Source organism: Cnephaeus nilssonii (genome assembly GCF_951640355.1).
Source record: "Cnephaeus nilssonii genome assembly, chromosome: 5".
Classification (NCBI taxonomy): Eukaryota; Metazoa; Chordata; class Mammalia; order Chiroptera; family Vespertilionidae; genus Cnephaeus; species Cnephaeus nilssonii.
The window spans coordinates 35,734,675-35,805,895 of NC_137076.1; the positions used below are offsets into that span (position 1 = coordinate 35,734,675).

The 71,221-nt window shown below is 49.8% G+C and overlaps 1 protein-coding gene across 3 annotated transcripts; it reads right to left on the reverse strand.

The window, feature by feature from the left end:
• Window positions 1-11,441: 11,441 nt before the first annotated feature.
• FAM167A (family with sequence similarity 167 member A) lies at window positions 11,442-51,373 on the reverse strand. 3 transcript variants are annotated; one of them, XM_079772863.1, is made up of 4 exons: window positions 51,213-51,373; window positions 44,800-44,894; window positions 32,278-33,062; window positions 11,442-17,397 (listed from the first exon to the last, which is right to left on the reverse strand). In XM_079772863.1, exons 3-4 carry the CDS (start codon window positions 32,668-32,670, stop codon window positions 17,134-17,136), a joined length of 657 nt encoding a protein of 218 aa, XP_079628989.1. In that variant the 5' UTR covers window positions 32,671-33,062; window positions 44,800-44,894; window positions 51,213-51,373; the 3' UTR covers window positions 11,442-17,133. The 3 variants fall into 3 exon arrangements, with proteins under 3 accessions (XP_079628989.1, XP_079628991.1, XP_079628990.1); XM_079772865.1 differs by lacking the exon at window positions 44,800-44,894; XM_079772864.1 differs by lacking the exons at window positions 44,800-44,894; window positions 51,213-51,373 and adding an exon at window positions 33,354-33,858.
• Window positions 51,374-71,221: the final 19,848 nt, after the last annotated feature.

A 71,221-nucleotide genomic window follows, 5' to 3' on the forward strand; every position in this document is an offset into this window, starting at 1 on the left:
ACTGGAGGGGGGCAGGTGCAACGGATGTGATTCAGTTTCCCGGGGGTCAGATGGAATAGGCAGAGTCCCAGGGAGCCGAGATCAGTGGGTCCCCACCTCTGAGCCCTGAACCAGTCTGCTGCTTTGGTTGAGGACTCTGGCTGCACATGCCCCTGTGAGCAGAACAGGTGGGCAGGGACTCAGCCTGGCATTCGCAGGCCCTGGTCCGCGTGGGCTGCAGGGACTCTGAGCAGACGCTTCACCTGTTGTTGTGTCACATCTCATGGTAAGTTGCACTGACACAGAGAGAATTCTCCTGGGCCTCCAGGCAGGGAACACAGGGGCCAGCGTGATGCACAGTTCACGCAGAAAGGGAGAGAGCGAGAGCGAGAGCATGCTCACGATACCCTGTCAGAGGCCACACTCTAGAGGGGGGCAAAAGCAGGCAGGGCACTCTCTTGGTGACATGGGGTAGACTTGGGAACCCAGCTCAGAATTCAAATCCACCTACAGGTCACCTTAAACCCCTAATGATGCTGGACTCCCTCCAGTCACACTTGTCTGTTCATAGTATCCCCAGGCTATTCTGATGATTTCTACTGATGCCATCTGTCCTTGCCATCAGGACCGACGGCATCACTAGAATGTGTGGGAAACATGTCCTGAGGAGGGATGTTAAGACTCTCCACTGGGGTGCTGTGAACACCACACAGGTGTGTAGCGACACTGACGCCCTCCACCCCAGGGACCTCAGGGCGTGCACACTGCCTCAGTGTCAACTGCCATCTCCTGCAGTTGGCACACATATGATTTGTGAGAGTAGCGAATCAGAGGGATTTTTAAGAAAGGAGAGAACTGAGACCCTACTGGGGATGGTAACTAAATTAGCACTTATTCAGCACCTACATTTTTCTTCTATAGGTTTACTTAAAACACAAAACTCTTGGACACTGTATAGTACAGCATACATATAGAGAAGTGCATAAAACAAAAATGCCCAGTTGAACAAATAATCATGATGCAGAGTCCTGTGCAGCCACCAAGCAGCCGAAGAGGCAGAACCAGGCCAGCACCCAGCACAGATGTGCAGCGAGGACCCCCTTGCAGGAGGTTGCACATACCGGTGCTACTTTATTTGTGACCTTATTTTACCCAGGAGGACGCAGAGACTCAGGAGGCATAACCACCTCCCCCAGGGCCACACAGCTTGTGAGCGGCAGAGCCGGAATGAAACCCACTTATGTCTGACTGCAGGGCGGTGTGGGGCTGGGCTCCTTCGAGGGAGGGGGAGGGCAAGACTGGAGGGCCAGTTGCTGGAGGAGGGGGGCAGGGAGGGAGTGGGGTTAGCTCTCCTGAGCAGGGGACGGTGAGAGGAGAGTTAAAGAGCAGTTAGTTTGAGGGGAGGAGGGAGCACACACCCAGAAGGTGTTCATCCTCATCAGGGCTGCTTCCCACCGCTCCCGGACAGTGCCAGGTGGTCGGCCCTCGGAGGGGATTGTGAGAAGGTACCCCTGAATCTTACTATTAGGCAAAGAGCTTGGAAAGCAGGTCTGGTTTCTGGGCAGTGCAGGGTCGCGGAATGAAAGACCCTTCATGCAGGTGGTAGGACTGCCCCGCTCAGTGCCCAGGGCCTGCTGCTCTCGGGGAGTGGGACTGTCTCCAGAGGCAAATGCTCTGCTGGTTGGCCTGAGGGGTCATGCTAGGTTTCAAGTGAGATAAGACCCAAATGGCAGGTCAAGGTGAACCCCGCCAGAAAGTCCTTATTCTGAGGAGGTCACATGGCCAGTATGTAACCTTTGAATGAGGACATTTCTGCTTTTCCGTCAGCAGCTGGGAGTTTCAGAGACCTGTTGACATAGACTTAGAACTTTCAAAGGGTGGGTACGTGACAAGTGTCACACCTGCCCGTGCCCTCCATCTGCTCAGTTCCCACACCTTCCCAAGTCAACTTTAGTCCTAGTTTCGTATGCTTCTTTCTGGAGCTTTAAAAATGCACATCCAAGCAAATCCCTATTACACATACTGGTTTGCACCTTGCTTCCCGTCCTGTCCTGTCCCATGCTCCACCCCCCCCCACCCCCATTTAAAAAAATTTGGTAAAACACACATAAAACTTATCATCATAACCATTTTAAGTGTACAGTTTAGGGTTGTTAGGTACATTCAATTTTTTTGTGTGTAGCTATCACCACCATCTATTTCTTAGCTTTTTTTGATCTTGCAAGACTGAAACCCCAGCCCTAGAGACTAACTCCCCATTTCTCCCTCCTCCCAGCCACCATTCTAATTTATGTCTCTATGAATCTGACTAGTCTAGGAACCTCATAAGTGAAATCACAGTATTTGTCTTTTTGCATCTGGCTTATTTCACTCCTCGAGTTTCATCTGTGTTGTAGCTGATGTCTGAATTTCCTCCCCTTTTTAAGGTTGAGTTATATTCATTTCTATGAATGGGTCACATTTTGTTTATCCTGTATCTTCAATGGGCTACTTCTAACTTTTGGCTATTGGAAAAAGTACTCCTGTGAACATAGGTGTACAAATATCTGAGTCCCTGCTTTCAATTCTTCTAGCTATATACCCAGAAGTGGGATTTCTGGATCACATGATAGTCCTGTTTTTAATTTTTTGAGGAACCGCCATACTATTTTCCATAGCAGCTATACCATTTTACATTCCTACAAGCAATGCACGAATTTCAATTTCTCTACATCCTCTCCAAAACTTGCTATTCTCTGTTTATCTGTGATAGACATCCTAATGGGTGTGAGGGGGTATCTCATCATAGTTTGATTTGCGTTTCCCTAATGATTAGTGCTGTGGAGCAGGGGAGCTTACTCGTTTCAGTCATCCATTTAACAAATGTTTATCGGACACCTACAGTGTGCCAGGCACTGTTTTAACTGCTAGGGATACTGCAGAGAGCAAAAAAGATAAATATCTCGTCTTTCATGGACCTTACACCATGGGGGAAGACACGATCAGGTACAGAGTAATTCTTTTTAAATTGAACAATTTTGGCGTTTGAAAGTTATACAAATCTCTGCCACCAGAGGGCACCCCAGTCTCAGTCTGGCTGACAATACTAGAGAAAGCGTTTTAGGGGTTGGTGAGATGGCAGGCAAAGGTTACCCTATGTGCAAGGGTGCACCTGTAGCGAGCCTCGTGTATCTAACGACATGAAGAATCAGGTTTGTGTTACTCTTTTTGCTCCATAAACACACATAAACAAAATACAATGACAGTATTAATTTTACATGTTATGACATGAAAAAGTTTGGGTGTAGTTCACTAATTTTTCAAATGAATGTGTGAGAGAATGACACATGAGTATGTCCAAACTTGAAAAGGGATTGAGACACTCAAACCCAAGGGGTGTCCATTCTGTCCTTCATGTTCCTACCTCTTGGTGCATGAGCCTGTCGTCTTGGAAAAGGAATAGTAGCCTCTGCGTTCCTTCCCCTGCCCTCCGTGGGCTGGGAACTGATGAAGGGCATGGTGCTCATCACAGAGCTTCCCCCCTCCTGCACCCCACCCTGCCCCAGAGAACTGTGTGTGATTTGAGGTACATGTGATACTATGTGAAAGAGGCTTTTACAGTGTGTAAGGAAAGACAGAAGGAGACCTGGGACTGTGCTTGCTTGACTTACTAGATTTGGCAGCTATGTTGAAACAACCCCAAACTCTAAAATAACGTGACCAGTTCTCAGGTAGCTTGGGGATGTCAAGCTCCAGATTTATGGCCCTGTAGGGAACAGCACTGTGTTCTGGATTCTGAAGGCCGGGCCTGGTTTAAATTATGCTTTCCTATTGTGACCCCCTGTGTCCTTGTACTTATCAGAACTGCCTCTGTTTGACTTTGGGAAATACCACTGTGCTTCTTAGAAAACAGAAAACCTAGACAAGGTGCCTCTACCACACACCATTCCGTGAGTCACCAGGAGTGACCCGATGGGATTTTAGTAGGAAGTCACCGTTGGTAGTAGGGCCACACACAGGATCCGAAACAGGGTTTCATACTGGTTTTTGAGTTCCTGGAAGGCAAGGACTGAGCCTCATTCATTTCTGAATTCCCAGCTCCTAACAGTGCCTCGTCCAAAAAAAGATTTGTTGAGTTGAAATACAAATAAGTAAAGCATAGTTAACCACAACAAATAGGTACAGTCACTCCATCCTTTGAGAAACACATGTAGAATGGTTTGAGCAGGAAAGTAAATGCTACATTACAGTTCTGCTTCCTAGATCTGCTATTGTTCTGTTAGTGATGGTTACTGCTCTTGGTGATTCCAATTCATTTCATAATAACTGAGTTCCTTTTCCCAGGGACAAGAGGATAGGGCGTGAACGAATTTGGAAGACAAAGTTCCTTGGCACTTGGACTTGAATCACGGGTCTGTCGTTTGCTGTGTGATCTTGGAAACATCTCTGATTTCTCTGTGCCTCAGTCTCATGTTCTGTAGTAATGGACAAAAATATCTAAGTCAACAGCGGATGTGAGGATTAAATGAGAAACACAAGTGAAGATGTCTGGTTACGATCATACAATCCAACATGGATACCAAAGGCTCACAGATGGTGATTGTAACGGTGTGTAGGCACAGCTGGCCATTGGTCCAGAGAAAAAGCCAACCAAACCTACAGGTAACAACAGACAGGATACTAAGTTTTTAAGGTAGACAATTAGAGAATTCATTTTAGATTTTTCTTCCTTTTTAATATAAATATTTAAAGCAAAAATTTTCCCTAATCATTGCATTAACTGGAGTATCATAAATTTTGGTATATCAGAGATCTATTTCAATGGGCTTAAAATATTTTCTAATTTTTTCTTATTTCTTCTTTGACTTGTGGGCTATTTAGTAGTATTCAGTAGCTATTTAGTAAATTGTTTAATTTCCTAAACTGATCGGGGGATTTTTCAAACAGAGAAAGGAGCGATTAGCATAGGCTCACTTGGCTCCCCTCTCACTCCTCTGGTTTTTCTCTAGGACGTGGAATACCCATGACTTTCTTTCCATCTGCAATCTCTAATGTTTTCTTTTCTGTGTCTGATTTTTTTTTTCTTTAGATCTAGGTGTGATGTTTTCATGCCAAGGACACTTTGAGGTCAGCCATGCCAGGACGGGCCAAGTTTTATTTGCAGGTGACTTGCCTTATTCATTGACCATTAGAAGGAGCAGCACCAGAGACTCAGGCCACGGACTGCCCAGTTCTAGAATGCCCAATTCCGATCCGCTCGATCCTAACTGTGGAACAGTGTCATTCTTCCCCAAGACTCCGAGGAGTCACTTTCTGCAAACGCCCGAGGTGGCTAAGACTTAAAACAGTTCTGAGGCTACTCATCCTCCCCACAGGTATGAGGGCCCTGGCTGCTCTGGGTACTGAGTTAGGTCCTAGGTCTTTAAAGGGGAAACTTCCAGTCTAATCATGGAGTCACAATAAACACAAGAAGAGAGGACCCCAGCAAAGACAGACACAGATGGACAATGCGGAGATGGAAGAGACAAATTGAATTATGTGAGCCACTGTTTTGGAAAGTTGTCCTTCTGGAAGAGAAAGCCAGATTTCAGCTGCCGGCTGAGGACTGGGAGGGCATTGAAACTGAGCGTAGCCAATGAGTGGAATTCTGGAATAGTCCGGGCATTTTCATATGAAAGAACAGGTGATAGAAAGATGTGTTTCTTGCTTTTCAATTGTAATGGGGGGGAAATGGCTACACCAATTGTAGCTTTTAATAATGAGAAGAAAAGCACCAAATTAAACAATAGACTAAAAAACATATCCCCCTATTTTCAGGTTAACAGCTATTTTATTTTCTTTATAAAGAATTGCATTTCAGAACTGACATAAAACATGAATTTCCATTTAGATGTCATGAATGAAACACAAGCATTGTGTATATCCTCATTTTCTAGTCATCCTGCTTTCCTGGAGTGGGCACAGTGCTTGGCACGTACTAGGTAGTAAAAAGTATGTGTAGAATTTAATTAAATTATGGCAGAATATTCCAACTGCAGATTTTGTTTTTGAGTGGTGAGAATAGCATCTGAATTCTGAATTTTCCAACAAATATGAAAAATGGTGACAATTGGAAACGCCAAGAAAATGCAAATATCAAGAATATCAAGGTGTCAATTATTGTTGTTGATAAAGGATTTGACGAAAATCTACATGTGAAGAGATTTCTGTTTCTCCCGCAGGGGGCACTTTAGGATTTCCTAAACAACAATGGGTTCTAACAAGTCTGACAAAACCATTTGTTTACAGGGGAAACGTCACAGATGTGTTTTCTCAAGCCTCCTTCTCTGCATGGTTCTGGAGAGGAGAACGTGGAGGTCGAAGGGGTGTTGGGAAGAGCTGGGATGAGCAGTAAGGAGGCCATGGACATTCTCAGCTCTGCATCAACTGGACAGTGACCTTGGCTGGCCACGTCAGTTCTCAGACCTGCTTCTTTGTCTTAGAAAAAAAATCTGATTGTTAATGCCCTCTGACTCTGAGAGCATACGACGTGCCACACCTCAGCAGCTTGGGGTCAATATAAGGTCATGGCTCCTTTAATATTTTCTCTGACATAATTCTAAGCCGCATGTTACCATGGCAAGCCTGCCTTTCCTCCTTCTTCCCCGAGACCCACCACTTCCCCTGGCTGACCTTTGCACTCTGCTTTGCCTCTTGAAGTGGAGGCCGTCACCTCCTCTAAGCCGGGCTCCCAGTGTCACAGTCCCACAGGTCCGGGATTGCATCCATCAAACCATCCTTTCCGGGAAGGAGTCAGGCGGGTCCGGTCCGGCATTAGAGGTGCTTCTGAGATGCTTTGACTCTGTAAAGGAGTTGAGATCTCTTTCTTCATGACAGCTTCTTGGCCTGGCCCAAATTTGCCCGCCCGTGCCCAGCCATCGGGAGGGCAGTCTTTGTCAGTGCCAGCAGTCCTGGCTCATCCTTCCCCAGGAGAAGAGTTGCTGACTTGCCTTTATCTACTTCCCTGAAAAGGATCACTCAGGCAGTTTTTCCCAGGGAGACTCACTGTCTCCTCTGCTAGAAATAGAAACGGCTGGAAACTTTTAACAAAACTTGCTCTTAGAAAACCCAGTTCCACCTCCTGGGGTGTCCTGCAACATTTTTATGATGGTTCATTCAGTCTTTTGGGGAGAGAGAGAAAGAAAGAGAGAGAGAGAGAGAGAGAGAGAGAGAGAGAGAGAGAGAGAACAACTTTAAGCTGCGTGGGGATACAGGAGATGACATTTGTCTCCATAGGAAACAAGCCAATAGAGACCTCCCCCCTCCCTGCATCCAGCCCCTAGTCCAGTGATGGCGAACCTCTGACACGCGTGTCAGTGCCATTTCTGATGACACGCGGCCGCTGACGCGGCCCATGCCGAGGATGAAACATTTATGTTATTTAAACTATAAATACCGCGAAATAATGTTTTTTCCTCAAAGGGACACACTACCCGAGTTATGCTCAGTTTTTTGGCGAAGTTTGAAACACCAAGCTCAAAAGGTTGCCCATCACAGCTAGGTTCTTCCAGGGTTTCCATGCGCCCCTCCCTCTGTGGCCCGAGCTCTGGCCATTCCCAGAAGGGTCCCCTGCAGAAGGCGGCCTGCCAAGGGCCAGGCAGGAGAGCAGGCACTGAGACCCACAGGCTTGGCTCCAGCTGGGGGTGGCTCGCACGGGCTGTGGGGTAGCTGGCAGTCCTATGGCTGCCTGGCCTTGGATCTCCTCCTGCCCTCCCGAGTCTCAAACTCAGAAACTGTAACTTCTGGGTCTTGTTTTAAGAACTGACCAGGACATTCTAAAAAATAGCTGGGGACACAGTGCAGGAAAGGAAGGCGATTTTACTGGTATGTTCTCTGATTTGGTGCCAACTCGGCCCCTTTTGCTCTTTCTTGCGCCTTCTTTCTTTCTTGGCCTCCTCCCCCTCTCCTCTCCTCCTTCCCCCCTCTTCTTCCTCCCCCACCTTCTGGTTTCTGCTCTGAGGTTGGGGGTTGCAGAGCCAGGGCAGCTGGCAGGAATGCTACGCCTTTTCTTAAAAGACTAAAGCGCGGTGGGGGACCTCTGGTGGCCACAGAGGAGACGTTTGGCTGAGGAAGTGCCTGCGTCTCAGAAGAAGCAGCCATCTCCTGGTCTGGCCCAGCCTTGGCTCTAGCAGCAGGGCCAAACCCAGCCCGTGGCTCTGCAGGCAAAGGCCAGGTCTCCACGCACTTCATGTTGCTCTCCGTCAGTAGAGAGGTTTGTGTGTATCCCCCCAACACATTTGCATGCCATATGATATATCGCTGTACCAGCACATTATGCACATTTAAAGCAAATTAAAAGCAGAAAGGAAGACATTAAAACTATGAATAGTTCTCTTGTCTTCTCACATGCCACTGCATCAGCCTGGACACTCCCAGGTGCCTATCAGAGTCCGCTGGCCAAGGAGTCCCTAGGGCAACAGGCCTATGGTTTTGTAGGCCGTGCTGGGTGAGGTGGGGCAGAATGGTGGGTGATCATTAATAAACGGTTCATAAACATTCCTGTTCTCCTCGGCTCCCGGGCACGTGGTCAGCTTGCACTTGCTTACCCTTGGAGGTTCGGCGACTTGCTTTGGCCAAAGAAATGCGAGCAGAAGTGACACGAGTCACTTCCAGGTGGATGCTTTTCAGAGCCAGGGCTGGAGGAGGACGGGGGCTGTCTGCTCAGGCTGCCACACGGAGTCCCCCACACTAGTGGCTTCCGTAACACATGCATCTTCTCACAGTTCTGGAGGCTGGAAGTCTGAGACCAGGGTGTCAGCAGGGTTGGTTTCTCCCGAGGCCTCCCTCCTTGGCTTGTAGATGGCTGTCTTCTCCCTGGGTCTTCATTGGGTCTTCCCTCTGTGTGTGTCTATGTCCTAATCCAGTGATGGCGAACCTATGACACGCGTGTCAGCACTGACACACGTAGCCATTTCTGCTGACACGCGGCCGCATGCCCAGGATGAAACATTTGCTGCTCCTGAGGATGAAACATTTTCGACTAGAGTCTTGGAGTTAGTTTTTTCCTCAAAGTGACACACTACCCGAGTTATGCTCAGTTTTTTGGCGAAGTTTGACACACCAAGCTCAAAAGGTTGCCCATCACTGTTTAATCTCTTCTTAGAAGGATGTTGGTCGTATTGGGTTAGGGCCCACCCGCATGACTTCGTTTTACCTTAATTACCTCGTTAAAGGACCGATCTCTAAAGTCACATTCTGAAGCATGGGGGCTAGGGCTTCAAGATATACATTTTGAGGGGACACAGTTCAGTCTGGGACAGCGTGTGAAGGTGTCATTTCCCAGCGGCAGCGGCAGCGGCAGGCAGAGGTGCAGACAGGACGTCGAGGTGTCTGGAGAATCACCGGGGTAGGTGGTGCGGGAAGCTCCGAAAGGCGCCTGCTGAGTTTGCTGAAATCCAGGTGGTTTCAGGTGAGTCCTGTGAGTCATCTCTCCCAGCAGACACTTCCCTGACTCTGCCAATCCTTCTGTAACCCCCTAGTCCCCTGTCGCGGGTCCTTCCCCTCTACAGTGCTGAAAGCCGCTTTCCGGACCAAACCCTGACCCGTGCAGATGGGGCAGGGTTGAGAGGTTTTGTCCTGCGATGCCCCAAACAGGGCACCCCTTCCAGGTGAGGCTCACAGGGCAGTGGGTGGCGTCCCTCGGGTGCCGGCCAGCGGACCTGGAGGTGAGTCTCCGGGAGACTTAACCTTGGGACTTTGGAAAGTTGTCCTTCCTCAGAGCTTCAGTTGTCCCTGCGAGGAGAAGGGGTAGGAAGAAGGGTGCTTGGGGGCTCCCTGTTTGACAAAATGGTGTAGGAAATCTGCACAGTCCTGCAAAGCGGAGCCACGCCTTTGGGGTTTAGTCCCCAGGGAATGTCCACACCCTCCTGGTGCCCGTCCCTGCTGGTCGGGACGTGTCTGCAGAGAACTTATCTCCTCGCAGGGAGCAGTGGGTGACTGCTTTCCAGAGCCCTCAAGCGTTTGAGGTTTCTCTTCCTGCATCAGTTTCCTTTGCAGACCGCCTAGCTGTCTCCATCGCTGTTTGCTTTGAGCCTGTGAACAGGGCATTTAAAAATAGCCAAGCCTGAAAGCTGCCGTGGGCCTGAGCGGTTCCGTCAGATAGGGCCCACGGCCCTGCTAGGCCTGTTTGTGCTGGCAGGGCCCCTTCGCCGCACCATGGTCTCCCCCACTCCCCCTCCTTCCCCCACACAGGCCACAGCCTTCTCCTTCCCCAGGCGGCAAGACCACAGGCTTTGGGCGCTGACACAGAGTCAGGAAGGGCCCGGGACATCTGCCCCTGCTGAGAAGCCCCAGGGAATGATGTCAACAGAGTTCAAAACCCCCTTTTAAAATAAGGTTGATAAGATCTATGGGAGGCTCTGGGAGCCACCATTTTGACCGGTCACCCGTCCTCGAGGCACACACTTAGGTCAGGACGGCTAATGCTGTGTCTGTGAAATAAGCTGCTCCCTCCCGGATATGTCACCGCCACCCCCCCCACACTCTGATCATCATCTTCCCCTTCCATTCAGTGTCCTTTTCTCTGCCAGTACCCTCACCCAGCAATGCCCAGATGGCCCTGTGACCTCCAGCCAGGGACCCCAGCACTCCAGCCCGGCCATCCCTCTCTCCCAACCCCCCCCTCCCCCGTCCCCAGGTCCCCTCTTCCCTCCTTACTCGGCTTGGATTCCTTGGTCCAACACTGCGATGGCTCCTTTGCAGAAATAGTTCAAAGTTTGCCTTCCCTGTCCTTGTGCGTCCCTGCGGGGCACATCCCTCTGCTGCCCACCTGGTCTGAGTCTGCACTGGGACAGCTAACCATGGCTGGAGAGAGAACTCTCTCACCCACGCTCCCGGGCTTGGGCTTGGCTTCACAGAGGACCACAAGCCTCAAACAGGCAGCCCACACCGGAGGAAGAGGATTCAGTTACGCTTCCCTAAGAAATTGACGTGTTCATTTTCTGAGATAATGATTTCCAACTTCTTTCTCCTCAAGCCTCTGACATTCCATCTGCTCCAAGCCACTTTCCCATTTCACAGAGAACATAAGCAGGACTCAATGCACAGATGAGGACATGCATATATGGGGCGGTGAGGGCCTGGGGTGGGGGCAGGCTGAAGGGGTCAATGGTGGGGGGAGAGGGACATATACTTTCAACAATAAATAATTATTTAAATAAATAAATTTTAAAAAAGAATTAACAACAACAACAACAACAACAACAACAAAGAAGGATCCAATGGGACTCTCCTCCTCTTCCCAGCAGAGGTTTCCCTAGTCCAAGCATCTGCATCCAGGCCCCTGCCTTCTCTCCTGCTACAGCGGGAGACACGTCCTTGCTCCTCACCAGCTCAGCCTCCCACTCATACTCCATCTCCTGCCTTCTCTCCTCCTTAAGAACGGCACTGCTGGTTGCCAGAGGGGAGGGGCTTGGGGAATGGGTGAAGAGGTGAAGGGCTTAAGAAGTACAAATTGGCAGTTACAAAACAGTCATGGGGAGGTGACTATAGGGAATACAGTCACTGACATTGTGATAACTCTCTGTGGTGCCAGGTGGGTGTGGAAACATCAAGGGAACACTTTGTAAAGTACAGGACTATCTAACCACTTTGCTATATACCTGAAACTAATACCAAATAATATTGACTGCAAACTGTAATTGAAAAATAAGGTTAAGGAAAAAAGAACTCCACTGCTGTAATTACCTTCTCTCTCGTGCACCATCAATTTCTCCCTCTCCGGCGGATTATTCCCACTGACAGATCTCAGATGCCAACACTCTTACTGCACAATTTTATTGTTATGCATTGTTAATAAACAATGGTACTATTTTAGACATTTATTTTATTATAGATTGTTACAAAAGAACAACCCCAAAATCGTTGTTTTGGCTGTATGTCTTTGTCCAGCTCCTATTCTCTGCTCCTTGGGTAGCAAACTGCCTCGAAAGACTGTCTCTCTTCTCGGCCCCCACTTCCTCTCCCATGTTCTCCTCAACCCACACAACGGACTTGGTGTTTGCCCCTGCACTGAAATGCCTATCACACCGTAATAAATGACTCAGGACCTCCATCTTGCCAAAACCTCTGTTTATCTCTCCAATTCTTCCTCGATTTCTCAGCAGCATTTGATATTGATGACACTCTCCTTCTTGAAACATCGTCTTCTTTAAGGCTCATCTCAGTTTCCTTCTACTGGGTGAGCTGTTCTTTGTAAGTCTCCTGCCTGCTCCTCCTCCATCAAGCCTCTAGCAAGGCCCCGAGAGGCTGTTCTCAGCCCCCCTTTTCTTATGTCTACATTCTCTTTTTAGAGTTTATCCAAGTATGGTGCTTTTAATCGTATCCAGACATCCAAATCCGGACTCCCAAATGTTTGTCTCCAACGTTGGCCTTCCCCTGAAGTCCAAGTCCTTATATCACCACCTGCTCCCTCCCTGCTTGGATGTCTAATTGACATTTCAATATAACGCGGCTGAAACAGAACTATCCATGCCGCCCATCTACCCATAGTCATGGTCCCTCAAACTTTCTCCATCTCAGTGAATGGCCAGAGGGCTGTCGTTAATTCCTCTGTTTCCCTCACATTCCACACCAAGCTAGCAGTGTGTCCTGGTGGCTTTACCTCCAAAGCATGTCCCAAAGTAAACCCCGAATGAGACCACCTGTCACCCCTCCACAGCTGCTGAGTCCCTGTCACTGTCATGTCCACTGTAACCACCTCCTAATTCTTCTTCTGGACTCCACCTCTGCCCCACTCCCCTTACTTTCTGCATAGATCTTGCAAACATTTAAATCAGATCATATAGCACCTCCCCACTCAAAAACCTCAAATCACTTCTCGCACAACCCACATAAAACCCTGACTTTTCACTCAGAGCACGAGGCTGATGTGACGGCCTGCCAGTCGTGGCCGCTCACCTCCCAGCACAGCCTGCACCCCAGCTGCACTGCAGACCACACTCCTTCCTGCCTCAGGATCCGACTCCCTGTTTTCTACCCAGAATCCTCTCTCTCCCCACCTCTGCATGGTGGCCTTTGCAGCTGAAAGAGCACCTTCTCAGCAAAGTCTTCCCTGACCACGTGGGAAAGGCAGACCCTCCCACATTGTCATCACATTTTATCTTCTTTGTGGCACTTAAAAATTGCTTAATTTATTTGGAGGCCAAATTAGAGACATTTCCCTTTGGGATGAAAAAGGTGCACGTGTGGTCCCATCTGGAGGGGTGGGAAGGCCCTATGGCTTCTTGAGTGCCCTCTGAACCCCATGGCCAATGGCGATGCCAGGTTTCCAAGCGCCCACGCTGCCCCTCAGCCCACAACCCACCTTGTGCGCTCTCCATGGGAAACAGATCTAGACACCCATGTTGTAGGCAGGGGATTAACCTCAGGGGACTGCAGATTGCTTCTTTTGGGCTGTTCTTTCCACAAAATGAGATTACTAACACCTGTTCGGACCCTCTGACGTGGGCCTCTCCTGAGACCCCTGAGATAGGAGTGATTCAAACAATGCCCCCCCTTGCCCACTCCGTCCTTTGGAAGGTTTCTCCACGGCCTGTGGACCACCTGTGCCAGTCTCCTGGGGCATTGTTCAAAACAGGTTCCTAGGCCCCATATTGGAGCTGCACAGCTGCATCCCTGCGGAGGAGCCCAGGAATTTCCCTGGGAATATGCATTTGCAACGGGTCCTCTGGGTGATCCTCGTGCACGCTTAATTTTGAGGACTGCTGCTTTAAGCGGTTGCAAAAGTTTAAGGCACAGTTCTCAGAGCATGGCAACGCTAACCTCCACACTTCAGAGATGGAACTGGGATTTGAAATGCATGTCCTGTGGTTCCATGTTCAGTCATTGCTATAATCTGACCCAGTTACTCTGAATTCAATCAGAGTCACCCCTGGAAGAGACCACTGTGTGAGAGCATGGTGCTGGCCTTGGTGAAATTCAGGATAATGACTGCATCTCCCAATTCCACCCCTTGAGCTCACTTAGCCCACCCTGGGAAGCTCCTGACTGCAACCACCAAGAAGCAGCTCCTTGGGGGAAGGCACCATAGAGGAAAAGAGGGATTAGGGTGAGTCTCTTTCTCCTTTCAATGGTTGATTGTTCAAACCTTTCTCTCCTCATTTTCTTTCCTCTCTTTCTCTCTCTTTCTCTCTCCTCTCAGTTAAGTGTTTGACCCTGTGCTGTAACAGAAACAGTATATATCTTCTTTTGAAATATTTTTATTTCACTTTTTCTAACAGCAATATAGAAACAAAGAATTGTAAAAAATAAAATTATAAATTGTCCATCAATTAGGTAATAGCACTTGGTATTGCTACAAGGAGGAGGCCTGGGCTGGGTCAGGCCGTCTCAAGCCCGCCCAGGCTCTCCAGGCCTCTGTGATCACTGCTGAGCCCATGAAGGCATCAGATGTTCCCGCACACGAAGTGTCAATGGAGACTTCGAGTTTACACCCAGGGGTCCTTGGGGACGGCAAGGAGATGGGTAGATAATGAGTAAAACTGCAAACAGTATTGTATACACATGGTAAGCGAGAAGGTTGCTCTGGGGAGCTGGCATCTATTGGACCCACGCAAGGCAGGGACTTCACAAAGCTGAATGGACTTGGTTAGTTATTTGTGTTCACTGTGGGAGTAAGGGAAGTCACAGACACTGGACAACAAGAAAACACACCTGTACTTTCCCCTCCACCTCTCTTCTCTCATCCTCTCTTCTTTCTCCTTCCTTATCCCCAAATATTAAGTTCTTTTGGAATGAACTAAACAAAATAGCCCAAATACCTAACCTATCCAAAAAAGTGTGTCTTGAGCGCAGTTTCCTCTCATGAAACAACAACAAAAAAGTAGGCTGAGCAACTAAATTGCCCGGTTGATTCCAATTCAATTGGGTTGACGGAATTCAACTACATCATTCAACTTCAGTTGATTCCAGCTTTTTCAGTTACTGTGATAACAGATTTCTAGAAAGAAAAAATCAGTTTGGCCCTTTTTTTTTTTTTTTAGAATACGGAATGAGCTCTCCTGTGTGAGTAGGTGTATGTGTGTGTCTCTATGGGGTGTGTGGTGTGGTGGGTGTGCGTGGGCCCTCCTGACACCCATGACCTCAGGACTCGTCTGGGAGAAGCCTGGCAGGAAGGCCTCTGCAGGACTTGGCAGTGCTTGGACATATTCCCGGGGAGAGGCATCACCGAGTGGAGAAAATCTCCCTCCTTTCCTGCCTGGGGCGGGGAGGGGGGCGAGCTGGCCTTCTTCCGTGGTCGCCATAAACCAGTCCTCTGGGCTTCAGACTTTTGTTACTGCTCAGAGTTGGGCCAAAACAAATCCAGCTATGTGGTTACAACTTCTCTGAAGGAAGCATAAACCCTCTGGCTCTTTGAAATCACAGACCAACCTTCTTTTCTGTCTAACGAGGGACCACTCATTGGCATCTTCCTACTCCTGGCCACAAAGGAAAAGCAAGTAACCTTTTCCTAATATGGATCCTGGTGTGTGTGTTTGTGTGTGTGTTTGTGTGTGTGTGTGTGTGTGTGTGTGTGTGCGCGCGCACGCGCACACACACGTGTATGGGCCCCAATGAGATTACACAGGAAGACAAAACATGAACGTCAGAGCAGCAGGACATCTTACTTAGACTATGGATGCGTGATGGGTAATATGTGTTCTATGGGCCTGCTGTCCAGACATTGCTCTGAGTTTGACCCAAAGATTCTGAATTGCACAGTGGAAGGTGCACGTGAGGGCTGAGTGAGGTGGAGAGTAGAGAGGCTGGCAGTTTGTAGGTTTGGCAAAGCATTTAGGACCATCTTTGGAGTTCAAGTTCATTGATACATTATCTGTCTAGGCATTATCGATAATGATTTAACACATCAATATGGTATAGCCACTCGTGAGCTGTCACCTGAGGGAAGTCACTTTCTCCTTCCCTGGCTTCACTTTACTACTTTGTGAATGAGAGGCCTCAACTAGGTGGCATCCAAGGTTAAAGGTTCCCAGCTGTCGGGGAACACCTGACACGTGGCACTCTACGAGGCTAACTTTCCTAACCTGCTCAGGACTCAGTCCTCACCTTCGTGATCCTCATGCTTGTCATTAGGGAGAACCTTTTAAAATAAAACCCCGAACCTCTGTATTTGACCTACCTAACTGGCTTTGCCATTTGGATAAAAATCAAACAGTTATTAACAGGTTAGTGACAGATTAGTAACAGTCTGATTCCATTAAAATTAGTAATTTAAGTCAGGCACAGAATCTCAGAGGAGCTCAGGGTGAGCGTCTGAGCTCCCTCCACTTTTTCTGGGTGGGCAAGAAGGTGAAATAGGTGACACTGGCAGAACTCACCAGGAGGCCATTGCTGGCCCCAGGGAAAATTCAGTTATGGGAAATCCATGGGCAGACCTGCCTGGTTCTGTCACCAGTGGTCTCCTAGGCACTCCCCCAGGGTATGGCGTGGTGGCAAAGGGACTCTTTGGAAGTTGGCACTGGTACATGTGGCCAGGCAGGCAACAGAGGGCATCTATGCTTGCTCCAGCCACGCTACACTGGTGTGTCCCAGTACACGCTGCTTACAATTTACATTGTATCCTTTTGGTTTTTCCTTTTCTGGTGGGTCCCTGTCAGGGTTGCTGTGTCATCTACTTAGGGTGAATTCGAGCCAGTACTTAGAGGACAGCCACGGCAAGATGGGCACATCTGATATATCTAATCACCTCTGCCTGGGGGCTCCATGCCCGTGGGGAAGCCTTCTGCAATAATCACAGTTTTTGCCCACCTCCTCCACCCACCCCACCCCCCTTTGGGATCCCAGTTCTCATAGCACCAGTGATTCCAGGAAACAGGAACATGGATCACTGAGGGGAGGACTGAGAGGTGTCATGCTGGAAACCGAAGTCGCATTGAACATTGGGATGGAGTGGCCCTTCTGGAGGACTCTGTGGGTATTAAGTGAGAGCCAGTCATGGGGATGTTGGGTTCCAAAGCTGCGGCCCCAAGGAGATCCCCTGCGGACAGGCCCTGGGGTCCAGGGTTCACCAGTCTCAGGGAAGCTGTGCCTCTGGGGAGACCTACTTGAGGTGTCTCAGCCTCACTTCCCTTCTCCCCACGCCCCCTCTCCGCTTCCCAAACCCTCTGTTCTGGCTCCTCTGCCCTGCTGTAGGGCTGCTCAGCAGAGGGAGAACCTCCGGGAGTTGATGTTCATCTTGGTGACTCCAATGAGCTTGAGTGGCGTGGAGAGACTGAAGGAGGAGGCCAGTGGGGAGTCGCAGAAAAGGTCTGACAGCTCATCGCGCTCCTCCAGCTCATAGGTGGCGTCGTTGAGCATCCGCCTGTGGAGGTCGCAGGTCTGCTCTATCTTCAGCTTGTTGATGTCACTGCGCAGGCGCATGAGCTGTCTGGCCAGCTGCTGGTCTTGCAGCCGCATCTCGGTCTGGAAGGGAGGAGGGGGCGTCAGGGCTGAGCTGGAAAGGACAGGGATGGGGGGAAGGGGAGAAGGGGGAAGGCTGCAGCTCCATAGTCTCTGACAAGCACAGACCCGCTAATAGGAGACTTAACTAATGGTTTGCTGCAGCAATTGGTCCACTTGGAGATATTAATACATTCCCAGCTCAGGGAAGTGAAAAGGCAAACATAGGGAGGTGACAAATGAGAATGTGCTTGCCAAACAACACTTTGTGCTAAGCTAGACCCTATGTCTAAATCCTTTTGGAAGAAGTACATGTCAGTTCTGGCGTATTTCCAGCCCAGTCGCATTGGTTACAGATATGTACAGATGGAATAAGCGTATAAAGAAATTAATGGGAATGATAAATACCAAATTCAGGAGCATGGTCAGCTCTGGGCAGGAAAGAGGGAATGTGATTAGAGACGGTATACAGGGGCTTCCACTTGTATTGGTAATGTTTTATATCTTATGTCGGGTGGTGGGTAAATTCTTCTTTAAAAATTTTTTTTTATCCTTACCTGAGGATAAGTTTATTGATTTTATTTTTTAGACAGAGAGAGGGAGAGAAACATGGATGTGAGAGAGAAACATCAATCGGTTGCTTCCTGTACTCACCCTGACCAGAAATCGAACCCACAACCTTTTATGTATGGGAAGATGCTCCAACTAACCAACTGGCTAGGGGTCTATTATACTTTAAACATTTTAGAATGCCTGCAATATTTCTTAATAAAGTTTCAAAAGAGCCAAACATAAATATATGCTAATATTAATTGAATGTTTTCCTATAAACCAGATACTGTTTTAAGCTCTTTGGGTATATATTAGCCAGCCATACAAAATACCATAGACTGGGAGGCTTAAACAACAGACATTAATTTCTCACAGCTCCCGAGGTCAGGAAGTCCAAGATCAAGTTGCGAACTGATTCAGTTCCTAGTGAGGACCCCCTTTCTGGCCTGCAGATGGACACTTTCTCACTGTGTCTTCATGTGATGGAAAGAAAGATCTCTCTTTCTCTTTTTATAAGGACATTAATGCTATCATGGTGGCCCACCCTCATGACCTCAAAATCTAATCACCTCCCAAAGATCCCCCGCCCATACCATCATATTGGGGATTGGGGCTTCAACATGTAAATTTGGCGGGGGGGAGGGGCAGGAGACACAGACATTCAGTCCATAACAGGGTTTATTAATATGCAATTCCATCAAGTAATTTCACCATCATCTCCACAATTTATATGTGAAGAGGCAGAGGCTCAGCCAAGTAGGTCATTGTGTCAAGTCCCAAAGCACACACATGGCAGAGCTGGGATTAGGAAGTGAGACAATGAGATTCAGGAACCCAAGCCTACTGGCAACTAAGTCCTTCGGCCTCTTCGTGTAGAGTCGGAGTGTGGAGTGAGTTCTGTGCTCAGGGACCTAGTAGGAGGCTCATAATATTTCTAGGGCCTCAGTGTTTCCTATTAGGAAGGGATGTGATAGTAACTCCGCACCTGGTCTAACAGGTACGGTTTCCATCATTCATCTACATGTTAACCTGGTTGGAGCCGCACAGCCAGTCCCGAGGTTCCCCCAGGACAGTCTGAGTGTTTCACAAGTCTGGGGGAGCTTCAGTGATTGCTCAGTTTCACAGCTGTGCGGTGGCAGAGGTGGCACTGGAGCTCAAGGGATCTCCTGAGGGTCCTAGCGCAGAGCGTTTTCCATTAACGACACTGTCACAAGGTCACCAGCTGCACCTGCTTCCTTCTCACCCTTTACTCTGCCTGTGTTCGCAAGTGGGTATTTTTTTTTAATGGTTTTGTGTCTCAGCTGTGTCATTTGCCCAGTGCTTGCAGCCAAACTGATTTAGAAAAATCAACTGTGAGGTCCCAGAGGGACCCTCCCCCTGGTTATGTAAATAAATCCAAATGTTCTCACTTTTGCCTGTTCAGATTTGGAATCACATGCATTGCAGGGTAAAAAATAAGCGACTTCACTAGTAAGCATTTCATTTTTTTCTTTCATTCATTTTTATGTACTTCTACAGATCTCTTCCAATTTTATACATGAGGGAAGTCAAGATAGAAAGTCTTGCTTGGGGAAAGCAAAGTATTTAATGGCAGAATCAGGATATAAGTTTATAGCCTTCACTTAAGTAACGTACTTTTCAATCCTTAGGCATAACAACCTAAAGTTATTGCCAATCAGAATCTATTGCTATGAACACCAAACTAATAAGGCAGGTGTGCCCCAGGGTAGCTGGTCATTTATTCATTTGGAGGCCTTAGCCATGCCTGGAACTGGGCTAGGGGCTGCCTAAACCCTCTGAAGGAGACACTGTTCCAATCTGTCTGAAAGACAGGCTGGCTCACAGCCACTGTTTCATTGGATAAGGTCTTCTGAGAGTTTTACTCTACCACTTCTCTTTCGGGTATTTTATCATTTGAAGAGAAATCTGTGAAAAGCTAGGAACCCTATAATTTAGATTTGAACTTTGGCCTCAGGAATTGGATCTTTGGTCTGAAAAGGTCCTTGGAAGTTGGAGACTTTCAGGTTGAGCAGGTGTCTGGGATGTGATGTGGCTTGCAGTGGGTACCTGGTGGGAGGAAAGGGCCATTTTTCTATGGCCAATAGATCTGGTCAAAGGTCAGAGCAATGAGTTAGGGTTTAAAACCCATCAGAGTCAGCTGGTCAGAGGGGTGATAGTAAGGCTCCTGCCCAGTTCCCTTTGACGGGACAAAGGCCACCTGGCTGGAGCCACCTCACGAATCCATTCAACTCTGCAGAAGAGAAAGAAAATCACAATCCAGTAGGGCTGGTGACTGCCCATTCTGCTGGTTTGTGTCCCAACACGAGGAGGGGCGGGGAATCTGCAGGCTTGGGCTCTGAGGGCCCCTCATAATGTGTGCGTCTCACCCTGGGAGTCTCTCGGAATATATATTTTGTTATGATCCCTGAACATAAATCAGCTATGTCATTTGATGCTCAAAGTAACCGTGTTTGTGCCAACTCTACAAGAAAAATCGGCAGTGCGAGCCTATTCTCATCTACTCTGTGGGCCACACAGGGGCTTTCCAGGGGGACTTTGCACCTTAAATACTAACCGAGTCCCTGTTATAAGGTAACCCGACTGTAACCATATAGAAAAAAGTTCCCACCGCCTCTGAGGAAACCTAAGCAAAATGTGCAGGGCTCAGAGGTGGTATTTTTTCTAGAATTTTTTTTTCAATTGTGATTAAATACAAATAACATAAAACTTATTATCTTAACCACTTTAAAGTGTACAGTTTAGTAGCATTAAGTACATTTATATTGTTGTGCAGCCATCACCATCATCCATCTTCAGAACTCTTTACATCTTGTAAAATTGAAACTCTGGAGTTACTATCACATCCCATCCTCAGTTGGTTAGAATGTTGTTCTGATATATTACGATTGTGGGTTTGATCTTCAATCAGGGCACATACAAGAATCAACCAATTAATTCAATGAATGCTTAAATAAGTGGAACAACAAATTGATATCTGTCTCTGTCTCTCTCCCCTCTCTCTAAAATCAATAAATAAATAAAAAAACAAACAAACAACAACTGACACTCTGTCCCCATTAAACAACTTCCTGTTCCCCTTCCAAGCCCTGGCAACCACCATTCTACCCTCTGTCACTATGACTGTGACTACTTTAGAAACCTCATATGAATAAAATCTATAGTATTTGTCTCTCTTTTTCTTTTTAATATATTTTTATTTATTTCAGAGAGAAAGGGAGAGGGAGAGAGAGATAGAAACATCAATGATGAGAGAATCATTGATTGGCTGCCTCCTGAACACCCCCCCACTGGGGATTGAGCCAGCAACAGGCATATGCCCTTGACTGGAATCAAACCTGGAACCCTTCAGTCCACAGGCCGACGCTCTATCCACTGAGCCAAACCAGCTAGGGCTACCATATTTGTCTTTTTGTAGCTAGTTTATTTCACTTAGTACAATGTCCTCACAGTTCACACAGGTAAGAAACTTTTTATAAATTAAATATTTTCAGAAAAATTCAATGAACGTGTCTGCAGATCCTGTGTAGAGTAGGTCAGAAGAGAGGCAGTTCCTGAGGATGGTTCCCATATATTATTTACTGCATCTTCCCACAACTCTAGATGATGGGTATTTTGATCTGCTTCATGGTTGAGGAAGCCAACTCAGAGAAGTTAAGGGACATGCATGGTGGCACTCGGATCACACTGGGGCCCGTCAGAGCCCAGAGCTGGTGGCCTTTCCGTGACTTCTATTGACCTGAAGAGCGGAGGTGGGGGGGGTGGGGGGGGTGAGAGGGGGGGGGGAGGGTGCTGGGTCCCAGGGGCAGCAGAAATGGGGACTTCATTGCTCTGGGGTTAGAATCTGGGCTCATGCTGAAACTTATTCCTCACAAGCTGTGTGGCTTTGAGCAAGTCACTAATGCTCCTTGAATTTCTGTCTCTTCATCTACAGAAAAGGCATAATGCCTGGTCCAGGGACTGTGAGAAGCAAATTAGGTGGCAAGCAATATACCAACTAAGCTGAACAATGCCAGTCAGATAAAGGTAAGCGGTTCATGGTTTAAGTCTTTTCTCTCTCTCCAGACCAAGGTGCGGGATGTAGAAACCAGTCAGGGCCTCCCAGTTTTAAGACTTTATTAAAGAAACTGAGATGCTGGGCCCAGTGACTCCACTATCGATGTGGATTTAATGCATTCTCTGGCCAGCACCCAACTGCAGGACGTGACAGTTTCTAATCCCCCGTCCCAGGGAGAAAGGCGCTTGCTGGATTCTCAGAGGTGTGGCCCGTAATCCCAGCAATCCTGTAATTAGGGTACAGCACTTGGTGAAAGAGCAAGAAATGTCACTGCCTCGCTGTCAGTGCATTGTGGTGACAGGGCGTGTTCCCATCAGGGGAGAAAGCACATGAAGGGGGTGGCGGGTGACCAGTGGTCTCTTGGAATAACAGCGTTTGTGGTCTATGCTTGACAGTAGCCAACACAGGTGTGTTTCCTGCATCAGACAAGAATGTTTCTCAAGTTGTTTCTTAAGATAGAAGGTGAATGCCCAAGGGCAGGATTAAGGAAGTAAAGGTGGCAATTGAGCTGCTCTGCAGGAGGAGATTGCCTTAGCTGGGCTTGGTGAGGTGTTGGGGTGGTGAGAGGCCCAGGTAGGGAGAGAGGAGACACCCAGGAGGAAGGCCAGCCAGGAAACTCAGGGGCAGGAAGACCTAAAATGAGTGTGTAAGTGGTTTGCTGTGAGGTTTCTTTAGTCAAGTCTCGTGGGTCACTAGTGATTTCCTGGGGAGTTAGAAGACAGCTGACTCCTGCCTCTGGGCGGGTGAAATGAAGACAAAGCCTGCAGTAAAATGAAGTGGATGACATATGGCGGTTCCTCAATAAATTAAACATAGAGTTACCACATGATCCAGCAATTCCATTTCCAGTGTGTACCCACAAAAAAGGAAAGCAGGGGCTCACACAGCTACTTGTACACCCACGTTCACAGCAGCACTACTCACAGTAACTAAAAGGTGGAAGCAACCCAGGTGTCCATTGATGGAAGAATGGATACACAAAATGTGCTGTGCTGGACCCAGCTCCGCCATGGAATGGAAACCTGGACTCTGGATTTGCCTCTAGCTCTCCTGAACCCCCCTCAGGACTGGATTAAGGAAAATGGAACTTTAGAAGCCAAGGGATATAATTCCAAGCAAATAAAGCTCTCTACCACATCATATCCTCCTTTGGTGTCCTCCGGAAATACTTATTCCAGCAGCACCCCAAGAACCCCTCTTCCACTAGCAACGGAGAAAGACCATCCACACATTTCTTTGATAACACCCCCACCCTGCCCTGCCCCCCCGCCGGGCACTCAGGAAGTCTCTGGAACTGTTGAGTACTGTGAAATGTGGCCAGCACTGACCATGGGGGCTGCTGACACGAGTGTGAGACAAGAGAGGGCTGGGCCGGAGCTGGAGAACAGCTGTCTGATGGGCCCTCGTAGAATCTCTCCGCACATCTTTCCTCGTTGAGAACTCAGGGCTGATCATTCCTTTGGTTCCTTCCTGCTCTAGGATTGAGGGTTCTGCTCATAATTCTAACTAGCACTATTAGAATTAGCACAGTAAGAAAGGAAGGGGAGGTTTTGTCCTCCTTAGTCACAGGTGCTGGGTGGGTGCCTGCCCTGTGGGAGCTGGGTGGGTGCCTGCCCTGGGTGGGAGCTGGGTGGGTGCCTGCCCTGTGGGAGCTGGGTGGGTGCCTGCCCTGGTGGGGCTGGGTGGGTGCCTGCCCTGGTGGGAGCTGGATGGGTGCCTGCCCTGGTGGGAACTGGGTGGGTGCCTGCCTTAGGGGAGAGCTGGATGGGTGCCTGCCTTAGGGGAGAGCTGGATGGGTGCCTGCCTTAGGGGAGAGCTGGATGGGAGAAGAGAAGCTTCTCAACCTCCTGGAACCTGCCTTCTCCTGAGCAGCCTTCTGGCTCGATGATCGAGAGCTGTGGCTCCTGAAAGCCAGGCTCTTGGCACAGACATGGAACCCTTCTCCACGCTGCCAAGGACTTGGCGCCTTGAATGAGCCTCTCTGTGACTTTTCCCCGGCTTCTGTCTGCTCACTGGCTGTGACTTGTTCAGGCCCGCACACAGGGACATGACCAACACTCACTGGGCAGTGCCCAGTTTTTCAGACCCTGGCAGCAGCCTGGGGAGAGGGGGTGGGTCCAGAAGCTTGTAAAATAATACATCCCTCAGAAAGCAATTGCCCAGCCAAGGACATGCCTCAGGCTTGGACAGTCCCTTCTGAACCCATCTGCCACCAGACCTGGCCTTCATCTTATAATAAGGAAGAGAGAGAGGGGAGTACTTAGAAAGAGAGCTAAATTGAGTAAACTTTGGAGAGTAATGTCCCAAAGTTTCAGGAATTGAGAGAATGTGTTGAATGAGCATAAAACTTTATAAAATACAAAGTGTACTCCAACTCATTTGCTCACAGGAACAATTGGCTGGTAGCCGCCGTTCAAAGCAGGGGTTCAGAGGTCAGGCGGATATAGGTTCAAATCCATGCTCTGCTGGTTGATCATAGGCAATTGCTTTACCTCAGTTTTCTCTTCTGTACAATGGGGGTAGTGATAGTGCCTATTGAATGATGTAATGTGTATGAATGCGCAAAACCTAGTTCCTTGGCAGGTGCTCAGTGCCTTTCTCCTGCCCTCCTCACTGTCCCCTCATAACTCCCTGCTAGGTAGGTATTTATTATCCCCATTTTACAATGACAAAGCCCAGGGCTAGGCTAGTTGGTTTTCCTAAAGTCACCCAGCTAAGATGTGGTACAACCTAATTGGAAGTCTAATCTAGTTAGAAATTTTATGCTTTTCCCACTCTGCCTGTGACCGGTTAATGAGCCAATGGCCTGAGAATCACCCACAGGCACCTGTTAAACTCCTGACACTACTGTAGGTGTATGGAATCAGAACTTCTACGGAGAGTCGGGAGGGCTCCGTATTTTTAACACATGTCCTGGAGCCTCACCCACACTACCCATTAGACACTAGCAGGTTGTATAGTTATTAAACCAGGAGGGTGGCCATCGGAGGAACTGGGCTTTAATTATTATAGGAGAAATAAGGAGAAGCTTAATGTCAGTTATGCTTAAAGGTGTGGATTTGGTTGCTGAGGAGGTCGGGGGGTTGTGTATTTCCCTTTGGTTAATCTCATTGCCCACTGTGCCTGGCACACGGTGACCACTCAGCGTGGACTTCAGGTTCCCCAAGCACTTTGGAAGTGTATCTGCTGTATCTCTAGTATAGCTCTTGTCACACCTTGTCATTGTGCTTACTTGTCTGTCTCCTCCACAAAGGGGGAAACCCCATGAAGACATTCACCTGGGCCTCCACCCACACCAGCACCTAGGCCTAGGCACTAGTGAACGTGGGTTGTATTGAATAGACAGAGGACTGGATCAAAGGACCCTGCCTGTATCTTATAGCCCGAGACTGCCTCGTGCTGTTATTCTGGTTGGACACAACCATCAGACCTCTTCTCCTTCCCTCTGCCTCTCCTTTGCACTGCAAGACAGCCAAGAAAAGGAAGGGAGGGGAGACCTCCTGATTCCTAGTCCACTTCATCTCATTGGTCCACAGTCCCCACCTCATCAGCTCTCATGCTGAGTAGGGAGTTTCTGGGGATTGCAGGCCTCATTTTTCTTATCTTATTCTAGGAGATTCTATGCCACTTTCTTTTTTTCAAATCTGCAGGCTATAAGATGAGGAATGTGTACCAATTACATTGGCAAGAGAGAGAGGAATTTGGTTCTTATCTTTCTTTTGTCTTTTATTTTTTATCTTTTTTCTCCCTGATCTATCTATATGAAAGGCTAATATGCTAATTGTCCTTCCCTCCATCCGGGTAATGACATCAAGTTGCAACACCTGGCTTCCTCTCCTTAGCTATGACTAGCCTCCTTGCAGTTTCTTCAGCCCAGGAACACGACTTGCTTTATACCCAGGTGGAAACAGTTTATACTGTAACCAAATGTCTGTGAAGCATTTTCCATGCCTCATCTCATTTGACCCCCACAGAAGTCCTGGAGTAGGTAGATAGACTCGGTGGAATCCTATTTTCTTTTCATTAGCTGGAAAACAGAGATTTAGAAAGCTTAGAAACTTGACCTGACTAAAAAGAAGTAAGAAATGGTGGACCTTGAAAATGACTTCAGGTTTTCTCACTGTACAGAATACAGTCAAACACTGATGCAGTTAAATATTTTACCCTTTGTTCTCCCTTTGTGATCTACAATAATAATGTGCTTCATGTTGATATTTACTGCTGTGTTACTGACAATTACCTGAGAAATTGGAATGCTTCATTGGGCTGGAAAAAGTTTAGCTAAATCAGAAAGCAGGTCTATTAAGCAAGTTTGTTCTATATCTATAAAAGGCTAAGTTGACTTGCACATGTGTGATACATATAAAGCTCTCATTGGCGCCAGTCGCAAGGGTGTGTTTCCATCTGTCATTGTCGATCGTGAATTTGGTTGACACTTCTACTATAGAGTAAGGGCGAATAGCAATATTAAAATATTTCTTCTAATTAATTTCCTTTCAACGTGCACGAATTCGTGCACCGTCCACTAGTTATATATATTTCCATTTAAACATCTCAGAAACTACAGAAAAGTCTGAAGAATGATATTAGCATCCAGGAAGGAAAGACCATTGTTGTTTTGACCTATTTCCTTTGCTGACACCTTTGTCTATACATTCTGTAGTAACCACGAAAGGCCCAGCCTCGGTCAGAGGAACAGAACACTGTTTTTCTCCTTCAGCTTGCTGGTGTGGACAGGCTGAGAGGCTCCATACAGACTGAAAAGACTTCACCTGGAGCAAAGGGTCACCTGGACTAGGAATTCTCTTGTGGATCTAACCCAGCTCAGCCAGCAGCTGGTGGCTCTGAACAAGTTATTATTTTCATCATAGAATGGGCATGGCTGTCCTGTCCCTGCTAAAGGCTGTTATGAGACATTGCTAATAGCTCTCTGTAACCCTTTACATGTATGTGTCCCTTTCTACAACTGCAGGGTTTCAAATGTGGGCTTTTTGACAAATCATGGCCCCACTGACTCAAACATTTGATGCCAGTAGCTATACCTCGTACAAAGGAAAAATATCTGGAGCCAGAGCCAGGACATGCAGGTCTGTGTCTTGGTTTAGCCACACCCTTGCATGTCAACCTCTGTGACCCTTGGGCTCATCCTTTCTGAATCTTAGCCTTCCTATCTATAAAATGGGAATAGCAAATACCTCCAAGCCACCAAAAACGGTATGTATCAGTGCCTTTGGGACCACAAAATGCTCCCTAGATGGAAGGCGTTAATGTGGCCGCCATCTTCACATTTATCACCTCCATCCCCATCGAAAGATGCTCGGTGAGTTTGAACTGTCATTCGGCCATCTCATTCAGCAGAAATGGTAAAACTGGCCTCAGAGGACTGGGCTTGGACAGCCCAGTCATCTGCTTGCCCAGCACAGACAGGAGAGGGTTAACCAGGGAGGAGCAACTCAAGCAGCCACCACAGAGGGGCCAGTTGAGTCCAGGGCTACAGCCTCCTGCCACAGCAGGCCCTGGAATGGTGAAAACTTGTCAGGTTTCCTTTTGTTCTCTCTAACAACCATAAACACCTTTGAGGGGCTCTGTCTGCAGGGATCCAACACTTTGCGTGAAGCTAAAAGAAAAATATCTGCCATCGCCCAGGGATTCTCACTACAAAGACAACCCCTTAGGAGGAAGCTGGAATGCTTTGTTTTCATTTGGCATCACTCGGGCCAAGCAGAAGATTTCTCCCTTTTCTTTGCCTTTCATGTTGGCAAGGGGGGCACTGCAGCAGAATTAAAGAGAAGACAGAGAGCTCCCCCTCCCCCTATCCCAACCCCCCCTCACCCCCCCCCCCCCCCCCAGCTGCTAGCTCTGGGATCACACACACTCAGACACATTTGTGATTTGCTCTGAATTCAGCCAGAGGGCTCAGTCCCACAGCTTCAGGGCCCTGCGCTCTCTAGCTCCCCCTCCCCAGCCCAGGCCACTTGACCGAAGGTGGGAAGCTGAAGACTGCGACCTTCTGGCAAGGTGAGCAGTCTGGAAATATCAGAGTTGCACAACGGCCACGTAACCAGGTACTGAGTCTGTCTCCCATGAACAGAAGAGCTGGATGTGGGCCTGGAGGAGCCAGGTGGCCCGAAGCCACCTTGGGCAGAGGCGGCAGCCCTGTCTGAACACTCAGGCCTTCCTACCTGGAGGGGCAATGCCAATAGCTACACCTTGATGAGCAACACCTTCCTTGTATCTCCCAACACAAGAGCCTGAAAAACACACACAAAAACCCCCAAAACAAACCCATTCTACTTGCAAGTTCCTGGGGGCAGTCAAGAGTGACTGTCATTTCCTTTGGTGGAAAGTGAGAGGGAGAGGAGACCCCTGAGGGAGCTGCTGGGAGCCTTTAAAGCCCTGGAAACAAGTCAAGATCCAGGCAGTCACTGTGTGTCTCTGAGCTGGACTTGCAGGAGGCAGGGGGTGGACAAGCCGATCTTTCCAGACCAACATGGCCTGCCTCTACAAGGGTCAACATGGACAACCAATGCCTTGCTGGTCGCGGTAACCGCTACTGGGACCGCCTCATGAAGGTCAGAGAGCCACTGGGCACAAACCCACCACTGAGCCAAAGCTCCGGTCATATTGAGTGTTTGGCTTTCTGTAGGGAAAACAGCCAGAGGTGATGGAATTACAGATTTCTAGTCTGTTTTCTCGGCCACTTCAGGGGGAGAAACAAATCTGCACCTGAGCCGGACAAATCAGCAGAGAGCGCTTGCTCAGGGGGAGAGAAAACTTGATTCTGGGCTTAAAAGTTACTTGAAACTACTTTCATTGAGTTAAAAAAAAAACTGGTAATTTTAAATAATACCTTGAATGAGTTAACAGATGATAAATTAGAAAAAAAAAACAATGACGGAGTTTACTGTTTTGACTGAGACTTAAAAACAGGAGAATGGGTTTATTATTCAAATGTTGAAATCTTGTTTTTAATTCAATCAAAGGATTTTACGAGTTGCCTTGTTACTGTTTAATCTCCTAAAAGGGCAGAATTGCATGCATTCGAGTTGGCCTGCCTGCCCTTTTGTGTTTGGGTTGCTTTTGACCTTACACATACCCTCTTCTGAAAGAACTGGGTTCTTGCACCCTCAATGCAGGATGCTGTGAAGAGTTCCCAGGAGCCCACGCACTGGCCGAGCCCCACGCCAAAAGGGACAGGGCTCAGGATACAGGCTTGGGGATCATTGGGCTTCCCTCTGGGGTCCCTTCTTAGTCCCCTAGCCCCAGTCTTGCCTGCCTATCAGTCCTGATTCTCGAAGTGTGGTCTGTGGACCAGCAGGGTAGCATGACCTTCAAGCCTGGTGGCAATTCAGACATTGGACCCCATCTCAGATCTTTAGGATCAGAATCTTCATTTTAACAAGAGACCCTAGTGACCTGTATGCACATTAGAATCTGAGTCGCTGCTGTAAGAGATTCTCTACCCTGCAGCCAGAGTGGCATGTCTGAGCAGCGCCCTCTGCAGGAGAGCTATCTCTCCAGCTTCATCTCCTGGCTCTCTCTCTCCCCAAAGTACTCTACTCCCAGTGGGGAAGGCTGAGTTCAAGCTCTGGCTCTGCCACTTACTAGTCATATAATTCTAGGCAGGTCATCTGACTTCTATGAGCCTTGGTTTACTCATCTGTAAAAGGGGCACAATAACTGCAATCACACAGGCCTATTGTAAGAATCAAAGAGGTAATGGAGTGAGGGCTGGGACTCCCTCTAATCTTGTTTCTCCTTTTGCCCCCACACCCACGCATTCTAGTGACTGCTGACGTCTTAGATAACCTGTTTATGTTAATGTAGCACAAGTGAGCGAGTGAGCGAGCGTCACTAATTGGCACGAGGCCTCGTTTCTTTGAGGGTGTATATAAGCTGCCACTGACCAGCCAGTTGCTGGCTGCTTTGCTCATAATAAAGCATGTCCCACCTACCTACTGTCACTCATCTGTTCTTCCAATTTCCTGCATCCAGAGGGGTCAAGTCCCTGGCTGAGGAACTTGCACCCAGCACAGCCTTCGGCAGCCAAGTTAGTCCTAACAATTAATGCTCTTCCCTCCTCCTATGGAGTATTACTCTATCCACTACCCACAGTTGTCCTCGACCTGGCTCACCTTCCTCCTCTCCGCCAGCATACTCTGGCCAGACTACTTGTTCTGCTTGGCTTGCAACGGCTTGGCAACAAAAATGAGCATGGCCCGTGGGCCTGTGGCAATGGCTCACCCCCTAGAGTGGGCTTGTGAAGTACCTGGGCACTTTAAGAACCACTGATGCCTGGGTCCTCAAATCCTCCCTCCCCCCGCCCCTGCCAAGATGTTCGTTTGATTGGTCTGGGATGTGGTTAGGATTTGGGAGGTTTCCAGGTTTCCGTGGAGATTCTAATATGCAGCCTGGGTTGAGGGCACCTCTCTCTGATGCTCCAGGATGAGGACAAGCTCTAGAGAACTCCCTACTGGTTTACACACAGGAAACTCCGTCTCCGATCTCCACCCCAAAGAGAGCCGACGGGGAATGCTCACTTAGAAAGTAAAAGCCTCTGCTCCGCAAAGCAATAAAACCTCAAATGAACCCTAACCCAACAAACTGAATCCTTGATTAATGGAAATATTTTTTGTTCCTCTTTGTGAAAACAAATGAAAGCAGTTCAGCCTCAGGAATTGAAAGGGCAACTTCCAGGGTTGCCCTGGCCACCGTGGGTCCATCTCTCCTCCCCTCCTGCACCCCCTTGAGCAGTGGCACAGAGAATCCACAGATGTTTTGCATCTTTTATGCAAAACAACTTACACCCCAGTTACTAAAGACAGACATAGAGGAATGGTGTGTTTTAAGAAGCAGTCTCAATATCGAAACTTAAAACCAAAAAAAGATTTCCAATTAGATGCCCGAGTCCCTGAACACCCCCTGCCCCAGCCACGGTTATTTCAACTCATGGGGGACTCCAGGCCCCAGTGGGATGTGTTTTTTAGGATTGTGCAGGACAACCAAACAGGCTCTGCCTACACCAGTGGTCGGCAAACTCATTAGTCAACAGAGCCAAATATCAACAGTACAACGATTGAAATTTCTTTTGAGAGCTGAAAACCGACTTCTGCACATGGGCTACGAAGTTTCAATCGCACTGTACATGCGCGCCCGCACATGGTGTTTTGTAGAAGAGCCACACTCAAGGGGCCAAAGAGCCGCATGTGGCTCGCGAGCCGCAGTTTGCCGACCACGGGCCTACACCATTGACTCAGAGGTTACTGGTAGCTCTGGAAGGGAGTTGGCCCTTGATGACTGACTCACCTGTGGTTAGCGTGGCCTGACTGGGCAGGTGTGGCCGGGCCGCAGGTGATGGGGCACAGGGCAGGCATTGAGAGCATGGGAGGGTTAGCATCATGCCTGGCTCTGCTGAGAGGCCCGCAGGCCTGGGATCAGAGATTCTCCCCTGGGCTAAGGGCACACAGCCCTACATGCCCACCCCTTTCTCACTTGTTGGGAGATGCCACTGATGGAAGCCTGCTGAGCCCGTGAGCAGAAAAGGTCAAACTGCTGGCCCCAGCTCCCAAACCCATGCTTGCTGCTTTCATTCATTTCACCTGGATGCCCTCTCAGCCCGGACTTCTGGGCAGATTCCTACTCGGCCTCTGAGGCCCAGCCCAAAGCCTTCACCGCAGGCCTGATCAGCCACCCGCCCTCCGTGCAGCTCCTGTCCGCCACTCAATATCCACAGAGTGCTGCTGGGCTGAGCCCGAGCCACTTACAGCAGCCCCCGCCCCCACCCCCATCCCCAGCTCTGTGCCCCGACAGCTCTGCCCTGGCCAGCACAGCACTGCCAGGAGAGTGACCACTCCGTCTGCTAAATGGATGGCCACAGGAGCCAGGCGGCAGCTTGGGTGGATGGCAAGGTGAGAGGGCTTCAGAAATAAGGGGCAGCCATACTCCAGGAGCCCCCTGAGCAGCCCAGGGACGAGAGTATGAGACTAACGTCAGGAGTGGCACTGGGGAAGGCTGGGGACACCTTCATGGGCTCAGGTCCTCATGGGCAACACTTGCTTCAGAAGTACCTGTGATTAGGGGCTCATTGATGCATGGATGTCATGTAACTACATGGCAATAAAGTCTACCTTTGATTTAATAGGAAATGACAGATGTGCCCTTGGGAGAGGTAGAGATGGGGCAGAAAGAGAGAGGGGGGGACAGAGATAGAGACAGACAGACACACACACACACACACAGAATGGCATCTTGGGGTCCTTGCAGGGGCAGCCACTTACCAGTTCCTTCCTGAGCCAGGCTATGGCCTCGTCGATATTCTCAAAGCCTTCCAGCTTGCCCGTGGCCCCGGTCCCGGCATCCTGGCTGGCACTTGCATTAGGTGGCGGGTGCTGCCTGGGCTCTCTCGGCGGGGAGGGCTCTTCCTCCCCACACTCCCGCTGCTCAGCGGCCGGCCTGGGGAGGGGCCAGGCCTGCTCCTCCAGCCTCGCCTGCCATTCCAGGTAGGAGGGCCTGCGGGTCTCCAGCCTCAGTTTCTCCGTCAAGGCCTTCAGGCTGCGGAGGTGGTCGTCAGGAGGTGGGGCTGCTCCCGCCAGCACCTCTTCCCCCACCAGCACTTCTTCCACTTGGATCTGGGGCACAGACATCCTAGAGCCTGCTGGGTGGTCGGACATGGGAGGTGGTGCAGGTGCTGAGGGAGTCCTGGGGGCTGGTAAGGTTGGGGCCCACTCTGGAATGGTCTCACCCAGCTGGGGCCAAGGCTCCCATGGGCATCGCTGGGGTGTGAGCAGCTCCCGGAGCCGACAGGGACTCGGCAGGAGCGCACAGAGTGCCGTCCAGAGCAGCGCTAGAGCTCCGGGTTTAAGATTCTTTCCGGAGTCCCGTGGGCGCCATGCCCCGCACAAGGCAGGAACAGACAAGCGTTAGCAGGAATCTTTGGGGCAGCTTTGCCAAGAAGATCTATCAGTCCCGGAGATGCAGGCGGATCAGCGATGGGCGGGGAAGCAGCTCCCCCCTTGTGGGGAAGGGCAGGTGGCGAGAAGCTGCTGGCCAGTCCAGGAAGGCCCTGCAGGAAGGGAGCGAACAATGTCAGAAAAGGCTGTGAGCAGGGGACACTGACAGGTTCAGCGACAAGGCTGCTAATTGCTACTTCGGGACTAGACATGAGGCGATTTTAATGCCTTAACTTGGTGCAGAGGAGGTAATAATAAATCAATACTTTGTACAGTGTTTCATGATTTAGGAAATGACTGCACCTCTATTACGTCCTCATCCACACTGCAAGTCTGTAATTCCTGGCTTTTGTCCCCATTCTACATGTGAGACACCGGCGTCTCTCAGGGGTTAAATGACTCACCGAAGAGCTCCCCGCAATTAGCAAGGACATGGGCAGGTGGCTCAGTTCTGAGGGCTCAGGTCTCCATGAGCGGCAGCTGCCTGAGGGTCCCCGTGCAGATGCAGGGGTGCCGTTGGGTCCAGGAACCACTGAACCTGCCCACCCCACCCACCACAGCACCTGTCCTCAGGCACCAGCTCCTCAAGGCCAGTCTTCCGTGCACTCTCAGCTGCTTCCTCCCAAAACAACACCTACTTCACTCTTCAGAGGAGGAAGCAAATAGACCTGGAGCCCATGAAGAGCCGATGTATTCAGCGTGACTCACCATTCTGGGAAGATGGTTATCATGTTCCTGCCCACACAGCAGTGCCTCCTGGGCAAGGGCATCAGCTCCCTCATCTGATTTGGCCTCCCCACCTCTGGGGAGAAGGTTGAGCCAAGGTGCTTGCCCCATAATATCAGGGCACAGGGTAGAGAAGTAACCTGGAGTTAGAACTCCCTTCCCCTCCCCCGCCACCACCTCCACGTCCCTGCACACACAGGGTACATCAGAGCAGGACCATTTGACTCAGACGATGGAGGGAACTTCTTGGCGTTTGGGGTGCTTAAAAAAAAAATCTGTGCTGAGGCAAGCTGTGAAAAAGAATGAAGGGATAAGGAACCACGTCCAAGACAGAGCTTCCCTGGAAAACACAGGGCACTTGCAGCCTGGAGAGGGTGCCACCTTGGTGTGGAAGAGTGGGGGGAGGAAGAGACTTTTACTGACTTGTAGGCGCCTTAAGCAGTCTCTGCAAGGAAACAAACCTGGAACTGAGAGTGCGATTGCTTGTCTGCGGTGAGGGGGCCGGGCATTGAGTGATGGTGGGCAGGCACAGGACGAGGCAGAAACGGAGGGGAGCAAAATCAGAACACAGGCAGGGCCACTCAGGGAGGCTGTGCGGCTTTTCTCCCACTCGGGCGAGGAGGTGCTCAAGAAGAGCAGAGCTGGCTGGCTGTCCCAGGTGTTTCTACAACCCCCGCCTGCACTGTAACCTTCCCGGAGGAAGACTGGCTGCCTTCTCCCCATGCTCTGATGCCCCTGCTCTGGGGCACCCCTGAGGACCAAGGAGGACTATTCCACCCCAACTGATGGCAGAGAAACCTGCGTCTCACCTCCAACCACGCAGGTGGGAAGCCCCTGAGGAATTTCCACAAACGTGCATTACCACGCCGCACTCCCGGGGGTTGTAACTCAGTTCATCTCGAGTGGGACTCGGAATATATTAAAGCTTCCCAATGGGTCTGAGTGGGGCCAGGATTAAGAACCTCTGGTTTTGAGATAGAAACACCAGATGTGGAATCAGACTGCCTTAGCAGTAGTTGCTGTCAGGCTAGCTGAGCCTCCGTTTCCTTGCCAATAAAATGGGGCCATAATACCAACCTCCTGGGTTTGGGGCATTGGCAGAACTAAGGTTGGTCCATGTATTCTGTAGGCTTAGGTGGGGTGTTCTCATGGGTGTCTTTCTGTGCAGTCACGTGGTCACACAGGTGTCTTTAGAATCTCTTCTAAAGACCTATTCGTCACTTTCTGGGGCCCCTCCCAGGCGCCGTCTGCCTCTTCGCTGAGCTGCCAGGATCTGTTTTGAGTGTGCCTTGGGGCGGCTTTACCCCATAAAGGCTTCTTCCCACGGACACAGGAGCTCTGGTTATTTCCAGCAATGCTTTTTGGAGAGGACCTCATTGCAGGCAACCGTGAGCAGATGAAACTAATGGGAAGTCTCATGTCCCCTCCGTCTCCCCCAGCTACACACCCACGGAAGACGGCAGGGCATCTGCAGCGGAGGGAGACCTATTAGGGAAGGGTCTCCCTTTGGGGTGGGCGACATTCATGACTGGATGGCTTTATGAGTCTGCCTCCTTGCTCCTTGGGAAGGGGGAGGTTATGTTACTTATCAGTTTCTAAATCAATTCAGAGAAGGCCTGTGAAGACAACGTCAGGGCAACTTGGGGCATTAACAGGAGCACCAGCACACTGTGAGTCAGCTAATGATGATCCTTTAATCCGCTGAGCCTCGGGGAGTGTGTAAAAGCACCCCTGTGCACACCACTGCTCCTCCCAGTAGCCCCGAGCAGCAGGAGGGATCACCCCATTTCACAGGTGGGAGGGCTGAAGGGCCCGTCCCCGGCCCCGGGCAGGTGGCAGGAGTGGGACTTAGGCACAGTCTGCAGACTCCAGACAGCCTCTTTCTACTCCAGAGGGTGTGGGCCTTTGGGTCAGACCCCGGGGCACCCAGCTCTCCGATCGTGGGCATATTGCGTTATGACCACTCTGCTTCTGCGTCCTCTTCTGAGCGGTGGGGGTCACCAGGACCGGCTATGTAATTTGCCCGACTTGGTGCAAAATGAGAATGCAGGGCTCCTTGTCAAAAAGAATGAAGACTTTTAAGATGGCAACAGCAGAGGGTTAACCCAGGCGCAGGGCCCTGTGGGACTGCCTGGGTCCCTCGCTCATGAAGCAGACCCTGGGGTAATACTGTGGGCTTCATCCGTCATTATGAGGATTAAAGTAGCAAATAGCGAGCCCTTAACCTGGTGAGTGGCATACTTCAAACAAGTATACCTCTAAAGTCACACTTTAAAAAGTATTATTCTTAACCTATGTAATTTTATTAACCAATGTCACCCCAATAAATTTAATTTAAAAAATATTATTAAGATGATAAGACCTATCAGTGCCACATCAGTCATAGCCCCAGACGGCCCCTTCGGGCTGCCCCGAGCAGTCATCCTGGTGGTCCCTGACCTGAGCCCATCTCCGCACCCTTCCATCCTTCCTTGAAAGCCAACTGCGATGAAGTCAGTGGATGCCCCATTCTCCCTCCCACCCGATTTTCAGGTCTCAATTGCATTTTCATCATGCCAGACTAGGTCTGCCATAGCGAGGAGGAAAAAGAGCCCAGCTTACAAAATCACCACAATATACCCCACGCCCTTCCCTTCCTGCTCACATTTTAAACACCCCCTGCTCATGGCCTGGGGCCCCAGGTGACCCAGATTTGACTGTGTTAGCCACGAGGTGAGAGCAAGGACTGGGGTGGAATGCAAGCACCTGGAATCAGCCCTCTCCTCTTGGCCTCAGTTTCCTGATCTGTGCACTGGCGCCCGCCTCCCCATCTGCCTCTTAAGGATGCTGTGAGAATCAGCTGGACTCACCTGTGAAAGCTCTCTGCAAACTGTAAAGCGCGGTCCCTGCCTGAGGATTATTACTATGATCAGGGCACGTGTGGTGGATCAGGGACTCGGCCCTTTAGGAGGTGTGGTCACGTGCAGCCTGCAGGGACCAAGTTCTCGACTGCCTCCTTTGCCCCCAGCTCTCCCCGAGATTTGCTAAAACCGAATCTGTCCTCCTGGTCACTGAACCAGGGAACACTGCCTCTCTGGATGTCCCAGTGCCCAAGGGCCCAGTGGGGTTTCTTCCCTTCCTTCCAGCTAGAATGTCACCCAGGCAGGCCAGGCCAGGCATGACTGAGTTGGACCCAGTATGAGCTGCAGCAGAGGCACCAGCCAGGTGCAGGGGGCAGAGGAGCGCTGGACAGCTTCCTGAGCCAGAATGGCAGTGGGGGCTTCCATTCATCTGGACAAACCAGGAACTTCCAGGACGTGGGCTCTGGAGGAGGGACCCTCTAACGCCTGGACAGTCAGGCTTTCTTTACACCTCACCTAAGTCCTTTCTACACACTTTCTCTCGGGCCTTTGCAAAGGCGAGAGCCTGAGAAGGAAAGCCAGGCCTGGGACCTGGGGCAGCCGGAAAAACAAGGTCAGACCATAGTCCCCCCAGGCAGTCCACCCCACCCCCTGCAAGGGACCAGCCCCGGGGCACGTGGGCCGTTTTGCAGTGGGGACATGCCTTTCTGCACACAGCGGCTGCTGTTCAAGCAGGCTGCCTGGCTCGCTCTGGACCGCGGTGGCTGTGGGAGGGAAGGGCTGTGCCAGGCATGAGCTAATTCCTCCGGCTGCTGGAGGGGCCATGTGGGTGCAGCTCAGTCACTCAGCCAACACCTCGCCTCACGATGACCTAATCTGTTCACTTGGACAACTTTCAAACCCACTTCCTAGATGGGCTCCGAGGGCAGGGAATGGTACAGGGGGCCGCTGGCCCATTTTCTGTCTCTGTCTGCCTCTCTCAGACCTGTTGCCCTACATTCTCCTGAGAAACTAGAAAGCTACGCGCTCTCTGTTTGGATCTACGGGCCTGTGCCTGCTCCTTCCGCTCTTAGGTTCTTTGCTAGAACCGTTCAATTTCTTCTCCATAAAAGCCCACCTGTCCAGCACTCCTGTCCCACTGAATCCCACGCTCTCTCAGGTCCTGTGACTTTGTACAAGCTGTTCCCTCAGCCTGCAATGCCCTTCCCTCCCTCTACGCCTCAGTTCTCAGGAATTTTTTCCTTCAGGAAGTTTTCCTTAACTTGCCCGAGACGTGTGTGCAACAAGAGCACTTCAGAGAAACAATTATGTCATCACAACAATATTAGCTAATGCTTACTCAGAGCGTACCACGCCAGGCATTGTTCTGAGAGCTTTACATGCACTAACACATTTAGTCCCCACAACAACCCTCTGAGGCAAGTATCATCATTGTTTCCATTGCACAGACGAGGAGACCGAGGCACAGGGCGATTGACTAGCTTGCCCATGATCACAGAACTAAAAGGTGAAGCTGGGATTTGAACCCCTGCAGCCGGCTCCACCCTGGCTTGTAACCACTGGGCTTACTGGCCCTTTCAAGCCACAGCACTTCTACCAGGGACCGTCTTTTTTTTTTTTTTCTTTGCTTTTTGTGTTTTTATTTTTTTATTTTTTATTTTAGAGAGGAAGGGAAAGGAAAGACAGAGAGAGAAACATCAATTTGTTGCCTCCTGTACACACCCCAACCTTGGACTAAACCCTGGGTATGTGCCCTTGACCAGGAATTGAACCAGTGACCTTTCAGTGCACAGGACAACACTCAAACCAACTGAGCCACACCATCCAGGCCAGGGCCTTCTTGATGGTGTCGTCCACCAGACTGGGCTTCATGAAGGTGAGAACCAGGCTTTGTATCCTGGGACCTCTAGCACGTAGCGCCATGCTGCTCTCTTTAAATGTTCATGGGCTACATGAGCAAATGGAACAGATTTCCCCTCTCCGATCCCCCACCCCCAACACTCACACACTCACTCACTCACTCACTCACTCACTCACTCACTCACTCATTCACTCACGGTGGCCTATGTACTTGCTCAGGTCTGAGCCAGTCTGGGCAGGCTCAGGGAAGCAGAGTGCACCTGGACTTCCTGCAATGGCACCTTCACTGCCTGTGCTTATCAGACTGCCCTGACCTCAGAGTCCTGGACATAGGCTATCAGGCCCTAGAAAGACAGGAGCGGCCTCCCCCTGCATCAAGGGCCAGGACTAGGTGCTGGTACACAGATAGGGCTGTTCAGTATCCCGGGTACAGCTCTAGGCCCCCCTCCCTGTCCAGCATCATCAGGCAATTTCCACTCAACATCCCTTCCCTCCTTCTGGAAGGAGCATCCCCCCCCCCCCCCCTCATGGGGAGCCCCTCCATGTGCTTGCTGGGGACTGACGCTCCCTCTCTTGCTTCAGGGTGGTCACATGACTCAAGCTGAGCCAATCAGAGCCTTCCTGGGTTTTTGCATCAGAACCATCCTGGAGCTGCATGTTCCCTGCTGGCTGGGGCTGCTGGCTCACCATCTCGCTCACCACAGGCAGAGGGGCTGCCTGACGAACCAAGCCAAGCATGTGAGATAGCTGGAGGCCCTCAGCCCTGTTGGAAGCCACCACCTGACCCTGATTATATAGCTTATATATGCTCCTTGGTTAAGCTTCTTTGACTTGACACTTGCAGCCAACATAAGCATGTGTTGGACAAAGAATATAGAATAACATGGCCAGTATTTGTTGATATTTGTCTTTTGTTTGTTTGCCGTTTACTGTTTGTAGGGAGCTCCCTGTTTTGTGCGGGAGAGCAAACAGGCCGGGCACCTGCCCTCTGAAACCAGAGGATCACGTCCTCCCTCCTCCCTGGCCACCAGGTGCCCTGGCAACCAGGTGCAAACATGTGAGTTGAACTTGGCCTATCAGATGCCCAGGCCCAGGAGGGCAGAATGGAGGGTCAGGTGGGGTTCATGTGTGGCCATATCCAGCCTCGGAGGCAGATGTGACCTGCAGGGAAGGTGGGATTAGCTAAGTCATCCCTGGTCAAGGACTGTTGGGGGGTCTGTTATTGTGATATAATAAGAAATATATTTGGTCTCTATCCCCAGTTCCTGAAACAGAGCTCCTAAAACCCTTTTTAAATATATATATATTTACATTTTATATTTATATTTTATTTCAGAGAGGAAGGGAGAGGGAGAGAGAGAAACATCAATGATGAGAATCATTGATTGGCTGCCTCCTGCACGCCCCCTACTGGGGATTGAGCCCACAACTTGGGCGTGTGCCCTAACCCAGAATCAAACCGTGACCTCCTGGTTCATAGGTTGACACTCAACCACTGAACTACCATGGCTGGGCTCCTAAAACCCTTTTAATCTTCTAGGTGACGAGAGTGATAGGAAAACCTCTGTTATAATGTCTGCTTTTTGTCCCCAGCTCCTGAGACAGCTGCATACTGATACAATGAAAGGAGCATCTTTTGTTACTCATAGCAAGGCTCTCTCCACCCCACTACAGCTCATGTTAATGAGCTGACATTTGGATAGTCCCTCAGGATAGGGCCGGTGGCCAGGGGGAAATAATGAGGTGATGGATCATGCCTATCTAATGAAGCCTCCAAAAAAAGCCTAACTGAAGGGGTTCAGAGAGCTTCCAGGTTGGGGAAGACAGGGGTGCTGGGAGGGCAACATGCCTGGGAGGGCGTGGGAGCTCTGCACCCTTCCCCACACCTTGTCCTATGCAGGCACCTCTTCACCTGGCCAGTGAATAGAAGGAAATGTTTCCCTGAGTTTTGTGAGCCATTCTCACAAATGACTGAATCTCAGGAGGGGGTTGTGGGTGATTCCTGATTGATAACCAGTCATTTAGAAATACAGGTGACATCCTGGGACTTGCGATTGATGTGTGATGTGGGGGACAGTCTAGTGGGACTGAGCCCCTAACTGGCGAATCTGATGCCAGCTTGAGGTAGACAGTGTCAAATTGAGTTAAATTGTAGGCCACCCAGTTGGTGGCTGCAGAGAACCAGAGAATCGGTTGGCTGGTGTGGAAACTCACATGCCTGGTGTCAAAAGTGGTCTGGGGTGCTGTGTGGGTAACACCCTAGCACCTCTCTGAACTGGTCTCAGAGGGTCATTTCACTTACAGGGCTGCTCGCCTCTGTTTTCCCAGCAGCCCTGGTTCTGCCTGTTTGAGTCTTTACCTCCTGCCACTTCTGTGAATACCTTACAATAATGTTGTCTTTTGATGCTTACAACCAAGAGCCCTGGCTGAAATGAGGGGGAACATTCAATCCATTTGGGGAGGCAAAATGTATAACTGAGGGCTAAGCAGTGGCATAAAACAGCGTGACTCCCCTCCTCATGACTCCATGTGCCCTTTAGAGGGGCTGGTGCCACCTCCAGGGAGAACCACGGGGTGGTGACCATTGTCCTCTTAAAGAAGCTTTTACTGGGAGTCCATCTGCATTCATAGCTATGTTTCCTAATTTACAGTCGACTACAGGCAATGCTTGGTGAGGACATAACAACTTCATGCATGTAAACTTACACTCTTCCTTCCGGCAGAAGTGCCATTCAAGGGTCCTTGTGCGTAAACTGACACACTCTGGTTTTAGGCTCAGTAAACTTGTTGAATGAATGAGTGAGTGAGTGAGTGAATGAATGAATAAAGGGGAACTTTTATCCCTTGGTTTGTCATTGGCCCATTTGGGAACTCCCTGCTCCTCACCAATTCTAAAGCTCTGCTTTAGGGCTTAACTGAAGGCTTGCCTCATCTCCTAAGCCCTCAAAGACACCCCACCTTCCAGGCCATTCCTTGTCTGAATTCTGGCTTTCATGACACTGGCTTCCATGACACTCATGGCTCACTGGCCTGTACGACCTTGAACTGTGAGAGTGTCCTGTCTCCTTGAGTACACTCAGTACGCTCAATAGAGGAGCCACAGACTGCTTTGCACAGGCATGTGAGGCCCTGCCTGCAGTCCAGGCCGGCCCTGCTTCCAGCAACAGAAGAGGGGATAGTAGGCAATGGTGGGCACATGAAGGCAGGCAGTCATCCCATCCCCCCAGGCCTGCCTTGCTGAGGACACTCAGATCCTGCAGGATCCTTAACCAGAGTAGGGCAATTCTTCATAGCAGGAATGTCCCCGCAGGAGACAGACCACAGCAGCAGGCCCGCTCCTGGGGGACAGTGCCTCTGGCTCTGTGCCCACTGCTGAGCCTTCTGCCACCTCTGTGCGTCCACCCCCTTCTGTGGCTGTCATGCTCCTCAGCCAGGTCAGGGATCACTCCTGAAAGCCAGCACCTCTGTTGAGTGTGTTGTCTGTGTCACTAAGCCTCAAACCCTCCTTAGAGTCATTCCCTGAGCTCAGGAGTGGCCTAAGGACAAGCAGCATCTTCCCTATCCTTTGGGGGGAGGGGGCGTGCGGGGGGCAGTCAGAAGCCTGAGGAAAGGCAGCTGAAGCCCCCACTCTGACTCCCAGTCTTAGCCAGGCCAGGCCACCTCCCACCTCCTACCTGAGACCAAGGCAGGGCCCACGTGACTGAGAGCAGCTCAGAGGCTGAGATCAAAGGGGGACCCCAGCTCCCCAGGCTGCAGGTCTGCATTCTGAGACCAGAACCACCTCCAGTGGGAGCAGTGAGACTTGGGGAGTCACCTTGCCTCACTGCCTGGGTCTCTGCCCCTCTTTTGAAAATGGGGTGATACAGCATCCACCCTGCAGAGCCATGAGAGTGAGGGAAGGGCTCCGTGGACTAGAACCTGTTTTATAAACGGAAAGAAATTCAGGGTGGCTCAGGCCACACTCACACCCTAGTCTCTTCCTTTCCTTTTCTAAAGCAGATAATGATTTCCCGGCCGCCCCCGCTCCCCCAGGTGGATGTGGGGTCATTCTGCCTGGGACTCTGACTCGGAGCTGTGACAAGGCAGGCTTTCTGGTCTGGGTTTACTCATAAACCCTGGGACTCAACTAAAAGAGGGAGCTCAGGGCCAGGACTCAGGACTGACCTCCTGCGGCAGCGGCGGCGGATGGAGGCAGTGAAATCCCCGCCTGTGTTCTGCAGACTTGCAGGAGCGCTAATGCCTGGGGCTGAGAGGCTGGGGGACACAGGCCTGCGCCCCACAGAGCTGCCCACTGGAGCCAGGGAGCTCCCAGGAGCTTCCAGATAGTGTGTTTTCTCTCCTCATCAGAGGTTGCCATGGTGACCGAAGCAGGAAGAGACACCCGCTGGTCTGGCTCTACACAGATCATCTATCCTGGCTCATCTTTATTCCAGGTCTTGGTCAGAGCTGGTACTGGGAGCGCCTAAGAGGGGGGAAGGACATCCAGAGACCAGACCCTTGGCACGAGTTACGTGTGCGTGGTGGGAGAGAATTGTGTTGGGATGTTGTGTGTGCTAGTGTATAGGTGGGGGGATAGGGGCGGGTTACATTGCTGCGTGTGTGTTATGATGTGCAACGGGGATGCTAGTGAGAGAAGTGGGGTGGTGTCAAGAGTGCACATGATAGTGGGGTCTTTCCCAAATGTGCCCTCGATCTACACCTCAGGGGAGAGCACACCTGCGGGGCTGCGTGCTGCCCACAAAGGAGAACCCTCCCCCTTCCACTTCCTGGAAGCCATGGATTATTCCTCCTGTCCCGGCAGCAAACCACTGTGAGAATCCAGCCATTTCTTCTAGGCTATGTTCCCTGCCCTCAAGCCCTGGCTCTGTCACCTGACTTCTCCTTGAGGACAGTGACTTTCTCGTGTTTACTGCTGTGCCTGGCACATAGTAGGTGCTCAGTAAACTTGTTGAATGAATGAATGAATGAATGAATGAGTGATTGAATTGATGAATGAATAAAGGAGAACTTTTATCCCTTTGTCATTGGTCCATTTGGGAACTCCCTGCTCCTCACCAATTCTAAAGCTCTGCTTTAGGGCTTAACTGAAGGCTTGCTTCCTCTCCTAAGCCCTCAAAGACACCCCACCTTCTAGGCCATTCCTTGTCTGAATTCTGGCACTGGCTTCCATGACGCTCATGGCTCACTGGCCTGTACGACCTTGAACTGTGAGAGTGTCCTGTCTCCTTGACCAGATGTCTAGCTCCTCAATGGGAAGGGCATTACTTTCTCTTTTATGTCCTGAGCACCGGCCTCTGCAAACAGCAGATGTTCAATAAACGCTGGAGACTGCAATGGTGTGAATCAGTGAACAAATTCTAGCCTGAATAGTTCACACATCCAGGTGGTTTCCTGCCCAAAAGACCTCCTGCAGGTTCATGGGTAAGACTTGCAAGATCAAGATGTTTCTAGTGAGTCTGAATTGGGGGTGGGGGTAGGGCAGGGATTTGGGGGAGGCTGGTCTAAACTCTATGCTTTATCCTTTCCCCATAAACTCATGTTTGAATTTGACTAAGTCTTCGAGCCTAGTTCACCACCTCATTCTACAGTCATTGCTCTTTCTGAGTGGAACTGATCACTTTCTCTCCAAACAAAATTTTAGCACTTTTCTACACCAGTCTTGGGTACTGACCCTGGTCTTCCTGAGTTGCATGACTTAGTTACATTTCTGATGTACCTGTTAGGTGGTCGGCTATGTCTTTGTTTAGCATCCCTCTGTGGGCACCACCCCTGCATCGTTTCAGGTGATCTGAAGGGACTGAGTTATAGCTCCCTGCCCATTGCCGCCACCCCCAGCAACACGCATGTGACCCAGACAGACATTCCTTTTAGGTCTTACTCTGGCAAGAGTGACTGGTCCCTTGGATGAACACCTGGCCAAGCAAGGCCATCTGGATATTTTCATAGGATTTAAATATAGACACATAGAAACAGGGTGTCTTTTCAGCTGAGGTAGCTCAGCTGGAAGGATCTAAACCTGAAAGTTTCCAGGGTCCATCTTTCTCAGCCTCATGGAGAAAGCTCCTCACTCCCCTTGACTCTCCTGCTCCAGGCAGCCCCAGGCCACCTCCCACCCGGGGTCCTAGCACTACTGCTAGGAGATGGGAATAAGACAACCCTTTTGGACAGACACTCAGCCAGGAGCAGGAGAGAGAAGAGCTCCTGGCCTGGGAGACAGCCCCAAGGGCCCCATCCCACCTTCAGTTACTATGGCAACTCACTGCCCCTCTAAAGCTCCTACTTCTCTCCCTCAGAAATGCGTTTTGGTGCAACGGCCTTTCCACTTCCCTGTACCCCAAGCACAGACTCTAAACCACAGCATAGACTCTGTCACCACGTCACAGAGCCACACCCACCGGGGGCAGAGGCAGAGGCACCGACCCACCTGTACTCCTGGATGTGTCTCTCAGTGCAGGTGGCTTTGCAACATCCTGTGCTAATGGCTGCACCTCAGCTTATTCAAAACATCTGTTTCCACACCTGAAACAACAAGAGCAATCGCTAACATTTTGAAATCACACTGCAGTACACAGACACCCACCCCCACCCCCGCCTCCACACACACACACAGGATGGCCTGGGCTGGAGAGACCTTCCTGAGAGTTATTACAGAACAACCACAAACCAGAGAAGTCGCCAGACTTGCCAGGTCACACAGCACCGTTAGTGCGGCTGCCTGGCTTGGGTTGATCTTGGTTCCAGGTTGAGCTCCTGTTGTCTAGAATACAGGGAAGCCTTGCTTTGTCTCGCTGAGCTATCGTGAGGCTAGAATCTATAAAAATACTTGTTAAGACCTTTGCACATTCAGAGCGCTCAGTTTGTGCTGAATAATTGATGGGTGCTGCTCCTGGCTGCTTAGAGCAGATTCACAGGCCTCTGCCATAGGCTGGGAACGTGGAGACCTTTCCCATCATTCTGCCCAGTGAAAGAATTTGCCGAGAAAATCACCAAGGAAAAGTTGTGTTCCCTGTTGGGGGCCGGGGCGGGGGGGCGGGGGGAGACCCTGGCTCCTGGGAGCCATAGATCTAATCTAATTTATTGCCTCACTGAAAGGAGAGGAGAAAGTGCAGGTTGCTGCAGGGAGGGGGCTGCGGGCTCCCCAGAGTCTCTGCCACTGTGGCTTTTCCAAGGCTGTGAGGCCCTGGGAAAGGGTTGCTCTGCTCTGACAGGCGAGAGAAAGGTGCCTGGGAATCCGAGAGCCCGGTGGGGAGGCACGGAATCAGCCCTGGGAAAGGAAGAGTATGAAGCAAGGTTTCCTCCATGAAGACACCTGACAAGGCAGAGATGTCCGCGAAGGGCAGAGGCAGCCTGTGGCCAGCCCTGCCGGCGGCCGCATGTGACCACAGACACTTTCTGTCCAAAGGCCATGGCAGCAAGGATCAGGGAGCAGAAAGTAGACACAGGGTGGCCTTTAAAGCAATTTGCAGAGATCAAAGGAGACACGGTTTGAGCCGGTATTCTGGCTATGAGAACAGGGAACAGCTGGCTAAAACTTGCGGAACCATTCACAGCTCAGGACACCACGGATGCACAATCCTCCGGCAGCGGGATGCGGCCTACCAAAGTGTCTCCCGACTGGCATTCGTCTCAGTCCCCCGAACAAGACCGATTTAGGACTATCCCAATCCACAGGATAATTGGCTCCAACTTCAAATGAGCACAATCAACAAGTCCCAGCTCAAGCGGGTTTGTTCTGATGACTGGCTTTCTCTCTTACTCTGCAAGTTCCGAACTCAATGGTTTCACAAGGACTTCCTAAGCAGTCTCATGGTGTGCTCCGTGCTCACGCAAGTCACTTCGCTTTCATACTATGTCTGGACCTGCCGGCGTCCCAGGCGGCTGAAGGGCCCTTGGAGTTTCCCTGTGTGTGGGCAGGGCCCCGTCCTAATGACTCCAGGATGGGGAGTTGAGGGTGGTTCCAGCTTGGGCTCAGCCTGACCAGCAACATTTGGCACTGCCTGCCACTCACCCAAGGTGCAGCACTGCCCCGCCCCCCTCCCCACCCTCTCAACGCCCCCCCCCCCCCCCCGCCCCCCGCGCGCCTGGGGCTTGGAGGGGACATTTGGCTCAGGCACTGCACAAGCAGAACAGAAAGCAGGACGTGTGACCTCCTTCCACATTACTAAGAACACTTAGTAATTCTATGACCTTGGGTCATTGATTTAACCCCATAGTTCTCAGGTTCCTCATCCATGAACTGGGGATCATAATGGAACCCACCTCAAAGCTTTGGGAGGATCCAATGAAGTAGACTGTATGCAAATTCTTAGTTTGGCCTCTAATAACACTGTCACCTCACTCCAGTGGACTGTGGCCAGCACTTTAGCTGTCATTCTGTCCGCTCAATACCAGGCATTTAATAATTAGCAGAATAAACATTAGAAATGCATTCTCCTTGGTGAAAGCAGAGGTATTCAAGACGTGTGGGTTGGCCAAATGAATTCTGAGACACACTTGACTCTCGTAAGAGCAGGTGAAAGAATGCAGTGAGACCTCAAGGGATGTGTGGTCAGGGCATCTAGAGACGCAGATGGCTGCGACTAGCCCACAGAGCAAACTGTGTGAGCACTGCTGGACCCATGTGCAAATAAATAGTTGCTCAGAAATATCTGCATATGTGGCAGAATTTGGTCAAAGGCTTGCTTTTATTCGACTTGATAATGAGGTCTGCCTTCGCGTCCTCAAAGTTTTCCATGGCTGCTGTCAAACAAATAAACCAAACACAACAAAACCTGAGAGTTGTGACCAAATGGACTCAGGTCAGTTCACAGTAGGATGCTGTCTCCAGAGCATAGCACATGTCAATAAATGCTCACAGGAGAGGGAGGTGGCGCCACTTTTAACTTGATGGTGGTCAGGGGCACCAGGGCCTCACTGGCCTCCAGTTCAGGATCATGATCCAGAACCTTCCTGGGTACTCATCCCCCTGAGAATTCCCCAGTTGGCCTTCTGGGTCACACTCACAGGCTCTGTTGGCTTTCTGGAATGAGGAAATGCTGCTCAGTCTTCAAGAAACCCTGAAACTGTGGCTGAGGCAGAGGTCACTGTCTGGGCCCATTATGTATCTGGAAAATCAGTTCTTCCCTTCGAGTTCCCACAGGACAAGCCCTATGAGGAAGTCTTTGGGGACCCATTACCAACTCCCACACTTGGACCAGAATACCCGAGGAGAAAGTCTGGCCATACTAGAGAAATTGCCTGGAAGAAATGGGGCTCAGTCTGCACCCTGGGAGGAACTGAACTTCCACACCTTCCTGGGGCTCTGCAAAGGCTGCTGGGCAGGGACCCAGGTGTGAAGAGGCCCCTGGTGCTGGAGAGCTCACTACCCCTCTCTCACTAGAGACGGGAGAGCCCTTCCTTGATGGGCAGGGCCCACTGGGAGATGGGCTGCTGCTCTTTGCACTCCCTTCTCCAAGGAGTTTCTCATGGGTGAGCATTGTTGCAGGGTGTGGGTGGGAAGGTCAGGGAGCATTCAGGAGGAGATAAGATGGGCATGGGGCAGCCCAAGCCTCTGAGTTCTCCTCTTGCCCACCTTCCTTCTCCTTTTTTCCTTCCTCATCTGTGAGAGAAGTGTGTGTGTCTTGGGGGAGAGGAAGGATAAAGATGGGGAAGTATCAGGAGAGCCGGGCTTCCATGCTCCAGGGCCACTCTCCTAACCATGGAGAAGCTCATCTTTGTAGCCTTCCCAACTCAAGTGGGTAGCTTGACCCTCTGCGGCAGCTCAGATTCTGCAGGCTGATCAACAAGTTAGCCAGGCTTACATGTCACCTCCCTTCTGAGCCTCTTTCCCACCCCAGTCTCACCTGCTCCCATGTACCCACTGCCCTCATTCAACACAGCCTCACCCCTTCAAGGTCTGCTTCAGAATGTGCCTTTCCTTCCTTACTCCCCTCCCCTAGCCAAATCCTAGGCTACATTTGCATTTTAAGAGCCATCCTGCTTTCTTTCCATGAAAAACACACAAGGTGACAAAACAAGCCAGAGGAAAATCATTTGGGCAAAAAATGAAATAGGATCCCAAGTCAAATTTATAGAAAATATTCCTTTATTAACTTTTGGTCGAGAATATGTTTGTATATTTTCAGAAAACAACTCCGAGACCATGTGGATTCCAGCAACAGAGAGGAATCGACAGGACTACTCCAGCCATGAAGACAGAAGAGAAGCAGTCCAGAGATGGAAGACGCTGATGTGGCCTTCCCATACTAGCAGTTAGCAGCTGTGCATCACTGCAGGTTGCCCAGGATCAAACCAGAGAGAGTCAGACCTGCATTACCACCATTTGTCCACCATCCAGAACTGTAATGTCAGTGCTGACATGTACACATAAGGAACTGTTGGACATTGAAATTGGGTCTCAAAAGAACTGTTGGCCCAGAAAGAAACTCACTACAGACTGATTCATTTGCCTGTCACCATAACCATTATTGCTTGTCTCATTTTTGGTTCTTATAAGTGTATTTCTAACTCATCTAGGGGAAATAATGAACAACATAGGCTGATGAACAAGAACAGACCCAGAAACAAGGAGGCATGGATCAGACTGTTGGGCCTCAGAGGGAGGGTAGGGAAGGGTGGGGGTAAAGGGGAGAGATCAACCAAAGGACTTGTGTGCAAGCATATGAGCCTAACCAGTGGTTAAGGACAACAGGGGGGTGGGGGATGTGTGGGGAGGGGTGTGGGATGGGAATGGGGGGATGATGACAAATATGTGATACCTTAATCAATAAAGAGATTAAAAAAAAAAGAGCCATCCTGGTTAATCCTAAAGAATTTCCAGTTCATGAGTGAGGACTCCCCCACCCCTAGTCTGTAAACCAGAGAGCAAACTGCTCAGATTATCATTCATCTTCTACCTTTGCAAATAGCTCAACCTCCCAGTCAAGCAAAGCACCATTGTGGGGAGAACACAGCCCCAGAGGGTCCTGGGAATTTCAGATACTGTTATCAGGCCAAGGGAGTGTTCCCCTAGCAAAATTTACTTATGCAAAACTACCCAAGTGTGTGAGCAGCCTACCAAGCAGTTTCTTCCTCGTTGGCCTGGGGCTCTGTGGATCTACCTCAGGAAATACTTAGGCTCTGCCTTAATTTACTTCCCGGCCAGAGTTCCTATTAGAGGCCACGCTGGTGAATACGGAAGCGGGACTGATAATCTAGTGGAAATCCATGCATGTAACTGGGAGAACAAGGAGAGATGAGAACAACTGCATGAGAACTTGAGGGTCTTCAGATGGGCAAGGGAAAAAAGGGAGGGGGGGTGGACCCTTCTCTCTGCTTCAGGCCAGCAGGGCTGAAGCAAGCCAGGCCCGATTACAGGGCCTTTCAGACTCCTGATACAAGAAATGGCTTTCCTGGCTCCACAGGGTCTCTGGAGATGGCAAGAACCTTCCCAGGTCACAGGATGAGCCAGTCACACAGCTCTGGGTGACACTGGTGTCCACCCCCGTCTAGGTCTCTCTCCTTGGATCTGCTAAAGCAGCCATCCTTTAAGGGCACTGTTTTAGTGAGGAGTCAGGCACTTGAGGTTGAATGACTCTCTCTGCTCTTCATCAGCCACGTGAACTGTACCAAGTTACTACATTTCTCCAGCCTGGTTGGCAAAATGGGGATATTATGTCCCCTGGAAGGACAATTGTGAAGACAAAATGACCAACAGATGTGAAGGCGTCTCAAACAGTGCCTGCTTGGTAAATGCACTCAGCACAGAAGAGCTGTCATCTTTCCCCTCTAAATACAGCCCGTGGATGCTTTGCCAAGCCCCTCGGACATGCTGGCAGCAGCTCCCATCCTGTGGATGCGGTCAGGCCAGCGATGCGTGGCCACCTCTGCTCTCCCAGGACTTTGCCTGGCACTCTGCACTCCCCATCTGTGCCTGGTGGGCAGCAGGACCGCCTGGGTCAGAAGGGAAGCTGCTTCAGAGCCTGGCCTCCCTGAGCACTTTGGGGATGGCCCTGTGGATGGGAACCTGGGCTCATCCCGCCTGGGACTCACCAGGAATGGCTGGGAGTTCGTGGAAACCAACCTGCCTTCCAGACCTTCTCAGGAGGAACCACACACCAAGGCGAATGAAAACCAGATGCAGGCAATAGGGTGTGTGTGTGTGTGTGTGTGTGTGTGTGTGTGTGTTTGTTGTTTTTTTCAAAGCAGAACATCCCACCTGCCTTGGTGGGAGGAGACACCTGCTCACTCCCAGGACTACAGAACTTGTTGGCTCTCCCAGTGACCCAGCCTCCAGGGCTGACCTGCTCATTCCTGCGGGCCCTTTGGGCTGTGCATTCCCCCCGGATCACATGGGCCTCAGCCCTGCAGAGCACCCTTGGGCCCAAGCACCCTCAGTGGGTTGGTCACCTCTCCTGAGTTACAAATGCAGCTCAGGGCAGGAACTTTGTCGCTGAGTCTGAAGTAGACAGAAGGGACAGGGTGGGCTTGGAGATGACCAGCGGTCTGGGAGTAGACCTGGAGAAGCTGAGTGGGGCTCCTCCCTCTCAGACCCGGTACCCCAAATCTCCACGCAGATCTTAACCCTGGAGGTGGCCAGCTGTGATTTGGGAGATGGAGTCCAGCCACTTGTCCCACGCCCGCCGAGGGAAGAGTCCCAGAGGCCGGTGAGGTGGGGTGTGCCCTTAGGGCGCCCTGAGATCGGTGCTCCCGCAGATCCAGGCAGGCTGCTTCCCGCCCCTGCCGCCCTGGAGACCTGCGCGCCCCGAGCCCCCTCCCTGCCCGCACCGCCGGTCACAGCCACATACCCCAGCCCGATTCCCAGCCCTGGGAACGTCTCCGCCCCGGCCGCAAACCCACCTTCCGGGGTGTTCAGAGGCCCCTTCCAGGGGTGTCACCGAGGTCCCCGCCTCCAACTCCCGACGCGGGCTCCCAGCTCCGCAGCCTCTGGCCCGGCCTCGGGGGCTAAGCCGGCTCCTGCCTCTCTTTCTCTCGTGCTCCCGTGAATTCTCAGCACTATTCTTTTTTTTTTAAGGGACTTTTTTTTTTTTTTTTTTTTTTTTTTTTTGCGTTGCGTCAGGATGGTTGCCTGGCGACGGCAGAGCTATTCCGCGGGCAGCCCTTTCAGCCCGATCCCCCTCCAGCCTCCCATTCAAGCCTCTCCTCCCGCGGCTCCAGGACCTGGGCGCGCGGGGTCGGGAGACGCGCACCGGGTCCTAACGCCCCGCTAGTTGCACGTTCCCCGCCCAGACCTGGACCAGAGCGGCCGCCCCGCCGCGCACGCATTTGCCAAACCCTAGACGAAACCAAATCCAAATATCCTTTTCTTTCTTTCTTTTTAAAAAAAAAAAAAAAAAAAACTCGAAACCTAAGCAGTGTTCCCATAAGCATGGCAACGTGGCTTTGCCACTGTCAGCAATTTGCCTGCGTGGAGGGGGCAGGAGAACCCCCGTCTGGCACCGCCAAGCCCAGAGCTCACACTCCACCCACAAGCGGCTGGAGTTCAAACTATCAGCAGCAACTCCCACTACCCAGTGCCTAACCTGTGCCCACTGTCAGAGCGACCCAGCAGGCAGAGGGGGCATTTCCAGCTTACAGATGAGGAAACGGAGGCTCAGAGAGGCTAAGGAGAAACCAGAAGTGGGGCGGGAAACAGACATTCCTCCAGGTCTGTCTCCTAGACCAGCTGGGAGTAGTTCGAGGGACCTGCCCCAAAGCATGTGTTTCCCCCACTAACCACAGGGTGCCTCCTGGCATATAATACTACGTGCTGTGTCAGCCACTAGCGGTGGTTACATTCTAAATGTAGCTGCTGCTCCGCCAGAGCCTCGAGCTCCAGGTACCTAAGACACATACAAGACAGACGCCAGGGCAGCCCCATCTTGGCTTTCAGGATCAATCTTTTTTTTAAAAGAAATTATTTATTGATTACAGTATTATATATGTCTCCTTTTTCCCCCATTGACCTCTCCCCGGCCACTTCCACCCCCCAGCACGTGACAGCAGACAGGGTTCTCCAGTCCAGACCCTTGGGCTCCGCCTGCTCCTGGGACCACTGGCTGATGCCGAAGACCCTTGTGCTGCCCCCTGGTACCTGTGTCCTTCCCTGCTTCTCCCCATCAGGGCCCTTGACCCACTTCCTTTCCCCCTTCATTAGCACCTCCGCTAATGGACTTGCCTAAGGAGGCATCCGGCTAATGTGAGCACCTCTTCATGCTAACGGGTTAATGCTTCCAAGCTAGCAAGTCTACTTGAACAGGGGTCTTTTGGAGAGTCACAGCTTCCACCCAACCTTTTGATTCCAGCTCCTAAATAGTGATCCAGTCCTCCACTTCTTCCATCCCCTCTGCCTCTGCCCTGGCCCACTCCAGAACAGCCTCTTATTGATGCCCGCGCCCACTCTTGGCTCCCCACCTGCCTCCCCCTGAGCCGATTATTCCTCCACAGCCAGAACAAATTCTTTGAAATGGAAATCTGACCCTGGCTTCTCCCTGTCTAATGCCTCCCAACAGCTCCCATTCCTCCTGGGATTAAAGCCCAGCGATTAAAACCCAGCGTGGCCCACCAGGCCTGCGTGGTCCAGCTCCGCCCACCTGGGCTTCGCTTTGCGCGCCTTGCGTTGATGTTCTGCTCTCCAGACAGAGGCTCTTCCGGGTCCTTTTACACACCTGCTCCTCCCACACAGGGCTGACGGAACTCCTGCCTCCGGAGAGAACCCCAGGTCACATGTCCTTACAGCCTCACCGACCTCTCCTTCATCACGAGCTGTCACTTTATCTTTTGCGGTGAGGTTATTTGATTGGTATCTGTCTCCCTCCGAGGCTGTAGGCTCCGGGTGGCAGGAACCACGTTTGCAAGCTGAAGGCTCGGTTCAGGCTGGGGGACTTGGCATCCTCCTGGGTGGGCTGTCCCTGGCCACACTGCCCTGTGCCGAGTACTGCTCGCCAGTGTGATCTGGCCCAGCATGGGGTGGTGCTCCAATGTCTTCTGGGTGGAGCCATTCCAGCCCATCTGGAAGTGCTTTCTCCCATCTTCAGCCTCCTAGCCCCTCATCTGGCCTGGGCTCCTGGTGCTGCTTTCTCGTGGATGCATTGCCTTCCTCCTTCACATAGATAACCTGCCCAGGCCAGGGATAGGTCTTACCCTCATGCCTCCCATTCTGCCTGGCATTTGCCGCGTTAGGAGGGTGGTCAGTGATGAGGACCAGGAGAGCCAGCCAGGGAAGGAAGAGGAAGAGGAGAAAGAGCCGGGTCTCTGTTGGAATAGTCTCAACTCTAAGCAGATGCGGTGCTGAATGAGTTCTTGGTAGAACTCTAGCATAGGATAGTATGTAGCCATGCAAATGTTTTCAAAAAAAAATATTTGATAGCATAGGAAAATGCTGATGATTTCATGCTAAGTAAATAAGACTGGAACAACAAATGTCTAAGTAAGTAAGACATTGTGAAAAGTTTGATTCTAATATCTAATTCCTTGAAATGTGTAGGAAAAAGATTGGGAGGGTATCCTATATAATAAAGAGTGAATATGCTAATTGACCATCACTCTGTCACAAAGATGGCTGTACCCACAGCTGAGGCCACGTTCCCATAAGGAGCCTTAATGAGCAATCAGCAGGGACCTGAGGCTACACCCTCCCCCGCCTCCATGGGGCTTGACAGGGGACCTCAGGCCACGCCCCCCACCCAGTGGGGCTTGACAGGGGACCTTAAGGTGCACCCCCAGTGCTGGGTCAGGGGAACTCAGGCCACGCCCCCGCCTAGCGGGGCTTGACGGGGGACCTGAGGCTGCGCCCCCCGCCTGGTAGGGCTTGACGGAGGACCTCAAGGCACGCCCCCCACCCAGGTCTGGGCTGGGGCAACTTAGGCCACGCCCCCTGTCCTGGCACGGGGCTAGGGGACCTGAGGCTACACCCCCTGCCCAGCAGGGCTTGACAAGGGTGGGACTGGCCAGGTCTGGATCTAGCCCAATGGGGGTGGGGGGCAACCGGGTCTGGGTCTCACGCAATTTTGAGGTGCATGTGAGTGGGCAGGGACTTGACTCTGGGTCCCGTGGTAAGCCCTAGACTCTGACAGGAGGAAGGTTTTCATATACATTTTACTAATTTTCTTTAATCTCTGACACTTCTATTATAGAGAAAGGGCAAATGGCAATATTAAATTATTTCCTCTAATTAATCCCCTTTTAATGTGCACAAATTTCGTGCACCGGGTCACTATATATAAATATTAGCTGTGGTTATCTCTGGGTGGCAGGATAACAGAGGATTTTAAATTTCTTCTATATACTTGTATTAATGTTCTATGTTTTCTACAAAGAATAGTTTTTGTCACTGACAACTTCAAAAACACTATTACAAAGAAAAGATGGCCCTGTGTTTGGGGTAGCTGATGCCTGCTGCTTTGTATGGAGCTGCCTTTTATATGTGAGGCTGGACAGGAGCCCAGTGATGGGTGGCGGTATCCCCGGGCCCAGAGCCACAGGGCCACCTGGGACTCTTCCCCTCCAGCTGGCCCTTTGGACCAGGGAATACTGGGCCAAGCCCATGAGTCTGGACTTGGTGACAACACACTGGTTCTAGAGCGGCCTTATTGATCCAATTTGATTTTTAAGATGTAAGATGTAATGTTGTGTGAGATGGCTGGCCCAGGCATCTGGACCATTTTAGTGAATGCACATGTCGGCCAATAGCCGCCTCACTGACAGGAGCACAGCACTTTACAGGTTACAGAGCAGTTTCCTTTCCATTGGTCCCAAGACGAGTGAGACATGGTCTCCTTTGGACCTACAGAAATCCTGTGAAATAAGGGAGTCAAGAAACATTTTCCTGACCTAGCCAGTTTCCCCAGTGGTTAGAGCGTCTTCCTGTGGACTGAAGGGTCGCAGGATCGATTCTGGACAAGGGCATGTATCTGTACCTCAGTTGCAGGCTCAATCCCCAAGTACAGAAGGCAACCAATTGATGTGTCTTTCTCACATTGATGTTTCTCTCTCTGTGTCTCTCGCCCTACCCCCCCCCCCCCGCCCCGCCCACTTCCACTCTCTCTAAAAATCAATGGAAACAATATCCTGCCCTAGCCGGTTTGGCTCCATAGATAGAGCATCAGCCCGCAGATTGAAGGGTCCTGGGCTCAATTCCGGTCAAGGCCAGGTACCGGTTGCAGCTTGATCCCCGGCCCTGGTCGGGGCACATGCAGAAGAAAACCAATCAAAATGTGTCTGTCTCACATCGATGTTTCTCTCTGTCTCTCCCCCTCCTTTCCACTCTCTCTAAAAATCAATGGAAAATATTAACATCAACGAAAAAAGAAAATATACCCTTGGATGAAGATTAACAACAACAAAAGAAACATTTTCTTTATCTTACCTAGGAGGACGCTAAGCAGGGAGAGGTTTGGGGGCTTACTCACACGGCTAGTAGTGGCAGGGCCCCCAGGGCTGTCTGGCTCTGAGTCTAGGCCCTTCACACTGCACCACACTGACCCTGCAGTCCCTCCAAAAAACAGCCAGGGCAGCCTCAGCGACCACAGTGTGCTTGAGCCATGCTCGGTGGTCAGGGATGACCTGATTAATAAGGTGATGTTTGAGCAAAGATGTGAAGAAGATGCGGGAGTTGGTTATGAGGTATTTTGGGGAAGGGTATTCCAGGCAGAGGGACCAGCCAGTGCAAAGCGTGCCTGCTGCAAGCAGGGAAGAGCAAGGAGCCTCACGTTGGAGTGCAGTGAGCAGGGGGGAGATGGGGGCTGTGGGGGATGATGCTAGAAAGGGGACAGGGTGGGGGTGCTGGAGCAGACCCCATGCATGGACGTAGCAGACCATTGAAAGGACTCATCTTCCCACAAAGCCTTGGTCAGCAAACTGCGGCTCGCGAGCCACATGCAGCTCTTTGGCCCCTTGAGTGTGGCTCTTCCACAAAATACCACGGCCTGGGTGAGTCTATTTTGAAGAAGTGGCGTTAGAAGAAGTTTAAGTTTAAAAAATTGGGCTCTCAAAAGAAATTTCAGTTGTTGTCCTGTTGATATTTGGCTCTGTTGACTAATGAGTTTGCCGACCACTGCCCCAAAGGAACACAGAGAATGCACAGCTGGGTTGGGTCTCTGCCTTCCTGTCACCCCCACAGCAGAAAGCACTCTCTAAATTAGTCTTCCCAGTTCCCACCGGAGTTCTTAAGCTACTCAAGGGCAAACTCCATTGTCTAAGGCTCCTGGCTATCCTTCCTGGTGATTAAAATTTGGTCCCTATTGACTGAATGAGAGAAGGAAGAAATATATTTCTGATTGGCTCTATTATACGTAGGACACGGAGCGGGGTGACACCCTCCCCTGCTCCAGGGAGCAATTAGAACTCACAGTCCTGGGCCGGAGTCCACGAGCTTCTAATCTGCCTTTGAGAGAGACTCTTCCATCCGGGGGCCCAGCGTTTCAAGAGGATCCAGGAAACGTTTGTCATTTGGCATTGCTGCTGGCGTCAGGAATGGCTTTTCCCTGCCCTTATCTCTCAGGAGGGGCTGAATCAGGCTGAATCACAGAAGGCTCCCATCTTGTAGGGAACCCATTAGTTCAACAATTAGTATGGGTGTCTTGCTCTGTGCCACCTGGTGCTAAGCATAGGGATACGGGGCCTGCAGCTTATTAGTGTAGGAAGGTAATTTAAAAAGCAGCCACCTTCGAAGGGAAGATGACAGCTGCCATCTGAGCCCAAATGAGGGGGATGAGTGGGAGCTGGCTAGGAGAGGCGGTGGGGAGGCCTGAGGGAGAGCGTGGCAGGAGAGGAAATAGCATTTGCAAGAGCAAGTTGAAGACAGAGAGGGATTCGGGTGGCTAAGAAGAGTGCAAGAGGGTGTGATGGACCAAGGTAAGGTCTGTGGACGTGACCCTGAAGGTGAGGGGTTAAGAGGGGAACGTGTCATGGCTTTTACTAGTATATCTCAGAGAAGCTGGATGGATAAGGGGACAAGGCAGGAGGCAAGGAGACCAAAAAAGAGGATGTCCACATTTTATCAGCCGTGAGAGGCGATGGAAGTCCAGACCCACAGCAAGGTGGGGCTCACTGAGTTTCCAGGTGATGGTGGACAGTGGGAAAGGTAGCACTGGGAAGGGGAACAGCAGGGGATCTGGAGGTAGGCTGACCCAGGTTCGAGTCCTGACTCTTCTGGTTACTGGTGTGTGCCTGTAAGAAGTCACTCAAGTTTTCTGAGCGGAAGCTGCTTCGTCTACAAAATGGAAATAATAATTTTAATGATACTGTTTGTATACCTGGGTAAGGAGGCCTGCCTTGGACCTTATGCTTTAGAAGCCTAGCTCTGGGCTTCCTTAAGGTAAGGTGGCTATGCGACATGCCCACTCACCATTCACTCCTTTTCTTCTATACCATGCTCCAAGGATCGGGACCTGGACATATTCTGGCCAAGTGGCCTCATTCAGGCCTGTGCAGATCTCTTGACTGTGCAGTGTGGGTGAAGGTTGCATTCTCAGTCTAAGCACAGGGTCCTCAGGGGGAAGAAGAAAGGGGGAGGGCCATGGGTAGGGCTGAGGCCTCACTTCTCCTGACCCTACAAGTTCCAGGGTTCAAGGACGCAGAATTATAACCTGCCTTTGAGGTCATTATAAAAGCATATTTGTCAAGGCAAGAGGGAAGAACAAACATTGCCTAACACTTTGTTAGCTTGGTTTATAACTCTCAAATATTTAGACACATGGCATATGGGCCTGCATTTGTGCATTTGCATTGGACCTCTCCAATGTTAGGGTGGGCCTGGTTATGGGCCTGGCTTGCTGGTTTGTTTAAGAAGCAAAAGACACTGCCTGGATGGTGTGGCTCAGTGGTTGAGTATTGACCCATGAACCTGGATGTCACTGTTTGATTCCCGGTCAGGGCACATGCCCAGGTTGCAGGCTCGATCCCCAGTGTGGGGCGTACAGGAGGCAGCCGATCAATGATTCTCTCTCATCATTGATGTGCCTATCTCTTTCCCTCTCCCTTCCTCTCTCTGAAATCAGTTTTGCACATTTTTTTAAAAAGAAGCAAAAGACACTGTACACAGCACACAGACATGAGCTATTGCCATTTGAATCTCTCTCCTCTCCATCATGGCATCCCAGCAACTCTGGCAGAGTTTGTCCTTTTATCTTGTAAACACTTGAAGGAATAAGCATCTGGAAGAGGCTGCGGAGAGTATTTCCAGGCCCAGGCCCAGCACATACTGGTGGCAACTGGAAGGAGGCCCCCCTGGGGCATGCGAAGCATTTGAAGGAAATCAGAAATGATGCCACTAACGACTAAAGTGAAGCAGCCCTGATGGGTGAAGGAGAACCTCCTAGATTCTTCTAAGCATCATCTCACCCAAGGAACCAGGCTCCTTCGAACCATGGAAACAGCCCTGAGTAGGAAACAGGAGATCCAGGTTCCAGACCAGGCTCTGTTACTAATTAGACCTTTGTCAAATCGCTTCCCCCATTGGATGGTTTCCTCATCACTGGCACAGGGAAGTCAAGCTCTGGCATCTTCTGACCCACGATTCCAGGATACTCCCCACCCACTGAATTCTGGGCGGGGCTCAGGAGGCAGGACCAGAAACTGCAAAGTGGAAGGATCTGGCAGATACTGAAAGTGTGAGGTAGCAAGAGATCAAGGCCAACTGGACAGAGAGAAAGAGTCTGGTGGGCTTGCCCTGAGGCTGAGGTGAGAATTCGCAGGTGAGACACACACTCGTGAACAAGGCTGCACCCCCATATCCTGGGGGAGCGCCTGCTTGTTCTCTGCCCTGCTTTAAGTTCTGTGGGTGGGATGGGGGAAATGAGGTAACGTGGTCTAGACCAGAAGGCAGAATGAGGAAGTCCAGGATCTCCAGTAGAACTCCGCCCTTTACGAAAGTGAACAGATGCCCAATTGCTTTATGAACTCAATAGCGCTCCTAGTGGTTGAGCCAACAGCTGCAGTTAATGAGTTCATTTTCATTTCCACCAGCCAGTCTCTGATGACACTTTAGGCTAGAGAAGGGTGTCAGGAGGAGAAATGTCACCAACAGGGATGAAGTGGAACCTGATCATTCTATCACTAAGGAAACCTAGACCATACCCATGGGCTTTAGAGGCAGGGTCAAGACCAGGTCATGGAAGATAACAGGTGCTTGTCATCCATCACACAGAGCACTGGGGAGGGGTCCTAGGGGAAGCTGGTCTGTGGATCTTCATATTCAGCCCCCTTCCAGCAATTCTACCCCACGTACACAACTGCCTAACTGGAAGCAGAACCTCCCTTTTACTTAGCTGCTCTCCTAAAATCAACTCCAAATGACTTCCCCCATAGATTTAAAATAAATGGGATACACCCACTTCCCCCACCCCATCTTAACCAGCGATCGAGGTGGAAAGAAAGTATCGTTGACTTGAACAACATGGGGGGGGGGGGGGGCGATTAGGGGCATCAACCCCTTTCGCTGTCAAAAATCCTAATATAACTTTTGATTCCCTCAAAACGTAACTACTAATAGCCTGCTCTTGACCGGAACACACAGTTGATTAATGCATATTTTGTATGTTTGTGTAGTACACACTGTATTCTTACAATAAAGTAAGCTAGAGAGAAGAAAACGTTATTAAGAAAATCATAAGGAGGATAACATACATTTATGGTATTTATTGAAAACAAATCTGCCTATAAGTGGACCCGGGCAGCTCGAACCCATGTTGTCCAAGGGTCAACCGTATTATTACACTACTCCAGTCAGGCTTTGGGGAGCTTGGGTCCATTCCTGGTTCTGTCACTGTTATCAGCCTGTCTCAGGCAACTATCTAACCCCTTTGAGCCTCGATTTCCTCACCCATATATCGGGGGTAGCAATACCTTCACTCTAGGTTGTTGTGAGGATTTGAATTAATGCCTATGAAATGCCTGATGTACGTTTGGCATGGAGCAGCCACCTGATAAATGATGTTTCTTATGTCTTATGAGCCAACTGGGTCTTCAATTATGCACCACCTGAAACGGGGCGTGCTTGAGTCTCATTCTAGTCTAATGCACAGCGTGAGCAAATATTAAACAATCAAGCTGGCAGGGTTTCCGAATACCTTCGCTGCCTTATTTATCTTCTTTGAACACGAGGTAGCTCTGTTTGGAATCTGACACCAGGAAAACAGGCTGGAGCACGAGCAGACAAACACACCCTGCGGTTCGGCCACAGGTTTCAGGCACAGACTCAGTGCTCCCCGGCGGGGATGCAGCCAGCCGCTCCAGCATGGTCGGCTGCCATTGTGCTGACTAACATCTTATGACTATGACTGTCTCTGGTTCCCAGAGAGAACTGGCGGCAGACAGGGAGAGAAAAATAAATGCAGGCACGCAGAGGGGGACTTATTTAATGCACTCTGGGATGAGAGAAACAGAATACAGATAACAGACTGATGAACGCACAGCGAAATCACGTCTGCAGGACCCCCTGATGAATCACTTTCAGGTTAATGTTTCCTGGTCGGATCGAAATGTTTAGCAAGCGGAATCAGCCCTCATTGAAAATGGTTGTTGGGGATGGTGCCGTAGGCTTATGAAAAGGAAAGAGAGTGTAAGGGAGAGAGAGGGAGGAGGGAGGAAGCAAGTGGAGGAGAGAAGAAAAAGGAGGAGGAGGAGGAAAGGAAGAAAAGAGAAAGGAAGGAAACTGTTCAGAATGAGGGCTATGGTCTGAATGTGCCCCCCCCCCCCCCCGCAAAAAAAATTCATATGTTGAAATCCTAAGCTCTTAGGAGAATGGGGCCTTGGGAAGGTGATTAGGTCTTGAAGGTGAAGCCCTTGGCAATGGAATTAGTGCCTTATAAAGAGACCCCAGAGAGCTGCCTCTCCCCTTCCACCATGTGAGGACACAGGAGGAAGCACCAGCTATGAACCTGGAAGTGGGCTCTACTCAGACACAACATCTGCTGGTACCTTGATCTTGGACTTCCAGCCTTCAGCTGTGAGAGATAAAATCCTGTTGTTTATAAGCCCCAAGGGACTAAGACAGTGGGACTAAGACATTCTTCTCGCGGGGCTTGGTGTCCTGGAGCCCGCAGCCCGTGAAGTGAACAGGCCACTGCCAGAATGAACTAATAGCCTGACTCTTCCTCCCACTTCTCACAAAGGCCTTGGGTCATGCCGGCCCCGGGCGGTCTAGCTGTTACAGGTAGGGCCAGGTCAGCCTGGGGCTAAGAGTTCTGCAGCCAAGCCCCACCTGTGGCAAACCCCCACCTCAGGACAGCCCCATCACTCTTTCTCTCTGCAGGATCCACTCTCTTCTCCTTGGACTTGACCTAAGTTTTCTGAACTGTGGGCATTTCTGCATCCTTGCAAGTGAGGGCTCCTGGTGCTAAAGGGTTTAGGTTATTTTTGAAGTTTCCCCATTGGCCAAAATGACCGGATGGCAGTGGGAGAGAATAGCGCCTTAGAGTGTATAAAATCCTCTCAACCCCCACCCCATCCTCAACTGACCCTTCTTACCCCAAGGTCCAGCCATGCAAACAACTCAGGCCTATGGGACCTCAGAGTCTAAGAGCAATCAGATGGAGGCAAAAAGAAAGCAGGCAGAGGGTAAGTTTAAAACACAGTTAAGGTCCAAACATCACAGTCCTTCTGAACTATGTCTTTACAAAAGACTTCTTGCCTTGAGAAGAACCATTAGGTTTTTTAAACCCATTTGTAGTCAAACAAACCCACACAAATACATTCAGTGCCTGCAAATGCCAGGCCAGGTTCTGGGCTAGATCACTGTTCTTATGTGATCTGACTTAAGTGTTTGAAGAGAGTAGAGAAATATTTAATAAATCTGGTCAAATATACCTATTTGCAGGTCCTAGAATACAATCCTTCCCTAAATGTATTGATTCTATTTCCCTCTTCCCTCCCCCAATTATCTACTCCTCTAACTGGAATTGGTGCCCTGTGGTTCCCTGTCACCAGGGGCAAACCACTACGCGACCACTCTGTCCTGAGGTCACTAATCTCTTTGTTCATCTCACCTAATAGATTCCAAGCCCTGTAAGGTCAGGGGTGGCATTTCACTCATTCCATTCCTGGAAATGTTCCCAGTGGCCCTCACAGGGCCGGAACGTGGTGGGTACCTAAATCAATGGTGTGTGTATATGTGAACAAATGAAGGAATAAATGCTGAAATATTAATAATAATCAATTATGGGTGATGGGAATATGAATGATCTTTTTGGTCTCATTCTTATAAACCCCTGTGCTTAGTTTCTCTACTAGAAAATGACTGGGAGGGAGACAAGCTGAACCAGGGATCCCAGGAATGGGCTGGATGGGCAGCTGGCCATGGGGTGGGTGGTTTGAGAGCTGGGTCATTTGCCCTCTCCCATCCTAGGAAGGAGCTTGATGGGGGTTCCTTAGTTCACCACAGATGTCATCTGGCCACCACTGATCCCCCCACACTGACTTACAGAAAGACAGGAGGGGATTTCACCCCGTTATTAATGGGCCTGTGTGATCGCTCCTGTTTATTTTTTCTTTTTTCTTGTTCTTTTATCGCTCCTCTTTCCTAAGACACTAAAAAGGGTATTAGATTGCTCACTCCATCTTCTTTTTCTGCAAGGGACAAACTTTTCAATGTCCTTTTTGCAGATGGAGAGGCTGAGGGGAGAGAGCGGTCACTTCCCCGAGTGACTCCACAGATGGTTGCCATTCGGGACTTCTCACTGCCTCCAGGCCCCAGCTTGGGAGTAAGGGCATTAAAATGTTTTCCATTCATTAGATGCCACTTGGGGAAATTCCACAACTTGCCCCACCTTCTGCCAAGGCCCAGGCAGCTGAGGTGTGTGCACCTGGATGTCTGGAATGTGTGTGCACCAGGCGGGGGCAGAGCAAGGGAAGGTGGGTCTCAGTGTGATCTGGGCCTTGAATTCATTTCTGTGGCAGGTGGGTGCCTCCTGATGGCTTGGGCAAGACAGTGAGAATTTAGCCCCCTCTGGCTTTAGGCCCTTTATAGGCCAGATGCTCTCCCATGTGTCCTGTTTGGGAGATTGTTTGGGCTACAGTGTGGGGTCCAGGACTGAGGCAAAGCCAGTCTGTGGGAAATACAAGGGCTAAGAGGGAGGGTGCTGTGAGAGCAAAGCAGTAGCGACCTGCCTATTGGGAGGTCCGAGAAGTGAAGAACTGAGGTCCAAAAGGCTGTGGCAGACCCTGGCCTGTTTGCTCACCACAGAGCCCCATTCCTGGGGTAGTCAGGGACAAAGGTTTTTTGCCTTTGGTTTTAGGTTTGGTCTCATTTCTGTGCAGATATGGTACATTTGAAAAATAAAAGAAATTAAACAGTTCAAAAAGATCATTCATATTCCCACCACTCATAATTGATTATTATTAACTAGAGGCCTGGTGCATAAAAATTCATGCACTGGAAGGCGGGAAGTCCTTCAGCCCGGCCTGACCCCTCTCACAGTCCAGGAGCCCTCAGGGGCAGAAGGCGACCCGGCGATCAGGGGAAGGAGACACCCCCATCACACTTCTGCTGCTGCCACTGCCGGCAGCGCAAGCCTCAGCCGGCCCTGGTTACCTGAGCCTCAGGCCGGCCCTGAGTGGCTGGGCAGCCGCCATTGGCAGCTTGCCTGCACCTTGGGCCGGCCCTGGGCAGCTGGGCGGCTGAGGGGAATGGGGGACTCTGGAGGCAGCCTCAGGCCGGCCCTGGGAGGCTGGACACTGCCATCTTGTGGCTGTAGGCACTGCCATCTTTGAGGGCATGGCAGTCAATTAGCATATTCCCTCCTTATTGGCTGTGGGTTCCGCCATCTTTGTGAGAGTGTGATGCCAATTAGCATATTCCCTCTTTATTACATAGGATATTTCAGCATATTTGCTTCTAGGTTTTTCCATACTGTATATTGTTTTAAAGAGTATATTAATAGTAAGTGAATTTTTTCTTCTTTTAAAAAGGTTAGAATAGTATAGGTAAGGTTAAGGCTCTTTTGACCAGCCTCTGCCACTTGCTCCTCCCCAAAATAATCACTGCTATGAATTTGGAGTGTATTTTTCTTATTTGTGGTTTCACTTTTATACACATGGGTTTATGAAGTAGGAGCGCGTGCACACACACACACACACACACACACACACACACACAGTTTTATTTTGTTTGTTTGGATTTTTTCCTAACGGTATAAGCCTGTATTACTTTGTAATTTGCCTTTTCCTCCCCAGTAGGTGCTTGATATTGATACACATGGACCTGGGTCACTTCAATGGCCCACTCACTTCCTGATGGACATTTTCATTGTTCCAGTCACAATGGTACAGTGTCATCTTATCTAACTGTGCTTCCCAATGTGGGTTCCTGGATGTGACATTGTGGGGCTAGGCCAGATACTGGCAGGTTTCTCTCCCTATAGTGATGGAACCATTTACATTTCCAACAGTAGGACCCATTGACCCACTAACCAAGCCAAGTTCATGACAGGCTTGGTGCCTACTATGCTTAGTCCTGGCTCAGTCTTACTGTTTCACTCTTCTTTAAATTTTTATGTTTATATGTTTTTATTGATTTTAGAGTGATAGGAAGGGAGAAGGAGAGAGAGACAGAAACATCGATGAGAAAGAAACATCAACAGCTGCCTCCCACATGCCCTCTACTGGGGATCTAGCCCGCAACCCAGGCATGTGCCCTGACCAGGAATTGAACCTACGATCTCTTGGTTCATGGGTTGATGCTCAACCACTGAGCCATACCGGCTGGGCTTACTTTTCCACTCTTATTCTCCCGTTTGACTCATTTCCCCCCATCTACTTTAAAATGTTTTATTTTAATGTATTGTAGAGGTAAATATTTTTAGAACAAGGTAGCAAGGCAATCTATAATGATAGTATTTCAGATAGTGGTGGGAGCTATTTTAGGCCTGACCCTAGTGAGTTAGGGGGTCCCAAGGTCTTCTGGGGCCTCTTCCACCTCCCTGGGGAGAATTCTCTAGTACCCAGCCCTTGTAGCCACTATACCTCCCCAGTCCCAGCCCCAGCCCTGGCCTGTTTCTTCGTGCACTTGGGGCTTGGTCCGTGTTCCACTGAGCGACCAGTTTCTGCTACTGCCCTTCGTGAGTCCAGGGCCCTCCTGGGCACTCAGCCATGACTCACCAATTGGGCCCCAGCAGGCCGGAGTGGCCCCTGGGGGGTGGGGCTGGGCAGGACCTACAGTTGCCAAGCTGCAGACGTTGCTGACCTCTCTTTGAATGACTGAGAAAGCCTGGTTTGCGGCAGCTCAGCCTTCAGGGTTTGAAGCTCCCAGAACATCTGGTCTCCACTGAAACCAGTCATTAGTGGAATTGTGGGATGGAAATCTTGGAAGAGTTTCCTAAGAGGCCAAGTATTGGAGAAAGAAGAGGACTAACTGTGGGTCAGGGGACCTGGCAGCTATTCCCAGTGGTACTGCTCGCCAGCTTGCAGCCTTGAGCAAATCCTTCTCTTAACCCTGTAAAATGGGGATGATATGACCCAGATAAAAAAAAGTTTTCAATCATTCAAGTAACTATGACTGGGCACTTTCAATGTGCTAAGAACTGTGTGAGCGGATAGAGTGACGGACAAGAACAAAGCCTCTTTTGGGGGCTACCTACATTCTAGTGAGCAAAGACAGGCAGTAACAATCAAATGCACCAACCAATGAGGTAACTTAAGCTACTGATAAATACCATCAAGAAAATAAAATGGGTGACTCAAGGGAGATTGCTGGGGAGAAGGCTATTGTCTAGGCTCACAATACCTTGTACTGGGGTGATAGCACTGGGCGTGGGCGTTAAGTAGGAAGATGCTGGATCACATTGGAGGTACAGCCCATAGGATTTGCTGATGGGGGAAAGGGATGGAAAGGATGATTACAAGGCATTTTTGGATTGAGCACTAGAGTCGATGGTGTTGATTCATAGAATCTGGGAAGAAGTGGTTCTGGAAGGGAAAATCGAGAGACTAGTCTTAGACATGTTAAATCGGAGACCCTCAGTAGACAACCACTGGGGGTGAGATGAAGGCAGCGAGACACCCTGTCTCGGAATGTTCTGCAGAACGGATGCAGAGGGCTCACCATGGTGAAGTGCTACCGGAGGTGGGGGCACAGGTTTCTAGAGCTCTTCACACATCTCCCACCCACTCCACCCACTTTCAAATGCCCTCAAACTGCACCCTCACCGCTGGTGTCTTGAGCGTTTCAGTGCTGGCCCCAAACACCCTCTGTAGGTGGCTCTGGGGTTGTTCCCACTTCTCTGCACAAATCCACATCTATTCTGTCCTGGGCCTACGGGCCTGGCCCCCCATTAGGAAAGCAGCTGCAGAGTACACTTCATGGAGGTATCAGTGACACTGCACGTCTTATTCTCTGGTAGGTTATTTTCCTACTTTTTGGGGGGTGGGGGGTGGGGGCAGCATGTAACGCATGGGAGCCATGCCCTAATCCAAAAGCATTGATGGAGATGTTGGGATGTTGTAGATTGGGGCCTGGTTTTGAGCAGTTAAGATCCCTCTGAGGCCTTGGATCTCAGTGTGAGCAGCTTCCTGGGGCAGGGGGAAACCCCCTTCCTGAGGGAGCTTTAGAAGACAAAGAGGAAGCTGGCTTCTGGGAAAGGGGTGCCCAGAGACACACCTTGGCCCTTTTCACCCTTGCATCAGCAAACACTGTGGGAGTCGAGTCTTCAGTGGTGAAACCTTCTGGTGTCTACAGCAGAGACAAGGGCTGCTGGAATCCTCCTGATCTCCTTTTGTTTTATTTTATTTCTTTTTAAATTTTTTTTTCTTATTTTCTTTTCTTTTTTGTTCTCTCTCTCTCTCTCTCTCTCTCTCTCTCTCTCTCTCTCTCTCTGTGTGTGTGTGTGTGTGTGTGTGTGTGTGTGTGTGTGTGTGTATTCTCCCGATCTCCTTTTCCTCATGTGGAAAGGTCATACTGAAAGGGTCCCTCTTGACCCCAAGCTGTGCGGGACTGGAGGATGGGGTGACCCAGGTAAAGGTACTTCCTCTGCTTTCTGCACAGCCATCCTTGGGCTTTGTGCTTCACTGGGTTGCTGCAAGTTCTTCATTGCATTCCAGAGCTCTCCCAGAGTTATTTTCATCTGTTTGTTGTTCTGGTTACTTTTGCTGTTGTTTTTTTGGTGTGGGAGAAACAAGCACTGGGACTTCCTAGTGTGCTAACTTGCTGAGATCACTTCTCCTTTTTACTTTTTAGTTACATCTTCAACTTATCAGTCTACTTTAAACTGATACTGACTTTGGTGAAGAAACGCCATTTCTCATGTTCCCTCCTCTGTGTTATTACTGCCCAATGTACTTATATGTGTTATAAACCTATAGTGTGATGTAATTTCTGCTTGGAGCAATCATATGTGTTTTTAAAAAGTTAAAAGAAGATAATATGTATTTATATTATTATATATAGTTTTATTTACCTACATGCTTGACGTTCCCAGTGTTTTCACCCCTTCTGTGAACTGGTTACCATCTGGTATTATTTTTCTTTCAGGCAGAAGGACTTCCTTTAGTTTTTCCTGAACTCTAAGTCAGATAGAAACAAATTCTTTCCAGTTTCCTTTATCTGGAAAATTATTTATACCAACTCCATTTTTAAAGGATAGTTTTATTGGATAGTGAATTCTTAGGTGACAGTTCTTTTTCCTTTTAGCACTTTGAATATACCATTTCACTGTCTTCCACCACCATTGTTTCTTTTTTTCCCCCACCACCATTGTTTCTGATGAGAAGTTAACTATCAATTGTATTGTTGCCACAAATATGATGCATAGCTTTTTCTCTTGCTGCTTGCAAGACTATGTCTTTTCTTTGATTTTCAGTATTTGGACCATGAGTGGTTCACTTATGTTATGTTGGTTTCATTTAGTTTCTTGACTGTCCTAGTCAGTTTGGGCTACTTATAAACAACAGGAATTTATTTCCCACTTGTTCTGAAGATTGGGAGGTCCAGATCAAGGTGCCAGCAGATTTGATGTCTGATGAGGTCCTGCTTCATTGATGGCTATCTTATATATATATATTCTTATTGATTTCAGAGAAGGGAGAGGGGGAGAGAGAGAGAGAGAGAGAGAGAAACATCAATGATGAGAGAATAATTAATCATTGATCAGCTGCTTCCTGCACACTCACACTGGGAATTGAGCCCACAACCTGGTCATGTGCCCTGACCAGGAATTGAACCATGACCTCTTGGTTCATAGGTCAATGCTCAACCACTGAGCTACACAGGCCAGGCAATGGCTATCTTTTTGCTATAACCTCACATGGGAGAAGGGAGGAGGAAGCTCTCTCAGACCTATTTTATAAGGACATTAATTCTTATTCTTTTCCAGAAAATAAAACTGAGAGACTTTATTTCTATCCAACTTACATGAGGCTCCACTCTCATAATCAAATCATTTCTCAAAGGCTCCACCTCCTAATATCATTACATTGGGTATTAGGTTTCAACATATGAATTTTGGGAAGACACAACATTCAGACTGCAGCATTGATTCTCTAAGTCAATGTTATTCATTAACACTGGAGAATTTCCAACTAGCTTTTCTTTAAATAATTTTACTATATCTTTTTTCTCTTTCCTCTCTTTTGGGACTCCTATTACATTTATATTTGAACACTTTATATTGTTTGTCAGGTCTTTAAAGCTCTGTTCATTTTACTTACCCCTTTTTGCTTTCTTTCTTTCAATTGGATAACTTTTATTGGTGTATCTTCAAATTCACAGCTTCTTTCTTTTGCCATCTCAGATCTACTGTTGAGCATAGCTAGTGATTTTCAATGTTAGTGTTTGTAGTTTTCAGCCCTATAAATTCTATTTGATTTTTTAAATAATTTGCACTTTTCAGTTGAGATTCCCTTTCTGTTGACTCACTGTTAATATAAATTGTTTTAGTTCATTAAGTATATTTTCTTTTTATTCCTCGAATAGAACTATAACAGCTTGGAGTCAGAATCTATTCTTTTTACTGGTTACAGTTTCCTGTTTCTTCATGTGTCTAGTGATTTCTAGTTGAAAATTGGACATTGTAGCAACTCAGAATTCTGATTTATTTCCCCAAAAATGGTTGGTTGGTTGGTTGGTTTTTTTTTACTAACTTACCTGCATTTGAATTGCAAAGTTGGTCCCCTCCATAGTGTGCAGCCACTGAAATCACTGTCCATGTTTTGTTTTTAGTATTTTACTTGGTTTTTCAGTCTGGCTCTCTAAGGGTGTCCCCTATTTCTGCGTTAATGGTCAGGCAATTATTTAGACAGGGATTATGCTCAGACACCTTGAACATATAATCCTTCCATTTTCTGTTGCCCAAGCTGTTTATAGTTGGAGGAACAAATTCAAATCTATAGTAAGTCCTCAGGTCTCCCTTGCCGTCCACTTTTTGCTGCACCCTCAACCTCCCTGACTCACGCATATTTTAGCAGTCAGCCAGGGAGGTATGGGGAGTGTATTATCTCAGCCCTTTCATGGCTGTCTGACTTCCAGGATTTCCCCCATTACATTTCTGGGTGATCTTCTACCCACTCTGAACAGAAGTTTTAACTGTTAAGAGGTTAAGCCAATAAAGCTGCAGTTTTTCACTTCCTGTCTAGAACTGATTCCTTGACCTCTAACTTATAAAACTGCAGGTTTTCATTTTCCCATCCCAGACCAAATCTGTCACCTCTAGCTGATAAAGCTACTGGTTTTCACAAATAGCCCTCAAAACAAGCTCGCCATCCCCAGGGGGAAAGCCGTGGTTCTCATCATGCAAGCTAAGGATTGGAGGAGAGGGAAGAGGCGTAGAAGCCCTGATCAAGAAGACCACAGACTCATGACCATTCAGATGCAGTAGCAGGTTTTCAAGATTAAACACATCTAATACCTTTGGTCATTTTCCAGTGTCCTGAAATGTTCGGTTTTGACAGCTTTGTCTAGTTTTATACTTGTTTCCTTCAGAAGGAAATTGCCCAACATCTCATACCACCATTCCTGAAGTGAATCTTGGACTGGATTATTTTGATATTTCTTCCACTCAAATATTCTATTGCCCACAGCTTTCAATTTAGATTAGAAATGTGCTGGTGTTGGGAGGCGGGTGAAGACGCATGGAAGGAGAGCTCTGAATTTTGCATAAGTCACCTCAAATGAGCAAAAATAAATGAGGAAGCCAGTGAAGCTGAACCCTGAACTGGGGGTTACCGAACCAGGGTCTAGTCTCAGTGCAGCCCCAAGAGATCTCTCTGAGACTGTCTAACGAAAGTGTGTAAAAGGCCTCCCCTACCACATCTCAGTGCTCCCCATCTCCTCTCCTGGGTCTGCCCCCCACCGCCCCTCTGCCATTCTCAGGGATTCTATGACTCTATAAGAGTGAAAATGGCTGAAATTAACTTGCACTTCTGCTCAGACATCTGAAACCCAAGAGCCAGGTCATTTCCTTGTTCTTTTCTGAGTAGCTACAGGAATCATTTCTGTGTTGTTGTTTTCCGACCCCTGTCTGTTGGAGGTGGACAGAAAGATGAAGTTTTTTTCTAGACCACACAAAGGCCAGCTTACCCTGAACCTCCCCTCCCTGCAAATTCTCACATCCTCTCTCCTCCAACCTAATTAAATAGATGAGCCAGAATGAGAGGAAATGGATTTTCCCCTTAGGAAGGTAAATTTCCTGCTTCCCACTATATTCTCTGTATCCTCAGGTCCAAGCATATGAAAGTTGTCCAAAAGTCACTTATTGAGTCCCCACTGATGAGAACATTAGACATAACTAGGAAACATCACTGGATCCTTGTTCAGTATAAGGTCCCACTTAGGTATCTGTCCCTGAGTGTTTGCATGATTCTCAGTTTGCATGTTTAAAGCCATCTCCTTGGTAACTTCCCCCAGTAATCCTTGATGGGGTTATTGCTTCACCTCTGTCCTA

Coding starts and splice junctions, on each gene's coding strand:
- FAM167A (XM_079772865.1), bottom strand. CDS start 32,670: ATGTCCGACCACCCAGCAGGCTCTAGGATGTCTGTGCCCCAGATCCAA. Junction 17,398..32,277: donor CCTGGCTCAGGAAGGAACTG/GTAAGTGGCTGC, acceptor CCTCCCTTCCAG/ACCGAGATGCGGCTGCAAGA.